Raw genomic sequence first — 72,089 nt, 5'->3', positions numbered from 1 at the left:
GTTTATTTTAATAAGATTTTTGATGTTTTATCACATTTTCCAATTGTCTTTATTTCTGATGTATTATAAACAATATGTAAACTTGCAGGACACTAGCAAAAATAATTGGCTGGGAGAGAGGACACTGCAGCAGCACTGATATAGAGTGACAATATGCTCCATCTCATGTGATATTGCTCAAGTATAGTCATGTTGTTATTAACCTGATAGAAGATGGTCATTTTTGGCATATGAACTAAACTGATAAAGGTCTCCTTAGGGCCATACTGCAATTTGGTGATTGTCCATACACATTATATTATGAACACTCCCATTTTACAGATAAGGCAATGTATGAAATCATAAGCATTTATTTATATACTGTATATATTTAAAGCTTCGGCTTCCTTGAAAAAGTTGACATTGTATCTTGAAAGTGCTGGAAAAGTGCTTGAATTTTACTCTTAAAAAGCTGTACGAACCCTGTAGATACCCGCTGATAGCCCACCCCTTTTGTTTCCAATGGTGGCTTTGCATTTCATTACCAATGTAAAGTGTCATAAATAGCTAACACTGGTGCTGGGTCATGATTCCTATACAAAAATAAAATTTAAAACGTGATATGTTTTGAATGTGCAGAAAGTTTTGAAAAATCCAAGAGAAAACATATTGTCGCTCAATCCAGGATGCCTGAGAGCCTTACTGCATTATAGTCCTTTATAATTGTTTCACCAGGAACCTGAATGTTGTCTTTTCCTTTACAAAAATAAAGACATTTCCACAATAAATTGACGCAGAAAAGGCACAGAAAACCAACACAGAAAAATCCACCAGAATACAGGAAATTAAGTGTTTGACGCACAAAAATTTCTGGGGGAGCACCCCCATACCCCCCACATATAATTTGTCCCCCAAAATATGTAAACAAAATCTAGCCTATGCCTCGTATGTACGCAGGTTATATACCTAGATATGTTGTTTGAGTTTTGGATTAAAAAGAAGGCATGTCAGTAAGCGACATGTCTGGCCCTTCGTGTGATTATCATGTCGTAATTCGGCCCTTGGTGAAAATGAGTTTGACACCCCTGCCCTAAATGATTATAACTATTGTGGCAAGATACTGGCAGTGACTTGGGAGGGATTATTTGGGGTATTTTGATGTTTTTTTTTTCATTGTTTGTTTTGATATAAGTGGCATAAGTTGTTTTGTATTTATTATTTTCATACAACCTGTCTTTAACAAATGAACAACTTTGCACTTTGTTATACTAAAAAAAATAAAAATAAAAGGATCTTGATTTTTTTTTTTAAACTGAATCGGTGGATATTATTTCAACAATATACATTACAAGGTTATGTTAAATTTTACCCCAGTTTGTTCGTTGAGAAATTTGAAATACATTTTTTTTAATGTTTGTAACACACTTTGAAACTTTCTTTTGTTTGATTGGGGTTAGGAGTTAGTTGCAATATGAATGTGTTTGTGTTATCACACACACACACACACACACACACACACACACACACACACACACACACACGAAACCACATTTCCTGAGCACAGACACTCTGGAACCTTTCGTATTCAAAAAGCTGCATCCTGTGGTGTAACGAATAATAGAGGCCAGCAGGCAGACTTTTGCAGATGTGTTTAGACTACCAGATAAGAAATTGAACAGGCCACATACAAGGCCACTTCACACTTTGCATTATCACAGACAAACTGAACTGAGCTGAGAACTGCTAAATTGGTCTCTAAATGCCATGTTTGTTTTATTTTTATTTTTTATTGTCAGTTTTATTTTTCATTTTTAAAATGTTCTGAAACAATAACTGTGTATCTGTGTATCAAAATCCGAATCTGATGAAAACGGGGGCGGGACCTGATAAGCCTTTGGCTTCTTCCGTCACCCTTCGGACAACACAAAGTTAAATGTATGAATATATGAAAGAGAAAATTGTGTATTGTGTGGAATTGTCCGAAAGAATAATAAATAAATCACGTAGCATCTCTAAACACCCAAACTCGGTTCACCAACGCAATAGTTAAAGGCCTACTTCACCGGTTTGAATATGAAGGTGTATTGAATTCTGAGATCCTATGTAGTATAAATGTGCGAAAAAAATTGAAATCGGTTCATCCTAGCCTGAGAAAAGGCAGAAAGAGTGTTTTTTTTTAACCCTGTATTTCTCTTTCTCGTGACATCACAGAAAGAGAAATATAGGGTTAAAAAAAATCTTACTTTGTAAATATTACTGTGATGTCTTTTACTGTGACATCACAGTAATATTTACAAAGTACATGTTTTTTTAACCCATAAATACAACTTTTTTTAGGTTTATAAAAGTGTGTCGGTATTAAAGACAATAAGGTGATAGACTGTGTGGATACTATTAAGTGATGAGGACGCACCATGCGTTTTTGGATGAAGAGCTGGGCTCCCTTCAGGGCCCCTGCCATGTTCTGGCAAAGTCTCTGGCGCTCCTCTTCATTCAGCACCTCCGTGTAGAAGGCACAAACCTGCAATAACAAAAACACACACTTATATTATTTGAAGTCCATTTCATATAGAAATAGCATTTTATAAAAGGAACATTACCTGTTGCCCTACTGTAAATTAACAAATCTGCCCTGCTTATATACTATATACACTAACGGCTGTGCTTTTATTATGGAAAGTACTTTGTACAACCTTTTTGTGTATTAAATAAAGTTTGATTTGATTATAAAATAGATATTGTTATTTTGTCTCCACCTCTTTATATTGGGCTCTCTTTGCTGAGTGACTGAGCAGGAAGTGTAGAAAGTGTTTTAGTTTTTTTCATGGAGAGCAACACAGTAACAGTAAAGAGTTGAAAGAAGCTGAAACTCTCTGCAGAGCTGTGGAAAAGCACAGAGTCAAGTGATCATTCTCTGTAAGTCTGTCACTATGAGAGACACGTTTGGCATACAAGCAGCCATCTGAACCATTGTTGAAATAAAAACAAAATACTGATTAGTGCAGATTTAAAATGATATCTAAACCGAAAACAAGTGTATTGGAAATGCTTTTAAAAGAAAAAAATTAAACCATGACATGCACACAAATATAAATTAGTAACAGCGACAACACTAAAATCTTTTGTATATTGAGAAGTTAATGGTTTTATCTTATATTTTAACAGTTTTATGTGTAAAGAGATGGACCTTGATAACTTATACACGGTTTGAATAGTGCCCTAGTAACTCAGCATTACCTTCTGATATAAACACACCACTTGCAAATTGAGTATTATTTATAACTATTAAGACACCTGTTTAAGTAGGTCAACAAGCTAGACTACTGGCTCTTCTGCGCTGGTAACCTTGACATTGTGCGACAGCAGAGTACAGTTGGTGAGTGAGTGTGTGAATCACAAAAACACACTTATTAAACTCTTGTGGCACAGATGGCTGGGCCACAGAAAACGGGCCCTTACAAAAAGTGTGAGGTTATATCTTCACCTGTGTGTAATTATCATCATCCGCACTGTTGTAACGTCCCACGTCTGGAGACACCTGGAACCTGGTCTCCACATACTGAGGCTGGGTCTCTGGGGCGCTGAAGCTGTTGGGAAAGTAGTTTGGAGCTCCACCTAGAGGCCGGACGTAACCAAAACACTGGTGAGTTGGATAGGAAGAAGAAAATGCTTTTGGGCTGGAATTCTTTACATACTGAAGTAAATATGACTACAACAGGAAAATGTCACTTATTAGGTTACAGTGGTATGTGGTAAGTGTTCATACATTCAACACTGTTGGGAGAAACTGGTCAACTGAATTGTGATTGTCGAGCTATTTGTGATGAAGATATTTCATTATGTTAAAAGCATTTGATACAGTCCAAATGGCGCCATCTGTTGGGTGATCCTTAGTGTTGCATTTGTGTGGAAGGATTAAAAGGACAGTTTCACAGTTTCGGGAGCAGTATCATCCAGAGTTTAGACTGGACTAGGATTTACCCTGGTTGTCATACATGCACATGGGACCATCGCGCTGGTAGTTGGCCACACGGGTCCTGAAGGGGCAGTTGACAGGGATCTGCAGGTAGTTGGCTCCCAGCCGGTGTCGATGTGTGTCTGGGTAGGAGAAGAGACGACCCTGGACAGAGATAAAAGTAATGGGAACACTGTTGGTCTCAAAGGAGGAGTTCACACCAAGCACTTTATTCACAAGCATTAAAGGAATACTTCACCCATATAGAACCGGCGTTCTATCATTATAAAATCGCTATTATAATGTAATGAATGAGGTTTTTCCTCCCTCAGTCTTCCCTCAGGCTTCTCTTGGCCAAGCTGTCCTGTTAATCCTAACCCTACATTTTACCATGTGTGATGTCACGCATGGGAAAATGTAGGGTTAGACAGTGAGACCATGAAACACTCTTTCTGCCTTTTCTCAGGCTAGGATGATGAACTGATTTCTAAAATGTTTGCACTTTTATACTACATAGGATTTCAGAGTTCAATACACCTTCATATTTCCAAAGGTGAAGGGGGTCTTTAAGTCAGGCTTTAGACCTGCTGGAAGAAGGGATGGGATGAGATAACCGGTTTCAAGCTTTTTTTTTTTTTTTACTTTTTATTCAATTCATTCTGACTGAAAATCTGTGGTGGCGTTACCTGCAGCATCTTGTCGGGGCTGGGCTCGATGCCCGGTGGCATGTTGCTGGGGTCAAAGGCCAGCTGCTCCACCTCTGCAAAGTAGTTGGCTGGGTTCCTGTTCAGCACTATTTTGCCCACGGGGATCAGAGGGTATTCTTTGTGTGACCAAACCTGAATGAGAAAGCATCGTTAGCTGAAAAATACCATTCCCTATTACTGCTGGCTGGGCAAGTAAAGCCTTTCTTTCATAGCATTATACATTTCATTTTTGTGAACATTTTCAAAACTAAAAAAGATTAAATAATTAAAAAGATAATTATGGCTTTTATGAAATTGAAGAAACAGTCACAGTCCAGAGCAGTGATATAAAAATTAGGCTGACAAGATCATATACAGCTGCCCCAGGAATACGCAACTCATTAATAAACAGTTTTTCCATAAACTCATAAACTGTGGCATTAAATCATACCTCACTTAATGTCTGTATTTAGTTTTGTCATTTTTACTTCAACACATACAGTTTAGTCTAATAGTTATTTGGGGAATTTTGGATAAAGGGATTCACAAAACAACAGTAATATTCACACACACTGTATATGATTTGTCTTTAACATTTACAATACCTGGTACATACTTTTTTGGAACCTCTACGGCTTAAGTACCAAAAATTAGAATGAAAAAAAAAAAAAAAAAAGGAAAAGCGCGTTAAGTAAGAATCAACTTAAAGGCTCAATTTGTTGTGCTGTGGAGGTGGTGTGGTACCTTGGTGAGATCGAAGGGGTTGAACTGGAACTTCTCTGCCTGCTCAAAGGTCATGACCTGGATGAAGAAGGTCCAGGATGGAAAGTTGCCGTTGGCGATGCTGTTGAACAAGTCTCCGATGGCGTAGTCTGGGTTGGTGGAAGCCAGGCGGTCGGCCTCCTCTACGGGCAGATTCTTTATCCCTTGATCAGTCTAAAAAAATTTAAAAAACACAACATATGACATAACATAAGCAATGCCAAAATCAAAGGAAATTGCTGTATGGTGATATATGGATTAGATTTAGTCTCAAACAGACCTTGAAGTGGAACTTGCAGTAGTGACGCTCGCCCTCTGCATTGACCAGTTTGAAGGTGTGAGAGCCGTAGCCGTTCATGTGACGGTAGCCATCGGGCAAACCTCGATCGCTGAACAAGAAAGACACCTGCACAGGGAACACAGGACAGACGACAGGAGATGATGACAAGTCCTTCAATGTGCCATGTAGCTACTGTTGATGAAAAAAACTACAAAACAATTACTGCAGGTATAAATGTAACTCAATATTGCACATAAAGCACACAGCCCACTGCCATTTCCCCATTGGAAAAATGTGTCCGAACATTGGACTAGAATCTGTCATGGACCACAGAAGCAGCAGCTACCTGATGCAGACTCTCGGGCCTCAGGCTCCAGAAGTCCCACACCATGTCGGGGTCTTTCATGTGGGTTTGGGGATTGCGCTTCTGAGAGTGGATGAAGGACGGGAACTGGAAAGAGGGAAGGTCAATGTCATATGTTTGACACTTTTGATCGATGTTATCAAAAAAGTGAGTTAAAGCTATAGTGTGTAACTTTTTCATATAAATGGATGTTGGTTACATTCGAGCAATCGCGAAATTAGTTGACATAAGTTGATTAAGCCCATCAGCTCCACAAAAGTCTCTCTGTATCGCCCAAGTGTGGCAGCGTTTACAAACTTGTGTCGCCCCCCTGACACTGGCACAGGAGCTCAGAAAAATCCCAAGAAGCGCCTAAGAAATGTTTCAGTTGTTGATTCTACTGCTAGGAAAAAACCTAGACATAAAGTAGAAAGAATAAATTCCATGCTTGATCAACGAAGGCTTTCCTTATGTAGATGCGCTGACAGTGTTGTTGTAATTCCTCAGAATTCCTCATGGGGGCGACATAAGTTACACACTATAGTTTTAATGCGTATATGATCATGTTTGTGATGCAGTAATGACATACAGGCTATGTCTCCATTGTTTTGTTTTTTAAATAAATTCAAGTTATTCAAGTCTTTCACAATAATGTTCCTAGATTTATTTCATGTTTGAGAGAAAACCTCAACCTCATCCACCGCTACTCACCAGCATGGAGTCCCTGATGAAGAAAATGGGAGTGTTGTTGCCTGTCAGGTCCCAGTTGCCCTCATCAGTGTAAAACTTGACTGCAAAGCCTCGGGGGTCTCGCACAGTGTCTGCTGAACCTGATTCACCAGCTGAAATTACATAATGCAAATAAGAGATCAAATAAATCAGGAAAATAATATGGTAGAATTCCACAGACATTGAAGCAGCCATTGTTCCTTATTCAAAAGTAAGTTAAGGCATCAACGATTTGTCAAGCCAATGAAAAATAACTGTTTTGATAATCATTTAAGTAGAACAGCTTTACATTTGATGACCACCAAATGTGAGGATCTGCTGCTTCTCCTTGCCCTAAATTAAAGTAAAGGAATAGGACACTGTAGTGGATTTGTTTTTAAATGCTTTAACTGTTTTCATAAAGTTCATAGATCGGGGGATGACTCGAGAAAAAGTTCAGTAGATTATAATAAGTATATATCATATTTATCGGTAATGGAACTAATTGCTAATAACAGTTCTGCAATAAATGTTAAGGTTCAATCATCTGAAAAAATAAGCTTTTAAGGGAAAGGAAAAGCCGTGGTCTTTGTAGTCGAGACTTCAGCTGATAAAAATGCATGAACACTTGCTAGTGTAGCTGCAAGTGTGAGTGGCCCTGTGCAAATTCTGATGCCGCTCATACTAATCTTATTAAACATCCGAGCCATCGAGTGTGCCAACCTCACCCGGTGAAGAGAGATAACCAACGTGGGTCCAGTTTTATACACACCCAACCACTACGAAAGTAGTTTTTACCAAAACAGGTGTCCTTCTGAAATATTATGAAATAAACGTCTATCTGAATATCATACTTTAAAACATTTTTTTTTAAATGTGCTCTGAAACTGTCCTCACACCATGAGACAGCATATTTCTTTATACCTTAGTAGTAGAAAATTATTTGTGAGGATATTAAATCCATGGAGAGTTGTCTTTTGAAAACAACGATGAGAACCCATAACATGGTTATTCTTACCCACAGTGGAGAAGCGGATAGCGATAGGCGTAGTCTTGCCGACACTCTCAAACACCCTGGCCTTGGTGTAGCGGCTGATGTCATGAGTCACCTCAAGGTAGCCAAACGCCCCTGTATCATGGAGGAGAAATAATACGACATGTCATTGTTTGGCTCATATTCATATAAACTTAAACATGTCTGGTTCATATACAGTATGTGACTGCTCTGATTAGTGCACTATAAAGAATGCAGCTCCTTCCAGAGAACCAGCAAACACCATGTGCTCAATCTCTAGCAAAGGCTTGACACCTAAGTGTGCACATTTGCATACTATCCAATATCAAAAACCAGTGTGAATATTCTACTACAGGAGAAAACAAGACCTAGCTCTATACTCTTATTATTTTGACAATTCAACTCCACAGCATTTCTGATGAAGTCTGTGAGAGCCTCAGTAGTCTTTCACAATTTTTGGCATACTGCATTTTACATGCATGTATAACTACTACATCCTAATATTTTTCTGGCATATTAAAAAGTGTGGAAGTATTGGTATTGGACTTCAGTGTCAGTTTCAAGAATTGTTTTAGCACCTAAACAGGGAACATAGAGCCAGGTGACACAGAAAAAAAAAACTTTGCAGGAGAGGCCAGTCACCTGCTCCCTTGGCGTGCACCACTCTCTCTGGGATGCGCTCCCGGTCGAAGTGGGCCATCTCATCTGTGAAGACCACATCCTGGACCAGCAGTGGGCCCTGTGGCCCTGCTGTCATCAGGTTCAGCTTGTCTCCAACTGGATGGCCGGCCCCCGTGGTCAGTGTGTCTGGCCTCTGTTGCAAACACAATCCGCATTAAAAAACACATGATTCACACACCACACATGGAATGTTAAGTATGTTAGGCCATTTAAAAAAGGGCTTTATGTGTGCATATATCAGGCAGGCCCGGATTAAGTGGAAAGATTACACTAGGGATACCGCATTTTTTCGGGCCCCCTCACAACGGATACTTTATGATTTGGTGAAAAAACTACATACATTTGAACTGCAACAAGAGTATTATGCTCATTTATTTATTTATTTAGGTATTTTCATGCACCTTTTAGGCTTTGTTTCACTGTTTACGCAAATTGTTATCTTGTAACAATATTTGAAAGCATAGCCCTATATATTTTAGGGATTCACCGAAAGTTTGGCCACCGAAATGGCAAAATAAATCATGTTCAGTTACCAAATATTGACAAACTACTGACGAAACATTTGTTTAAGGGTTGCGAGTTTGTAAACGGGAGTAAAGAGAAAAGTAACCATGTATGCGAGCTCACGTCTGTTCGTGAGCTCACTGCAGGAGCATTTCTGTAAGGTGCGTCTGGTTTGACGACTAAAATTATAACCGGGGAGCAGAGCCGGCCCAAGCCTTCATAAGGCCCTAAGCAGAATTTGATTAGGGCCCCCCTCTCCAATGTTATCGTGGCCAAATGATTGACTATTGTTAAATGTGATTCACACACCCAGTTCATCCGCTAGTGCCTGCAACGTCCAGCTTAGTGAAAATAGTAGCCAGCCGAGATCCTGACTCTCCTCGGGGGTATATCCCCCCGGGGAGATTTTTTTACCATTTTAAAGTAAAATGCATGAATTTGGTGCACTTTGAGAGGGAAATTAAGAGGCTAAATCTAAGGAATTTTGTGTGAACAAATAATTTGGAGACACTGGCTCGGATGAAGTAGAATTAAAAGCTATTGAAGAAAGACATGGATTTTCCATAAAAATATTAATACAAAAAATATATAATTAATTCATAAACTCAATACCGAGTGATAAGTTAACCTCGGATGAACTGATTCAATTATTATGCTATTAACTATCCAGACCAAAACATTGTACTCCATTTTAACCTGCAATTTTTATTTTATTTGCTTCTTTTATTCGCGTTTAAATGTTTTATAATGTGTTTTATGTATTATAATCTTGCCCCTGTAAAGCACTTTGAGTGGCCTTGTGTCTGAATTGTGCTATATAAATAAACTTGCCTTGCCTTGCCTTGCCTTGTATTCCTTTTTTTGTATGATAACTTACATTTGCATAATATGATGTAAATATCAAACACACATACTAAAAATAGAAATGGTAATGGGCCCTAGGAACGTGCCTAGAATGCCTATGCCTAGATCCGGCCCTGATATCAGGCATTTAGATTTAAACTTGTGTTTCAAACAAGTCATACTATGCTAAGTAAGATAGCTACTAACGGTTAACATATGTTTTGAAATACATTGCGCTTCCATAATTAATTTGAATAAGTAAATAAAATAAAATTAGTTGAGTGTGAGAAAAATTACTGGATGGGAGCAAGCAACTGAATGCAGATTTCTGCAACTTGTGTGACAGTGTTGCTGACATTGTTGATGCACCAGAGGAAGCACTACACATCTTAAGTGGGTCCAACGAATGAATATGTGTTCACATGCACTAACACAGGGGTTCTCAACCTTCTGCAAGCTGGGCCCCCCCAAAGCTGGGTCATTGCAGTTGGGCCCCCCCACCGACCCTGACAACCCCCCCCCACACACACACAGACACACACACCACCCTACACAGATAGATAGATAGATAGATAGATAGATAGATAGATAGATAGATAGATAGATAGATAGATAGATAGATAGATAGATAGATAGATAGATAGATAGATAGATAGATAGATAGATAGATAGATAGATAGATAGATAGATAGATAGATAGATAGATAGATAGATAGATAGATAGATAGATAGATAGATAGATAGATAGCTAATCTATTATTGTTATTATCACAAGGGCTAGGCCAGTGGCGCACCTTTGAGTTGAACATTGGGTTTAGGGTTGGGGTCCGGAAATTTCTTATATTTTAACGTTAAATTCTGGTGCAATTTAAAAGCTAATTATGAGATTGTATCAATGAGACACTGAGGAAATGTTTTTTTTTTTAAATCTCCTTAGAAGAGAAGAAAATAGTAGCCTAAATAGAACATACACAGAATAAATTCTACAATAGGTATACCTGTTGTGAAAAAGCTTCACAAAACAAAGTCTATGATCAATGGGAAACACTGCTGTCTGACAACCCAGTTCAGAGAATGTTTCAACTATTGAGTCTTGGATTTGGAAAGTGGCCAGATTTAGCTCAAAATGCTACCTGCGATTAATGTGCTGTGCAGCCTGAACGCGGAGTTGTGTGTGTCTCAGTGGCGATTCCAAGAAATTTTGACTGGGGGTGGCCAAGGTGGGCCACAGAGCTAGAGTGGGGTGGCCATCGCACCCCTGAATTAATAGCATGTGATATGCTGTACAACCAATTCAAAGATGATTTATAATCCCAAATGCCCAAATCATGTTAGTATCCATTGTAATGTTTGTCAGAAAACTAAACCCCTGAAGGGAGTTCTGGGGGCATCCCCCCCAGAAGATTTTTTTGTGTTTTTAACATGTAATCTAAGCATTCTGGTGCATTCTGGCGAAGATAATAAAGGAAAAAGTCAATATTTATTTCAGTTCAGATGAATAGTAAAATTAGCAAGACAACATAACTTGCTAGCAGCCAGATGCCTAACAACTGGACAGCGGGACGGATGACAACTAGCTTTTGACCAAATATCTTGCTAAAAAAATAAACCTTTATTTATGAAATTCTGCCCTAAGAACATGTTACACTTGCTAACTACAAACTTAATTTTTTTTATTCAGATTTCAAAAATCTGCTGGGACACGTGCCCATACACATGCATGGGTGGCACGCATGTCACAAGCACACTTATGCTGTTTTCAAGACCTTTGCTGACCAGAGACCAGTTCTAGTGGCCACAGTCCTACCATTAATTCAGTACTTGAAAATTGCAAACTGATCTCATATCAGTGGATTGGAGTGTTTGTGTGATGAACTTGGCAACTACCTATCAAAAAAAGTTAAGAAATAAAAAAATACATATCATCTCTGAACTAGGCTACATATCAGGAAAAAAATTGAAAAAAAAAAAAAAAAAAAAAACCCAACTGAATGCAGATTTCTGCAACTTGTGTGACAGTGTTGCTGGCATTGTTGATGCACCAGAGGAAGCACTACACATCTTAAGTGGGTCCAACGAATGAATATGTGTTCACATGCACTAACACACCAAATTGTTGCATCTTGTTTATTTTTGCAGTTGTACATAATTAGCGTGACCAGTACAACATGCAAATTAACACGCATTGGTTGGAGTGACCTGTGGACTATAAGGGTTACTTTGGGTTATAACTGTTTGCTCTGGTGGTTATACAACGATCGGGGGTTGAAGTTCAATAGCAAGTATCCCTCTGGACAATGGTTCATATCTATACTGCATAACGCATTGACTGAAAAGGTTTGAGAAACGCTAAGAGGTTATCGTGGAGTAAAATACTTTGTTTTCTTTAAAGACAAAGGCCAGCCCAGTTTAGCCTGTAAGATTAGCAAACATCTTTTAGCAGGTTTCAAGGCAGCTCTTTATAATAACAGCCACTATAAACGCCCCTAAAATAAACAGTTAACATTACTAAACCTCTTGGAGATTGCTTATTAGCATATCTGTTGAGTCTGTTTATGCAGTGTTGAAGGCTAGCCCAAACGACAAGCTAGCGAGTTACCCCAAACGACCTCTCACCCATTTCTCTCAAGTAAGACAGCGCTACGAAGCTAACACAATTCGTTTCATATGCACGGGATATACAGACCTGAGAGCTTCTCGCCTCCTTCCATGTCTTCATTTGATCAGTGGCTTTATCCCTGTTGTCCGCCATCTCGACAGCTCAGCGCTATTGGACGTTTCAAACACAGTGAGATGTTGCAGAGAAAAGTGTTATCGGTTGTTGTCGACCCCAATGCCTCAATATTTTTCTTCCTGGACTTTGCTCGATGTAGCCCCGCCCACCCCCGGCGCCCCTCTCATCCGATTGGCTGAAAGGGGGACCGACCTGACCTGACCTACATTTGACAGAAGAGGGAAAAAAAGCACCAAACCAGGGATTTATTTATTGACTGGGAATGTTGATCCCATCCACGAGTTGTTTTTAAAAAGTAAGTGAGACATTTCTTGACACAAATGTGATTTTTAGAATTTTTTTTTTGTCAATAACATATTTGAAACTTGCTCACATTTCTTTTGGTATTGTGAATGTACGTATAAATTGTGAAAATATGTTTATAATAATTTATAATTTAATTTAATTAATTTCATGTTTTACCTTTTATTATCGAAATATTATATTTGGCTTTCAGGGTTTACAGAAAGAAGGATCATTAGCATTCAGGCCATTCCAACAAGATATACACACTGTGATACGTTGCTACTGTTGAATTGCTTTTATTTCAAACAGCATTCACACAATACACTGTATTCTTGAGGCACATTCACATCAAGTGCTAAATAACTTCATGCATGGTAGAATGTCGGCTACAGCTTTGTTGAATCGAATGCAAATGCTGATTGTAAATGAAAATATTGCTTTATTATTTGGCACAGTAGGAAATAGTGTCTATTATATGACCACAGGTGTGTTATTTTTGGATTGGTTTTCAGAGTGATGTGAGGAATGTAGACAAAATATTTGACCTAGAATGTAGAGTAGGTTCTGCTTGAAAAAAAAAATTCTGAATAAAAAAATCACAACAAATTTGCCGCTTTCAGAGTTAGCAGGTATTTCACTTGATTATTCACATTCAAAAGTTACAACAGAACAGTACTATCTCACAATGTTGTAGAGAATATCTCAGACGGATAGAAAGTCACCTTGACATCCTGACTTTTACAAGACCCTTGTCACATTATATACATTTTAACTTAAAATCATTTTTAGCGATATTATCATTCAGGCTCCAAGCAAAGTGGCACACATGTTTGAAGACATTTGCAGGTATCTCAATGACAAAAGCTTAAAAGGAGTGTGAAAAGTGCCTGGTAAAATAAAAATATATAGACCAATTCAAAATGTCAAGGTGTTTTTCCTTTAGCATAAAAGGAAGTGTAAACCCATTGAAAGGGGTTAGTATACTTTACATCACAAGTTAAACTCCCAGAGGTGTTTTGATAATAATGCATTAATCAGCAATGCCATTGGTGTTAAATATACTGTGGTGTTGTATAAATGAAAATGGATTTAGATGTCTATTAATGTGTAACACTATGAAAAACATGATTTGCACCCAGCATTTAGAAGAAATAAATGGCAATGAGAAAACGGTTGTAATAGTCCTCATTATTTACACTATGCGTATGCAACTTGTATTGCATTAATCATGGTAAAAATGGAACAATGTCGTGTGATATGTATATGCTAATTACATCTGATTTGGCCACCCTGTAACAGCTGCTACAAATTACAATTATTTCACCTGGATAAGAGTACCTGGAGTTTTTTTTCTTCAAAAGCACACTGAATACTGAACATACCAAAACTTTTATAATTTGGTCAGTCTCACTGTTAACAAATTACACAAGCAAATCCAACAGAGCAAGCTCAACTCGGCTCCAACAACCGCTGCGAAAATCAATCAAAGTAGGCGCAATCGATGGCTGGTTTGAAAAGACAAATGAGTGTTTTCCTGAAAGAGAAGTGATTTCTGCCCTCCCATCCAGTCCTCCATTCTCTTAGACAGCTATAACAGGCTACAACCAGAGTAGTAGGCACCATGCAACAACAAGGGTGGGGAGGGGGGGCAAGCCTGCCAAAGCTGAGCCCCTTTTGGTAATTCAAAGTGACTTCAACGTCTGCAACTGACATTTCTAATCAAGGGGAAAAGGGTCCACCAAATAATGTCTCCCTTTTGAATCTGCATTCAGCTCCATTCTCAATCCACGGGGACAAGGTAAGCATGTTGCACACACTCTCATCAGTTACTATTAGTTTCCGATTTAGGTCATTTGGGGTATGCACTGTTCCTCGCTCCCACCCTCACCTAATAGTGCACCTGCACGAGGATAAAGCCAAATTGTCAAGATAGGATTTAAGCGTATAATCCATCCAGGGATCAATGAAAACAACCCGGTGAATTTCAAACGCCGGCATTTTTACATTTATTCTTTGTTCGTTCATTTGTTACTCATCAGCAGAGCAACACACACCGTGCCATACACTCTTATCTTACTAAAACAAGGGCAATAGATTTGAGAATGTCACCCGTATAAAGGGGAGAGGTGAAAAGGAAGGTGAGGGAGTGAGTGTTTTTTTTTACTTTAAAACAGGTCTGGTGTGTGTGTGTAGTAGTACGAGGGGCCAAATAGAGAAAGCCTAGATCCTGCGCAGAGGGTGCCACATGGAGACGGGCTTCCTCAGCGTGGCCAACATCTGGTTCCAGTGTGTGATGCCCATGCCACTGGCCTCGGGGCCGATGATCACGTGACCAAGGTTCTCTCCCCGCCCGTCATCCGTGGCCTCTGCTACCGTCACCCTCAGGGAGAGTTCCTGCAAACAGCACAACACACAGGGTTACATAAGCTGCTGCTGCTGCTGCTGTGCGAGCATGACTAGGCATCTTCTTCTGCACAGCGTGGGCTCATCCATAAACGTTATGGAATCAGTCAAAAACAACAAGAGTAATAGCAACATTTGCTTTTTTTTTGGAGGGGGGGGGGGGGGGGGGGGTCCTGAAGCCTGAAATACTTAAGAAACTATTATTGAGTTGTCATGGAAATTTCCTACGTTTACGCGACATTGATCTCGCCAAAAATGGAAAAGTTTTTCCTTACATTCAGTGTCACCAGAGAGAGAATCCTACTGACTTTAACAACAAACAAAAAAATTCTAACTGTTGTTGAAGTGCCAATGCAGGTGTATTATTCAGATTTTCTTATCACATTTTATCTTTCTCATCTGTTTTTCTTGACCCTCAATTCTCTATGTGGATTTAATAACGTTTCATGGCATTCAGGAATAGTTCAGCGTCACCTGCAGGACGAGTGAGGGCACAGAGAAGATCATGGCTTCATTGAAGATGGGGTTGGTGTCGTCCCTTTTGGTGGAAGTCTTCTTCTTGCTGATCTTCCTGCCGTCTTGTAGGAGATACACTTTGACAAATGGATCTGATAATGAAAAACAAGTGAATATCATTACAACCACATTTCAGGCTTCTAAAACCACACACACACACACACACACACAATCTCATTAATGACTCATTATTCGGAAGCACAGTCCTGTACATGCAATTAGTAGCTCCGTGGATGATAATGACATGGTTACAGTAGATGACCTTTATCTGCACAATGTTGGAGTGGCAATTATCTGGACATTAAACGAGATGAACCAGTCATTTAAGTCGCATCTGCCTTTTCTAGATGAGGTTGAATGTGTCTCATGAGAGTTGCAATGAAAGAGTCAGTAAGTATTGTGCTCTGTCGTGGAATAAAAGAGATTTAGAAAAATATAGCTACCATTCAAACACATTTCACACATAAAACACAAACACACACGACTGCAGCAAACAAACGAAGGCCCCTGACCTGCAGTGTTTTTGCTGTTGGTCCACTGGAGGTTTTTGCACTTGGCCACGACCACTGTGAGTCGCTCTGCTGTTGGCAAATAGCTGAGAGACAACAGGATCTCCCCGACTGCATCCACAGCCTGGGGGAGTCATACCAGAGCATGGCAGATATTATATATCAGATAAAATGTGTCAGTCTCGGCAATCCTTTTGACAAAAACAAACATGATTTTCTTTTCATACTAAAGCAAAATATCCAGGTCTGGAGTTATAGCTGTGTGCGTGCACGGTGAATTTAAGATAACTGCATCTCAATGAGAGCAATCACAAACATTGGAAATGTAAATGTTAAAGCAGGAAATACATGAATTGTGAGATGCAACATGGTAGGTAGGTAAGCATACTTGTGAATTTAATTACATGTTGAATTAGTTTAAAAGTTGTTTCATATGATTATTTTTCATTGACTTGTAGTTTGGCTGAAGGTCCAGCAGAGGTTCTCGCACACCACCACACTTTATTGCTTTTTTGGTGAGATTCTTTAAAGGTGCACTATGTCGTTTCAGAGGAGGGGGATTTGTTTACATTTTCAGAGCCTGCATTTAATTTAAAAAACATATTTAATCTACGTGTAATTCTTAGTATTGAATAATTCTATCATCAAAAATCAAAACCAAATTATTTTGTGGCACCTGGAACCAAACGTAAGACTAGAATATGTTTGTGAACCAAACTGTTGGCCCTGCTGCCATAAACAGCAACAGTGAAACAGTAACTTTTAAGGTAGCTTTCTTACTAATAATGTCATAGTAACTGACCTTGTTGACATCTTGTAGGTAGAGCCAGGCGTTGAATGGTCTGATGCTGAGGTCCAGGTCTGACAGTTTGAGATCTGCCACCCCGGCGCTGATGTTTCTCTCCTCCGCATCGATACCGAAGGCGGAGAAACACAGGTTGTACTCCTCCAGCAGAGAGACATCCAGGGGGACCGAGTAACGCTCGTCAAAAATCACCGTAAAAGCGTTCGTCTTGACCTGTGAGAAAAAAAAGAAGATAGGTGAAATGTAGTTACTTGTAACATTCACCTGCAAGATCGTTAAACTTTGGTCATCTGAGTAAGTCGATTGCTACTTGGTACGTTGGCACAAGTGAACACAAATACGTATGATAAAAACTGCTGCACAAAAGGGTGTTGTTTGCATTGCAATCGCATGAAAATAAGTCACATAAAGGCAGGAAATCGAACTACTAAAATAGATGTAGTGTGTAGGCTGTGGTATATTTTCATCTCTTCACCTTCTCTCTGACTCACTCAACTTCAGAGTCAGGCATGCGAAGCACAGAATGACCAAACACACATTTCCATTTATTAAATGATAACTCACTCAACGGAGACAAACCTCTGGTCCACAGAGGGGATTTATGTGCATCCACTGTTTTTTTTTCGATCCATCTTAGTTACTTTATATTGATTTATTTTCTAAAAAAAAAAAAAGGGGGTCATACAGACGTCGGACAAAGCAGCTATAAGTAGCCAGGATGTACAAAAGTCAAATCATGTTGATGCAATTTCAGAAATATGTAGAAAAAGTTTTCCTTGAATCACAGCAATCACAAAAGAGGGAGAACTGCCATATTACTTAATATGCCACCAACCTTTGTCTGTATCTGTTAAAGGGTCAATCCATCCATTCCACCACTGAAAAACACAGCATTTTAATATTTGCCTCTAGGTGTATCTAGCTCTACACTTCACAACTAGGGGAGAACGGGGTAATTTGTCACACGGGTTGTTTGTCACAATCGTTATATCTCGGAACCAGAAGGCGCTGTCTGTGAAATTGTGGTATGTAAATATCCAGAATTGGGATCAGAGGTCACCTACATAGCCTTCCTTGGAGTTAGACTGATGCATTTGAGGTGAGAGGACTGTTAGTGTTTTTCATGTCAAATTGAAAATATTTAGCTCCTCAGTATTTTTCTTCTAGGCTTTTACACAATGGGTTTATAACAAAACACTTGTTACCCTTACAAAGTGTGAAGGGTAAACTATAGTTAGATTGTGGTTAGCAAGCTAATTAGTTGTCAGATGGTTGTTGGCCTTGATGCTACCAAGAAATTCAAGTTGGGGCTGGTCGTTACATTTTTTGGGGGGTTGGTTGTCACATGTTATCTCAAGGCTGCAGCCAGAAAAGGAACCCAATAACGAAATAAATTGTCAAGCTGTATCCTCACTGACACCCCAGAGAAGGAAAGAATAGAGCAGGAAAAGGCAGCTAGCATGCAAAAGAAAAAAGGGCCACAAAATCAAAACAACCCAGTGCATCCCAAACTAGACCAGCTGCCAAGGCTACAGTAAGTTATATAGGCCTATTTGTCAACTTGACAATGCAATTAAACTTTCAAATTTAGTTCTACTTTCTTGCCTTCTTTTTAAGATCATTCCCATTAAGATAACATTGTGACAAACAACCCCATAGTGTTTGACAACCGACCCCTTGATGGGGTTGGTTGTCACAATGTGTAAGGGTGTCTTTGATGATTAATTTCTTCTTTATTACAATAAGATAGAAAGGGTGAGGGGTACACATTTCAAGCCAACACCCTAAGCTTCAATTTAATGTAGGAATGACTACTGAAATATGTTTAGGTGATGAGCAATTCTCACTAGAGTAAAATGTGTGCCTACTTACCCCGTTCTCCCCTACTTAAGATCTAACTGAGACTCAACTGCCAAAGTGACGGGCATCGGCTTTGTGACAAATGTCAAAGCTAGTGCTGAAGTGAGGGTTTACAAATCACTCTGAAGTTACCAGGCAACTGGTAAATGTGCATAGGAGAAATTATTTAATATTAGCTCCTTTCACACAAGTGGGAAAGTGAAGTGTGAAATACAACGAGGAATACTCCTGCTAAATACATCTGAACTAAACTCTGCAGCTTGAATACGCATGCAGTGAAACAGAACAAAACAAAAGCAGGGGTTGTGCAAGGTCGGCAAAAGTTCTATTTAATTTATTTTATGTATATAAATATATATCGTAAACCAACTAGTCCCTGTACCATATAAGAATTTGGAATTCAGAGAGCATGGGTCTACAAATCATTCTGTGAGGTCGACCTTGGATTGTGCCTCAGCAGAATGGCATCATAATCACATCCAACACCTACAGAATCCAGAGAAAGCCTTGCTGCTGCTGTGCATCTTAGTGTATCAAAAGTTATAAAGCATCCAAATCAGGCGGTATCTCTCTGCCAGCACGCACGCACGCACGCACGCACACACACACACACACACACACACACACACACACACACACACACACACACACACACACACACACACACACACACACCTACATTCTACGGCGGTTCTCAAAGTGATACTGTCTGTGTGCAGTGTTAGGCTTATCTCTTGGGGGATAACAACAATGAGAGAAGGAGGCAATAAAAACTCAGAGAGAGAGATTTTGTGTGTGTGTGTGTGTGTGTGTGTGTGTGTGTGTTTGTGTGTGTGTGTGTGTGTGTGTGTGTGTGTGTGTGTGTGTATGTGTGTGTGTGTGTGTGTGTGTGTGTGTGTGTGTGTGTGTGTGTGTGTGTGTGTGTGTGTGTGTGTGTGTGTGTGAGCTATAGGAAAAGGGAGGAATAAGAGAAGAGTGGCATGGACAAATTTTACAAGCAAAACAAAAAAAAAGGCAAGAAGCAGTGACAGCAAGTGAACAGGGAGGACATGTGATGGGCGAAAAACACAACATCAAAGATAATATTGAAAATAATGAGCGAGAGAATGCACAAGAAAATGGAGAGACAAAGAGAGAGAGAGATGGATAGAGACAGAGAGAGAGAGAAGCTGTCTTGACCATCAGGGGGATTGGAGCTGATGTCAGCATTTCCTCCGGTCCTCGCCACTCCTCGACATTAAAAAGGGAGCCACTAAAGGCACTGCATCGGTGACTCTGCTTCCACTATTATTATGCCCAGCCTGAACACATTATTATAACAAGAACAACACACAGTCGAGTGAGGGGAATCTCCCGGTGTGTCTGTGTGTGTGTGTGTGTGTGTGTGTGTGTGTGTGTGTGTGTGTGTGTGTGTGTGTGTGCGTCCATTTAAAGCCAGCACAAACTGTACAGAACAACAGTCACACGGGGCGCCATGAGGATGACTCACAGCCAGGGAGGATTTTGTGATTTTTTTTTTCTGGCAACGTCTCGCTAGGAGCAGAAGGCGAGTGGCAGGTGCAGCAGATGGAACACTGTGGTTCTGTTATTTTCCTTGTCAGATCGCTCCCTTCCCTTTAGATACAAGCTTTTGAATACACTGTATGAGTTGAACATCCCAAGAAAAAGTCATAATCAACATAAATCATACAATCACAATGTATAAAATTGTGATATAAATCATGATATATAGAACATTTTCTGAGATACTTACAGTGTAGGAGAATGACCAGACAGAAATACTCTACCAATATATTTGAACTGAACTATAAAATGAAGTAACTGAAAAAATCTATCATGCCCTTCATCACATTGTCTTGCTCATTGATTTTTGTACAACCGTCCCCCACAGACCTTTAACCTCCAGACATAATAACAGGATTGTATGGCAAAACCTGTGGTGGTTTGACACATGTTTTCTAAACTTCACTCGACTTAATCATATGGTTCTGGCAGCATCTGTATCAATACTTCAAACCGAGTGAACTGAAAGGGAATCCATTTTACTTGTAAGGAATGTTACAGATATGATTATACAATATGAATATAGACAAACATGTTATCATCATTATAACCTTAAATGCAGGTTACCGCAGGTTACATTTCAAACTGAGTGAGATAAAAGTCAACCCTGTCTGCTCCTGATGAAGGTAAAGGATGTTCTGAAATGTTGAACCTTCCATACTACATCCAGTTCCCTTGTGGACTGGCTACTAGACAAAATGAAATGGGTTCTTCCTTGAGACAGCAAAGGATTGGGCTCGTCAAGCTGCAGCATCAAACCTCTCACCCAATTGGATGTATCACTGCCTCTGTCCAAAATATACATCCAGGGCTCAAATCTCAAACACACTCCAAGCAAGCCAATGCTACCCCCGAGCGAGAACTCCTAGCCTTCTCCCACAAAGTCATAAGCAACTTCTTTTCTCATACCTTTACCAAAGTTCAGTTATCACAGGCTAACTGCTAATCAACCATATTAGAAGCTATAGACATAAACACACTCACATTAGCCCAGAGAAGAACCAGAACACAACAGCCTTCCTTCATTGCAATGCTTACCCGTGTGACTCCCACATTGAGCTCGTCAGGCCCCAGGGTGACTCTGATGAAGCAGCCGGGGAAGTCTCCCTCCTCCCTCTCCAGCAGGTCTTTGCCCTGGTGCAGAGTGATGTGCAGTATCCCCGCCCCCTGGCCCGGTTGCCTCGACGACTCAAACTCCATGGTGACCTCCAGTTGACCCACGGTGTAGTCGTGGCCGAAGTTGTTTGCGATGGAGGAGATGGAGCTGAGCGAGTCTGTGGACATGGAGCGGTTGATTTGGGCCATGCCGGTGGGATCCAGTTCCCTGCTCATCATCTCCAGCTGTCCCAGGTCCCTGAAGCCGTCCGGGGTGTCGCCCAGGGCCAGGCTGGGCTTACGGCTGGAGGTGGTGGAGGTCCGCCGGTGGTTGTTGGCAGCCACTCGCTGTAGGAAGTTAAGGAAAGGGATAGTGGACATTTTAAAAGTTGCTGAGATGAGAAAAATATGAATTGAATCAAAGTGGGAGAACTTGGTTGTTAGTTTTGTGTCAGAAGTTCACAACTAAACATTTTAAAACCACAATTTAAGTTAAACATTTTTTAGCTTGTATCGTTTTCTAAACTTAATTAATTTTTTTTTAATTAGTTGTATAAGTAAAAATTCCTGTGTACTTATGTGCACCTAGCGAATAAAGCGATTACGATTCTGATTCTGATTCAGACACAGAGGTCCATATCAGTATAAAATATATAAAAACGCAACAACAACACAATCCAGATGAAAAGGTTACATTTATAGACCCTCTATTTCAGGATTATTTTGGTTGCTACTATCTCCCAAGTAGAGTACAGAAAGCCTTTAGAGCTGCCTAGTGTTGCCGAAAATTACAATATGAGAATGCTGACAGTGAACCAAAACAGTAAAGCTGTGGGCTGACAGCTGAACAATGAGCTGAAACTCCATCAAGCTCCAAATAACAGAGAGGATATGGGTAATAATTATCAGTATGTTTGTCATTACCAACTGCCCCTTGCCTGTGATTCTTTAGTAGCTAATGGTGCAGTTTATCCAGACTTGAGAAATGAAGTGTCGCGATTACAAAATTAGACAAAAATGTTAATGAACCAAAATAGTCATATATGGTAGGTGTAGTGGTTCTTCACTTGCTTCAAACTAAGATTGGTTTCAAACTCCAAGCCTATTGGAAAGTTGTAGAGATAGCCTTTATAATTCGTCCACTAATTTTTAACATTTGTTGGCATGCGTGAAATGAAAATGTACCTTTTGTCTGACTTCTGAGAAAGAGGTTCCATATTTTTCTTGCAGGTATCTATAGTCAAAGTTAGGGAAGGGGGACGGCGCGGGGAAGGTTCCAGATTTCCACAACTTCCAGATGTTGATCCCGGCCACGGCCAGCAGCACCAAGAAGCCCGCCAGGTAGATCCCCACCTCCCAGCTGGGTGGGTTACGCACCACTGGAAGCCACAATACAATATAAGCACTTAAAGCTGCCTTTACTTCAACTTCCTCAATGGTAGTTTGGCCTAGTATCTGTCTGTATTTTATTTGTGGAGTTTAAAAAAAATAAAAATTAAATACTTTATTTTTGTTTTTTTCTTTTTAAAGAACACAAACACACAACTGAAAAAGTAAACACACAAACAAAAGACAAAACAAAATAAACAACTAACATGGCCTACTCTACTTAAAAGGTTTCTAAGACATTGCTTAAATTAAAGCTAAATGTGAAGCACAAAACAAAGAGTCACGAAGGTGTCATGAAGGTCCATTCTATTCTATTCTATTCTATTCTATTCTATTCTATTCTATTCTAAAGGCTGCCATATCTGTTTTACATTTTTCTACTTTTCCTGAAATCTCATAACGGATTTGATTGAGTGCTATAGAGAACTCCATGAGCCACATATCGAAGCAGGGGGTTATCTCCTTATTCCAAACCTTAAGAATCTTTTTTGTGAGAAACCCTGAACAGTGTAGCTTAGTAAGGCTTTTTCTATTTATTTTAACAAGCCCACAATAATTGCGCACAGACAGTCACTGTTTCAGGCCTTGTCATTTAGCATTGAGAGAACAATGGGACGGCTTTAGGAGGGTTTGGGATGGATCAATATGGATCTGTAATTCAGATAATAGTTTAGGACAAAATCTGACAAAACATAACAGACAAATTGAAATGCCACTCTGAATTAAAGAAGGGATTATGAGCCTTTGCCGAGCTAGCTTTCTCAATATGAATCACATCTGTGTGGGAGGACTTTTGACAGTTTTATCCCCACTTTTTAACACAACAGATAAGCCTATTATAGAGGAGGTAAACTGTTTGGTAACATCGATGGCCCTCGGCAGCAGACAGGGTCGGAGGTGTCCGTAAAAAACTAGCATATAAAGGTGTCAACAGCTGTCAAATAGACCTGAGAACACACACATACACACCCAAATGCAAGCCACTAAATACACATATGCAACCAGCCTCATCTCTTTAATTCTGATACACATATTTACAGACATTTACAACACTGTAAATCTCAGTTGCTAAGTAGTAATCCACACACAGATACCCATGAAGAAAAGCAGTAAAAGAACGTGCTTGTCTCACTCACCACTCAGATGGTAGCCTGATATATCCTCACTTTCAGCCGAGGACATGGTGCTGCAGCCAGCCTGAAAAAATAAATCAGAACAAATAATCAGTTTAAGTGGCTTTTATCAGAGACTATAACAGACTCAGAGCTTTTGCCAGGCTTGCATTCTTGCATTTTTGCATTTTTGCGTTGTCTTAAAGCAAAGTACACAAAGAAAAATCACAGAATTCACAAATGGCTTTTTGGTTCATCATCCCAAATAATACGTATTATTATTTTTCTGAAATTACCTCCTAAATATATGTCATATGCAGCTTAGGGGGACAAATGTATTCTGGTGTGCAGAGTATAATTAAATGAGCTTTTCATACTTGGTACCATGCAGTAACAAAATGTTTAACAAATGTATATCATCTTTGCCTTCAAAATGAATCAGAGTGAACATGGCTGTATTAACCTACTCTGGGCCAACGGGCAAAATGTACCATGGGAACATAAGGAATCCTGACAACCACTGCTGCGTCAGATACATACATGATGGGTGCATAATAGCATGCATGTATAACAAGGAGGGGGGTCAGGGCTCTTGGTATATTATTTCACTCCAATAGGTTAATCTGGCAACATGTCCTCAAACCTTATCCAGTGTTTGTCGATGCTTTACAAAACAAATAGAATTGACGAGTGCAAAAATTATTTTTTATCTTCTTTCTCGTCACAATCTGGCCTCTGTATTGATCACTGTATTGACTGCTGACAGTTGAGTCAGGGATGTAGCTTTGAGCCCTGAGCAGCTAGCCCCAAGCCGACATGAGGAGCAGGCCAAAACATATCGGCTCAGCTCACTTCTTTCAAAATGTGCAGCCCCAGATCTCTTAAATTTTCACAGCTTGAGTCTTCAGACCTCACACTGCCTGTCACTGAGGCAATTTACTGTATCAGACTGTACGCAGTTCCCTTTGGTGCCACACACAAAGCCTTATTAAACTTAAAAATAACATTATGCAATAGTATTCTTTCTTCAAGACTTTGACGTGTAAACACAGCTGAGGTCCCCTTTATAGAGACCAACTTGGCCGCTGGTTAGAGAGGGTTTGTACAGTATTACCACGACTTCCTCCCTCACAGGTTTTGTGGTTGCTTTATGATGACAAAACGACACTCTGTCTTTGCTTCAGAGACAACAGTCAGGTGGCATGTCTGGTATAAACCTAAACATTGGTCACAGTAAGTGTTTTAAGAATTTACTAATGCTGTTGCGTCTTTCATCTGGCCACGTTAACTCTAGATCATGCATGTACAGAAATGTAACTGCAAAGACTGTGAAAGGGGAATTTTATAGGCAGAAATTCAGTAAGTAGGGGGCGCCTTTAGTTCAGTCGGTAAGGCGTCCCCCTCCCAGGCCGGGCCCAGCAGCAGACCCGGGTTCGATTCCCACCCGCGGTCGCTCTCTGCATGTCACTCCCCTCTCTGCCCCGTTTCACCTCTGTCTCTCTGCACTATCAAATAAAGCATAAAAATGCCCAAAAAAAAAGATTAAAAAAGAAATACAAAAAAAAAATTCAGTAAGTAAAAACCCTAAACACTGACTTCCCGTTGTCAGTGACGGAACACAAATGAAATATATCGTAGATATCATATTATTCTGTAATCATATTGCTGTGCCCCTCTGTAAATGGCAGTACCCCACCTCTGCTCACAGTACAAGGCTTCAGGGTAAACTCTTTGATACTGTATGTATAGGCTGCATTTACTGTCGGAACATTAACAATAACTAGGTTTGTTTAAGCTCACAATAAGAAATCAATTCAATTTTGAAATCAATTCAGTTCTTTCTTGAAAATATCAGCAGACAGGGGCTGTGAGAAAAAGAAACCAATATACATTCCAGGGACCCTCTCTTCCTCTGCAAACTGCAAACAGAGAAATGAAAAAAATAAACTAAGCGATGGGCGCTGGTGTGTGACTCATTCTTCCCTCCTCCTCCTCCCCCTCCTGTTGGAATCTCCCCCATATCGCAGCAGCTCGGGGGGAACGGGAGCATTATACTAATGATATAGCAAAAGGGCCAGGGGGGGGGTGGGGGGGGGGTGGTTAGAGAGGGGCGTGTTGACTCAATTCTGCTGAGCGCTTTGCAGACCACAGCCATGCGGTCCAATTAAAGAGGCTGACGCAGTGCAGGGCCCACTGACAGCTGCTGATATTCCATTAGCAAAGCAAGGGGATTCTCTGGCAGAGAGAGGGAAGCACTGAGCAACCCCCCCAACACACACACACACACACACACACACACACACACACACACACACACACACACACACACACACACACACACACACTCACACACACGCTATCACACAAACACACACACACACACACACACACACACACACACACACACACCAGCCCGGCTCCGATTAAAGTAACACATGAGTCTAGGGGAGGGATAAATCAAGGATGAGGAGGGAAACAAAGAGAGAGGAAGACAGATTTAGTGAATAACAGAGGCAGCGTGGGCGCTGTGGAGCCTCAGTGGGCTCAAGGCGTTACATTACTAACAATGAAGTCTGACTTGCCTGAAATACATTTGAAAAAAATAAAGGAGGCACACACACTCACTGCAGCTTTGTCTCTTAATTTGAGTTCAGTGGATTGGAGAAATCTAATATAACTGTAATTGCAGAATAGGAAACATCAGATGATTGGAGTTTTGACCACAGAGTTTACAGCAGCAAGGCAGAATCAAAGGAAGAATCTGGAAGAACGAACCTCACAACACATGAAACTTGTCTGTAATACAACACAATGAACACTATTGCAATTGTGGTCAACACCTTTGGTCAACAAGTGTTTTTTGCTGTGCGAAAAAAAAGTGTGCATGCAACAAGTCATCTGCCATCTTGAAGCCCAGGGAAAATGCAGATTGCAGAGGTTCGCACAAAAGCCAATAATGCACATGACTCCCAAACCGTTAACAGTGTGTGTTGTGCGACCCTGCACGTCAAATGAGCTGACTGCTTGAACCAACTTCCTGTTTGGAGGTGGGTTTGAAATGTGAAATAATTCCTATTTTTACATACACAGAAGAGCATGCATGCAAAGGACACCTGTGCACATGTCTCTTTCACATCTTCTCTGTCACCATCTGCCATAAAAAATATAATATATAAAAAAAAACACAAATGTGTCTCAGGTAAGGGAGACTGTATGGAAGGGGCTGAACATAATTGTGTGTAATAAACTAAGACAGGTAGTAAAAAGTTAATTAAGGGGAGGAAAAGGACCATGCTGAATCTTTCTACACTACAGTATTTTTTTTGCATCTTTTACAATTGCAATGGTTTAGCTGAAGCCCATAGAACTAGAGCCCATAGAACTAGAGCAAGAAGTGCACTAGTCACTCTCAACCTGAACCATGTGTTATTTCAATTATATAAAGAGTCTTCAGATATATGAGAGATTCACATCCATTTTCTCCTTCAGAATTGGAGACTTTTCTTCCGTCTGACGGCTCATTAACACAATGCTGTGACGGGAAAGGTGAACATTTGCATAAAAGCGTTCACACTGATGTGTCATCTCTTCATGCCCACATGATCTCCACTCTGCTGTGTGTGATAATAACGCTGTGAATAAAGCTCCAAAAGCCTGTCTTCCCTCCACTGCGCACAGAGAGCAGTGGTGCGGAGACATTTTAATTACCAAGATATGCACACAATGAATATCTTGTCACAATGTCAGCCTGCAAAACAGGCCGTGATGAGCTTTGGGTAAGTATGTGAAGAATTCAATGGAATGGAACTTGTGAAGTTTGAAAAATATAGATTTTCACAGCAGTAACAAGGCTGTCAAAAGGTTTAAATCAACAGCTAATCAAACTAACAAGTGTCAACAATCTATAGACAAGGGAAACATCTATTTAAGTTAACCATAACCCTAAATCTACGTAAAGATTATTATTATAATTTTTTATTTTTTTTTGCATTATGGGTTACAAAGTCCAGTTAAAATTTCACACAAGTTGGCTTCAGTTGGTGGGAAAACAACTCCACCACTACAGAAAATATGTCAATCACATTCATACGGTGGATTTTAAAGCTATAGAGCATCATTTCTATTGCCCTCATGTGGAATCCTGAGTAATTACAACAACACTGCCGGCACATCTACATGATAAAAGTCTTTGTTGATCGTCTATGCTATATGTCCAGGTTTTTTCTTAGCAGTGGAATCAACAACTGAAACATTCCTTTGGCGCTTCTTGAGCTCCTGCGCCAGTGTCGGGTGGGTGACGCCAGTTTGTAAGTGATGCCATACTGAGAAATACTGAGAGGGTTTTGTGGAGCTGATAGGCAAAATTAACTTTGTGTCATCACCATATTTGGCAATGGCATGAATGTAACCGACATTTATTTATTTAAAGGTCACATATTATGCTAAATGCACTTTTTAAATGTGTTCTAACATATCCATGGGTCCACGGTGTGCCTAGAGACTGCCAAAATATTTAAAAAAATAACAATCTCTCCTGTTCTCACTCTCCTCCTTTCTGAAACCCCCACCCCTCCCCCCCAATATACTCCAGTCAGAATGTTCCCCTTTTCTGACCTCACAAACTGGAAAGCCAGAAGCTTCCACTGTGCAGCCCACACCCCTATTTCTTATTGGTCCACGGCCCTGACAGACAGAGGGCGAGGCGTATCTGGCTTCGCTTCCCGGACAGGGGGCACGGGCAGCTCAAAGATTGTGTATTTACGAGGGGAGCTGCAGCTCTTTTTAAAAAATAGGCCATTGTGAGATTAGCTGAACATCAGCATAGTACAATAAATTATCTGAAAGTTTTTTTCAGCAAACAATTAAAGAAAAACGTATTAGGGACCACTAAGACCATATAATATGGTGTATAATAGTACCGAAAAGTGTATAATATGGGAGCTTTAAAAAGGTTATGGAACAGGAAACTGAGGAATATGTTGTTAATTTCTTCTTCTAATAATAATACTAATAATACTACTAATAATACTAATACTAATACTAATAATAATAATAATAATAATAATAATAATAATAATAATAATAATAATAATAATAATAATAATAATAATAATAATAATAATAATAATATCATAGTTTGAATGTGTCCTCCAGAACCATGTTTAGAAAAAGCATTTCAGGCTCAAACAGACAACCCAACACACCTGCTCAGATAGCAGCAGCTTCTGAGTGTAAATATGCCACATAGCTGCTGCTGTTCGCTGCTAACAGGGAGGAAGAAAGAAAACAAGAAAATCCCTCTATAGAAGCTGCATGTTAAAACAGGCCCGGTCAATAAGAACAGTCAGTCTGATTTATGTCCACACACATACACACACACACACACACACACACACACACACACACACACGCACCCCCCCCCCCCCCACACACACACAAATAAATAAATAAGGAGGGGTAAAAAAGAGAAAAAGACATGAGAGGTTAGATAAGGAGAGAAGTGATACACCGATGAGATAAAAAGTGATGGAGGCAAATAAAAAAAGATATGACCTTCTGTGTTAAACAATAAATGAGAAACAGAGCAGCTGTGAATGAAAGCAGAATGGGCGCAGGGTTCACAGGCCTGTCAACTGCTCTCCACCGGCTCTCTCTAGCTCGCTCTCTCCCTACACAAGTGATCAATCAACTTTGCTTTTAATCTCGCCCAATGACTCATAATCAAATGAACTGTCTCGCTGTTTCACTGAGTGCAGGGCACAAATATAACACCGCACAGCAATCTGCGTAGAGGCAGAGAGGCAATTTGTCTCTCTCTCTCTCTCTCCCTCTGTCTCTCTCTCTCTCTCTCTCTCTCTCTCTCTCTCTCTCTCTCTCTCTCTGTTCTACCTCCTCAGTATGCCTGTTTCCATGCCAGCTACACTCTGACTTCTTGGTTTAGACAGCTCATTTGGTGCATGGTTAACTAAAAGTAGCATCACACAGGCTGGCGCCGGCTTAGACATGTCAGCAGCTGCGCCAGCTGAGACAGGAAGAACCTTCAAGCTGCAGCCAATCAGCTAACTGAGTTAAAACAACAAACCCTGAAGTCAAACCTTGGGATTGCTTTTTCATCACTTATTTCCATATGTGTGGCAACGGTACTGAAACCACCAACTTGTCAAATGAAATCTTTCTAAAAAGGGTGTCTAAACAAGACTAAGACTCTACAGCGATGCTAGCAGCTCTTTGAGGCTTCACTTAGATTCTGGAGATTGATTGTTGTAAAGAAAAAATGTTTTGTGAAAATCAGTGAATATCTCCTCACGATCCGCTACCTGTCCGTGACGTGTGTGCACTGAAAAAAAAAATCCATGCGTTAATACACAGCCTAGGCTCTGTAAACGGGCGTGCTAGTGCATGGGCACCCTTTGTTTACATACCCTTTGTAACTCATCCATGACGACCATAACATGGTGAAATGTTAACATGAGCCAAAAAGTTATGTTTTGACCACATGTTGAACCGTTTGTCAGCCAGGTACTGTATATTCTACAAATATGACTTAATAAACAGGGTACAGGTTGACCTTTGTTTAACAAAAAATAGATCAGATTTTGATGCTGATTGTGGATGATCACCAAAACATATTTGATTTTCATTTCATGATCAGTCTCCTATAACTACCTATAACTATGGAACGAAATTAAGATACAGCCTTGATTCTATTTTGTAAAAGATTATGTTGGCAAATCAATTTTACTCAAAATGGAATTAGTGTAAATGGCGCCTTGAGATAATTGTTTGTGCTCCATCTAGTTTGACTATTCAGCAAAGAGCTTCTTAAACATATCTCACAACTGGAATTTACTTTGTTTAAAACAAATCTGGAAGTTAAATATTTTCTCTCATTGTTTGCCAGACACAGAGAAAAATCTCTGGTTGTGATGCAGTTTGTGATACAAGAGAAAAAGCCTAAACCACACGGAACATCAGTATAACTAACAGGCTTATAGACAAAGGGGATAAAGCTGTACAAACAAGGCTTGTAGGGTTGAATTAACTTCAGTATAATCGTAAAAAAAAATACTGTTCTTTTTGCCTTCCGGTATTATAATAAAGGATGACAGAACACATATTATTTTACAGAATCTGTTAAACCAGCACCGATGCATCTCAACACAACCACAGTCTCCTTGGTAATTAAGAAGTTGCTGAGTGTGTCTTCCGTTATTTCCACACCTGGATGGACTTTTTCCATGTCGCTGGTTTTTCATCACTTTTGCAATCTTAACGACTCAGTCTGGAGCCCTTTAATGTTAAAGCTTTAAAACTAAATAACCTTTTAATCATGTGGGATGATTGCCACCCACCACACACTAACCCAATGCACCCTTTACCTATCTTATTAACAACCTCACAATGAGGCTAATTACGGGAAAGCACTCGCTTCTGAGAAAGAAACGTCTGTCAGACCCAACTTAATAATGTTTTGGTCATTCACTCTCAGTAATGTGAAAGCGGGTGGAAGGCTACATTCTACAAAGTGGGGGAACGACAGTGATTTGAAGCCAAGCCACCGCTTTATTGATTACCTATTAAGTAAGTGCAGTCAGATCCAAACGTATTTGGACAGGAACACAGATTTTATGCTTCCACTCTGTATCCTTTGCTTCTGGGTGGGTGAAGTCTTAGTTTAAATTGCAGATTCAACTGCAGCAAACTGTGCGAGATGTGTTTTTAATATATTCTGTATTATAATAAAGCTTTATTGCAGACACAGGTCCATACAACACATCATACAGTATAAAAAGGAGATACAAAAATACATAGAAATTAATAAATTACATATTGGCCTATATGTTACACAGGCTACTGCACCAATGCCATCTTAACATAGACGTGTATCTATAGCAGTTTTTCAGAGGGCTGACTATGGCTTCAATTGTTAACAAAGCAACTGATAAAATTGACTTTTTGTTGCTGTTGCCAAAATGCCACTTTCATCTTATATCAAAGTCATCAAATTACGCTCATATCAACTTCCAAGTTGTGATTTGGACTGGGAAAGCTCCAATATATCCAGGCTGGAACAAAAGCAAAATGTCCAGTCTTTATGCTGAGCTAAACGTACCAATTCTAGCACAATATCACCAGTGCAGATGTGAGATATCTCATATTTTCTCATAACAACTTCACCAAGAAAGCGAATAAGCACATTTTCAAAAACTGTTGCCTCCAGATAAGTCAACAAAGTCAGCCGCTTTAAATGCTGCCAAAGCTGTTTAAAGGTTTAGTCAGCAATTCTGGAGAACGCTTGTTGACAAAATCGCTTTTTGTCAAAATCAGTTGATATCTCCTCATGATCCACTACCTGTCCGTACTGTGTGTGCGCTGAAATAAAATCCAAGCGAAGGGTATCAAAACAAAGGGGGGGTTACCGTAGCTAGTAACATGCCCGTTTACAGAGCCTATAGGAAGTGAATTAACACTGGGTTTCTTTTCAGTGCACACACAGTCAGACAGGGAATGGATCGTGAGGAGATATTCACTGATATTGACAAAAATTGACAACAAGTATTCTCAATAATCGCTGACTCCACCTTTAACGCCTGCTAACTTCTAGGAGTCTCAATCTCATAAATATGATTAATCATCTCTTGATTAATTACCATTCTCTCTCCAGCCTGCTGCGTTTCAATGCGTCTCCAAGAGAACTGAGTTGTAGCTACATTTGTCAGCGAACAGCTCTGACCACAGCCGTTCACCATAAAGCTATGATATAAGCTGTGATTCATTAAGCTACAGGCCACCACTCCATCTTAGGACAGAGCATTTTAATAATGGAAGGCGGCCTTGAGGTGTCAAAGTTGACTCATAGGGCCACACGTCTCCAAGTGTTCATCTAAGTGCTCTCAGTTTCCTTAATGCAATAACACTTTTCAGGAGTTCAACTGGGGCTCAGGAAGAGGAAGGCTGTGTATTATTATGTGTGTGTGTGTGTGTGTGTGTGTGTGTGTGTGTGTGTGTGTGTGTGTGTTCTTTAAAAGCAGGGGAAGCCCATGACAGAGAGCAAGAAAGAGAGGTGGTGTTAAACGAATGGCTTAGATGATTGCGAGTGCTGCTGGAGGAATTGGATTCTGAGCAGGTCGTATTTCAGCCCCCGGCGAGGAGGCAGAGAGTCACACACGCAAACACACACACACACACACACACACATACACACACACACACACACACACACACACACACACACACACACACACACACACACACACACACACACACACACCTTCACTGTCAGGCACCTTCACACAGACCTCCAGCATCATTAGAAAGCAATATTGGAACCCACTCGAGGAGCCAGGGATTCCAAGTGTGAGATCATGTTAACAATTCAGAATTATTTTGAATGTCCAAAGCAAAGTAGGGTGTTTTTTTGCCCAAGGGGAGCGCTCCTCTATTTGGACTCTGAATGCCGTTGACCATTTCTAAATCACAGGCCTTTGAGAGGCAGAAGGTGGAATTCCTATATTCATCCTTTAACTGTTAATTGAAACGCTTTCAACATTTACTTTTTAAGATGGAGCACAGAGAGAGAGCCAAGAGGTAAGAAATCAGTATGGGTGGCTTAAGAGGGGGGGGGGGCTATGTATGTGAAGCCAAGAAAGTGTTAGAGGGACAATCAGTCAACTTTAGATACAGTAAATGGCTCTGCAGCTGGCTCAGGCACACAATCTAAAAAGCTCTGAAAGCAACAAAGACAGAATGGGAAGGAGCACTTAGCCAAGCCAACGCACTGCAGACATTCTGTTCTCTTTTCAGGTGTCTTTGTCTGCATCACTCTATGGGATTAAAATGGGTCCAGAGCAACATTCAGAAGCTGTGCAGCATCTTCATCCTTTAAGTGAGACGGTGATTCACATTGATTTGTCCCTTTAAGGCAAAAGCGATGTCTATCCGCTCTCATGTTACATGTTGCATAACACCTGAGTTGCAATCGATCAAAACAAAGAGTGAGGTAATCTATTCAGATTGTTTCATTGGCTAGTTGAAGAAACCTGGATTAGTAAAGCTATCTAATAACTCATAAAACAAAAAGTAAAAAAAAAACAAGTGTCTAGGGTAATAGTTCCAGCCATGAACTGCAACAACCAACCATCTGACAAGTATAGGGATGTAATCTCTCTACTGTCAACTTCTAAATACAGGCACACTTTGTTGTTGTCGTTTAGCTGCCCCTTTAGTTAATGGCCTACTTCACCGGTGGGAATATGAAGGTGTATTGAATTCTGAGATCCTATGTAGTATAAATGTGCAAAAAAAAATTCTCTTACTGTGACATCACAGTAAGAGAAATGTAGGGTTAGACAGTGAGACCATAAAACACTCTATCTGCCTTTTCTCAGGCTAGGATGAACCAATTTCAATTTGTTTTCCACATTTATACTACATAGGATCTCAGAATTCAATACACCTTCATATTCCCACCGGTGAATTAGGCCTTTAAAGGATCAAGTGGCACACAAGACAATTCAGTTGGATTTGACAGCACTTGCAATCACAATTCAGTACTTTGTCAGCACTGATTGAACTCTGTCAAAAGTTACAAAAGATGCACAAAATGTGCCGGTTGTGTCTGATCACATTTTCAATGATTTAACTTTGTTCATTTTGTACTGGGTTTAAGCTTAGGTTTGATTAGGTTGTCACATGTTTTAGTTTTTGTGAGGATCAAATTAAACACTGAAGACGTTTGAGAAACATGTATTCAAAAGCATCTAAATAAGGTATTGTGTAAAAAAAAAAAAAGATATTACTTTAGTGCTGGCCACACAACTCAAGTCTTGAAGTGAAAACATAAAATCAAGTCAAGTCATTTTTTGGTATTCAGCCCAAAATCACACATAGCCTATGCCTCAAAACTCCGTACATAATAGCCTACTACACTCTCTGTTCTAAATAGCAGCTCTAAAAAGCTATAAGTAAACCTGAGTTATAGTTGTCCTCACTTGACACCACGTCCCCAAAGCTGCTCATCAAACCTAAACAAGTTTTTTTTTTGTTTCTAAGGCCACAATTTCCAGTTGGAGTTGAACAGAGGGGGTGCTGAATGGACAGCTCCCGATGCTCGGGGTTGCTATTCCTCATCCCCTCTCCCCCTGTGGCCACTATAAGCTGCCGCCAGCATTAATTCACTTCCTACAGCCAATAACCTGCTTCTTCTTGCTCAGGTCGATTTGCGATGCGAATCAATATGTGGGTCGACCGAGAGCCTGCCCTGCCATCCCGTCTGCTGAGCTGCATTATAAAGCGCTTCTAATGCCTGACACACGCTTAAAATTAATCCCTTCACGTTCACAATGAACCAGCGGAGAGAAAGATAGAGATAATAAAAAAAGACGCATGCATGTTCCAAGACCAAGTCTCGCCATGATGCATAGCCTATGTTGCGCACGGTTGAGTGCAGCAGAAGTGCAGCGTTGGCTTAGTAGCAGGTGGTGGTGGATGGGGCAAAAAATGGCCCGAGTGAGTGAGTGAGTGAGTGAGTGAGTGAGTGAGTGAGAATGCATTTCTTACCCGGAGTTTTCTTTTGGTGCAGTAGGGATGGAAAGAGGAGGAGGAGGAGGGCAGACCAACTCCACCGCTCTCCCTTCTTCAGGTGGCGCCTTGCTCCATCCAATGGCACCGGTGCCGGTCCGGTCTGTGTGTCCCGGGAGGAGGGGGGTATAGAGAGAGAGAGAGAGAGAGAGAGAGAGAGAGAGAGAGAGAGAGAGAGAGAGAGAGAGAGAGAGAGAGAAAGGAACAGCGTCTACACTCCTGCCGTTTCAGCGCATCCGGGAGAAGCTTTCACAGGCGACCAGCTGGACGAGGAAGAATAGCAGAGGGATGATGATGAAGAGGTGGACGTGGAGGGTTTACGTTCCGCCTGCAGGTGTCCGTCTGCTTGCGCTGCCGCCAGAGGCATCTCTCTCTGTGTGTGTGAGCCGCTATAGTGCTGCTCAGCCCCGACTCACTGACTGACTCACTGACTGACTGACTGACTGCAGAAAGAAAGAAAGTCCCTCCCCTGCAGCGAAACTTCCACCGCCGGGCCGCTCAATAACAAGACCACCGCCTCCTCCAGCAGCAACAGCACATAAGCACACACACTCAAGCACGCATACACACACTCACACACACACACACACACACACACACACACACACACACACACACACACACACACACACACACACACACACACACACACACACACACACACACACGCACACGCACACGCACACGCTCTCTTGCATGCACACGCACGCACACACGTACACACAACCTGATGTTATGCAACGCGTGCAATGGGGTGGGAGGTGTGCGAGTAAACCCAAACTTCACATCTCCCTCATCAAATTGACACCCATTACACAGCCCTCCTGACCCACTGAATGACAACATTACGTCCCAAACACACACACACACACGCACACACACCCCAAACAAACACATACTTCCTCCCTTCTACTCTTCAGTGTGATATTTCATAAATATAATCCTGGAGATGGGGACGGAGCAGTGATGCGGTCATTCCCAGGGAAACCAATAAAATTGATCTGCTACAGTAGGCTACATTTAAGTAAAGGTAGAGTCAGCGATTCTGGAGATTTGTTTATGTAAACATACTATTTTGATGTGCCACTTTCTAATAAGACACACATCATAAAGAGATATTGAGTATAAATAAATAAAATAAAATAAGGATTTATTAATGATCATATATCAGTATAGTCAAAACAAGTTTTGTTCTACCACGATGATAAACACCAGCTAAACTTTAAGGGATGTTCACCCAGAGTAAGCCCGAGGCATAAGCGAACTAAGCCTTTTTTTTTTTTTTTTTTTAGTTTGGGTGTTTGATATTAACATCTTGTGCAAATGTGAGTTATCATACAAAAAAAGGAATAAAATGTTTGGTTCTAGATAATTAATAGCCTAAAAATGTAATCAGTTCATCTGGGAGGTAATCGGAAATTATCTGATCATGTCACGTTCACATCAAAAAACAATTGGAAATGGGGCTGCCCTCAGTTGCCCATGCACTGTGTATAGTCTATAGCCTATTTCAGCCTCGTCTGTGGAAAAAAAGATACAGTAGCTGGACAACAGAGTTCTTCTGCTTGGTTCCTCTCGGCCGTCTAATATTTTCGCACAGCTACACAGTGGAGGCACTAGCAGAAAATACTGGGTGTGTGAATGATATTTAACAAAGATCTATAGTTTCAGCAGCGCTAACATTGGAGAGGGGCCCCCTAGTCATATTTCGCTTAGGGCCCCCTGAAGGCTTGGGCCGGCTCTGTGTTCACCCCTTTAATCCAAACATTGATATGTATAACTGATCTTCTCAGCATTAACAAATGATTCATTAGCCCTTACAACCATTGGTTAAACGTTATAAAACCACATTAGAAACTGGAACCAGATAAATTTAGAGACAGATTTTTATTTTACTCAACATTTCGGACACATTTCTGTCTTTGCCTGGCTTCCTTATTGAGCTAGTCGGCAACATAAATTTTTGCACACTGGTGGGTTGCTTCTGGTAGATTACATGTGATAAAGTGCCCCCTACAGTGGCCCAATGTGCAAGACAACATGACGAGGCGCCAACGGTGTCCAATAAAGGGAATGTGATGCAGCGACATGAGGGCCTGCTTCCCTATTCAGCGGCTGCCTTCTACCCCTCAGGCTGCCACCACTGGTTTTGCATATAAAATGTTTTATTAGGCGATGAAACATGATGCGTGATCAAAGTTTGTGCCACCCGGCTGAGTGGTGAGCAGCTGTACAAGCAACCAGGATTGACTCCATTTCACTTTATTGTCATACTCCGCCTGCTGTTATTGTCCAGTCCATCACCTGTGACAAACGTTTACTGCGTCTCTGCCACTCTGGAACTTTAAAAACAGCCGTTCACCTGCATTTAATCACCTGGAAGACACATTGTTGACATTAAAAGTCATCAGCACACACTCTCTCCAATAGTTTGTCAATGTCAAGTCAAAAAATAGAATCACTTTTTTTTTTTTTTACTTCTGGTTGTTCCAGTTCATTTCCATTCACATGATAGTAGTAACATTTATGTATTTTTTAAGATATGAGATATTTTATTTTAGGGTACTGCCGCTAAAGAACGTTTTTACGATCTCAGCAAGACATGAACCATTAACTTTATAATGTGCAGTTGCTTTAATATAAAAAAACTCTCTCTTTTAATACACTGCTCTATGGGATTATTTCCTTTTGAATGTTTTGATATTTTTGCGAAAGCTCACGTCTTTGTAATTACGTCCAAAAAATTGCCCTAATTAAATTCTTGATGATATTTTTCTGAAGTTCAATTTCGATGGTTTGAGACAATATCACCGATGGTATGGAAACAAAGGGGTGCCACCCCAACAAGCATTGTCCAGAATCGCTGACTACACCTTTAACATACATAATACAGGCCTATGTTAGTTCTTCTTTCCACATTGCCTGCTGAGGATCCAATGCAGCCCCATGCAGTGACCCCTGACCCCCAGTTTGGCCTGCTTTGACCGCATCCAACTACATCATTGATTAAGAATTGACTCACGGGTAATAAACCTACTGGAGCATCATGGGAAGAATGCAACGTCTACTGCTAAAGGAAAATGCTCACCACGGTTCAGTGCAGTGGATTTGAAAACCAAGGCACAGTGATGCCTTCACAGTGGGTCCTGGAGAAGATGCACAACACACTATATGCCATCGGTGTATGAGTGTGTGTGTGTATAGGTGAATTTGGTTAGAAATGTAAAGCGCTTTGGGGCTGAGAAAATCGGCTAAAAAGCCCATAAAAGTCAAGTCCATTTACCATTTATAAATGTTCAAAAGCAGCCGTAATCAGATTGACTTTGGGTTTCATTGTTCCAACTTGGTAAAATAAATTTTTTCAACAGTAAATCATGATTTGTTTTTAGTAAAAGGTCAGATAGATAATAATAACTGTGCTTTAAGTCTGGTTTTTATATTGAGCACTCCATCAAATCATACGATGCAGTTACGGCAGGTACTGTGCCATGGTAACACTTATTCTTTAGATTTTTGGAGGTTTATTCTACCTTACAATTTTGTTTAGTTGCTATGGTCTTGGTCTCAGGTTCTGATTCAAGATTAATGAGTTCAATTTATACCAAATCCATATGGAGGCACTGAAGAAACACCTTACTTACCATGTTTGTCCTGCACATTTCATACAGCATTCTGTACTGAATGTGGCATGAATAAAAGTCAAGAGTAAACAGTATCATAGTCGGTTTGGTTGAGGTAGAATGATCCAATCTGGTTTTGTTTTTGCCTGTTGAATGTCTCCATCTGCTGGTGGCGCTACTGTAGTGAAGGTGGCACACATTCGTATTGTTTCAGTTGGGCTCAAACTAAAGTAATGTTGACCAGTCGACCTTTCTTTAAAAGAAAATGAACAAGACACTGCAAGGCATTTCAATGTGCTTCTAGTAGAGTTGAGAGAACATTAAAATAATGTAAACAAGTCAATGTAGTTTGTTATACTTATCTTTGCAATGATCCCTTACAAAAAGTTCATATCCTATTTTTTGTTAAGATGCTGAATACAAATGACATAGATCTTACTTAGAGATAGTGACATGGGAAGAAAGTTTGTGCTTTGTGCTGTAGGGGACTGTTATTAAATCCGTGCATTGCTCATTATTATTTTTTCTAAATCTTATATTTTGAAAAACATCCACCAATCCATGTAGAAACAAACAGCAACATTTCAATTTGTTTAACCAAGAAACTCTCTTCACTCCGTGACCAGTGTGTCAATCTCTTTATCTTTGAGATACATGGGCTCCAAAGAGACACGCCAGCAAAAACAAATCCAGAAGGCTTCGGTTGATGTTTCACACTCTAGATAAGATAAATATGGTTCCAGTTTTAGTATAGTCATTGTAAATAATTAAAGGGCTCCTTATCAGACCAAGCCTTGAGGATTCTTCAGGTTCTTACTTTGCTGAGGCCAGTGACCCTGTGGGATCTGTCTTTGTCCAACACGACTGGAAACAAATCATTTCACTGCACTTTCAAGCTACTTTAAAACTTAACTCAAGTATGCAATGCAATACTCGAGGCAGCAGAATGGAGTTCAAAAAGTTACATTAGTTGAACATTTGACTGAGATCCTTCCCTTAATAATCTGTCCATCTATAAATTATTGTTATTCTTCACCACAGGAAAAAAAAATGGTGTCATAACAGCAATAACACAACGGCACAAGGTGTATATATAAAAACATATATTTATTGTTCTGTTACTGTTGGTTAACTTGATCAACAATAAACGGCGGCAGGCCAGGAGACAAACTGTACACATATTAATAGAAAGCCTACAGAGAGCTTCTGTTTTTTTCTGTTCAGTGGCAATACACAATGCAAAGAGAAAAACCAGAACAAGGAGAGATAGATAGAGCAAAATGAAACAATATTCGCTGCAGGCCGCATGGTTGATTGACATTGGCTTTTAATGGTGTGTTCAAAAGTCATCCTTCAGCCTCCTTTCAAAGTGGTTCATCTCCTTAACAGATCACTTTACAACAAGGGGTAAAAATACTGTACATTGCTCTTAGCAGGTGGCTTGAAGAATAAGATATTTCTCATTTATCCTAAGTGTATAGGACAGTGATGACTATTCACCTTTTACCTCACCCCAAAAAAACAAAAAAATAAGCGAAATTGATAAAAAGGTTTTTAAAAATGAATAATAACTGACATTTTGAATCTCTACAGACAGAAATAGAGGTGCTCCGTACGCGACAAAATAGTGTGGATTAAAATAGATAGAGGTTATATATATTTATACTATATATACTATATAAAGGCTTGAATTTCTAGACACAAGGACAGCCACCAGTGCTGTCCACACACACATTCCTTTAGCACGCAAAACCCCCTTTTTTTTTCAACGCAGCATCAAACTCACACCTGCTTTGTCTCATTTGAGCTCAAGTCACTGTACATCCGCATTTAAAAGCAACACAGGATCCTGATCCCGAAAAAAAGTACATTTCCCCCTCAGTGACAAACTGAACTGCTGCATCTTCCCGGATATGAAAAAGACAAAAAAAAAAATAAGGTAAACTTTTTGATGCAAAGCCTTTTTTGCAGCGTCTGAAAACAATGTCGACTCGGATGCATGTCAAAGGATACATTCTGCACAAGAGCATACAGAGTGTTGTATTGTTAACGGTGATTTTCAGGTTGTCTGATCATCATAACAATGAAAGAATCCATGTGCATAAAACTCTAAATACTGACAGTTTCTTATCGTTTTAATGGGGACGCTGAGGCCTGTGTAAATGTATTACAGGCTGGCAGGATCGATAACACAGAGCTCATTTAATTGAAGCTGAATAAATCCGTTGAGTGACAGGCAGTGAGCATGGACGCAGGATCTGCCGTCCTATTGGCCGGATGACAGCGAAGAGGACGGACCAATGAGGGCAGGAGGAATGGAAGCAAGTCTCAGTGGTTGAGAAGTTGAGTTTTGTCTTTGAGGCTGTGGTCGATTATGACACACAGAAAAAGAAAAAGTGGTTCGGTTGGAAAGATGAACAGGTTTTTTTTTAATGAAAGAGGATGAGTCCGGGTTCCAACATGTCTGTTTCAGTCCAGTTCAGGTAAACTTTTACATTCCACACACTGCAAAACAAATCCAAGTTCCTCAAAATTCACAGGAACTTTTCTTTCTCAAGTCTCTCACATCACGGGTCATTCCCAGTCTCCATCGAGGAGCGCCAACGTTTAGACAGAATGTGCAAAAAATGTCCGTAACGCAGAAACCTTTCAAAAAAACAACTTGACAAAACACAATAGACAAAGGAGAACTTTTTTTCTTGCAGTCCCTGAACACATCCCCATCGTCTCCCATCCACTGTGAGATCGTTCTCTACACTGGAATTTCACTCGGTTTTTTCTTAAATTGTACTGAATCAGTTTATGTGCCACACAACTAACGGAGGGGATGTTTAATTAAAGACTGCATATCGTCCATGATTTGTTACCTCCAAAAGGAAATAACAGACAAAAGATATGAATTGCACATAATCCAACAAGAAACCAAACTAACAAGCCAGGGCATCTGGGTCAAATCAGAGTCTCAAATCACCTGTTCCATGGCCGACCTCGTTCAAAGTGTAAAGTGTGGTAAGAAAACATAATCAAAGGGTGTAACTTTTGTTGAATACCACTCCAAACTGGCTTTTTGAAGAGTTCAGATTTGAACTGAAAAAAGTTGCAGCTGTGCAAACTGTTGAAACTACCAATGATAAATCTTGGTTGCTGTAATCTTGTCTGACGGCAATTTGTAATAAACTTATCTAGTAAAAACTTTTAAAAGTATCTTTAAACGTTATTTATCTGTGGCATATCTTTGGCTTCAGCGGTGAAACATATTTTACTTTTATATCAGTCTAGATATAAAAACAAACTAAAATCTCTCACCCCGATTACATTTGAGGACGGATCCTTTAACGGTTAGGAAGTTAATTATCCTCCATTTTTCTTTTGAATAATGACTTGTTTAAAATGCGTCATTATAATAGTGAGTTAAAGAAATACGAGTATAATCTCCATTTCTGAAGCTTTCTCAACTTTTCCCTTTAGAACTCGTTCAGGGAATCTAGCTGTGCTCTATCTTTAGATGTGTGATGAAACCTTTTCTATAGAATATTAATGTATTACTTCAGAATAATCTGAAATGTATTCTGTTTGATAAATCCTGGAAGACAGCTGTCTCGCAAACTCCTTCTACTTTATAGCTATCCCAACCTCAGCACAACTTAAAAAAAAAATTAAAATAAAAAAAATCTAAAATTCCCCCGAACACATTGCAGTTTTATCCCTTCAATGTGGAACTTGTGGAGTGTTATGACACGTGTGAGATGCGAGCAGATTTAGTTCAGTGTCATGAAGCCAGGCCTGTTTGATGAGAACACAGCCTCTCACTCTATGGATAGGTTCGCCCATGAATAACACACAGACATTGCCCAAACAGCTGTTTAGTTTTCGCTGAGCACTTTAGCTGGCTGTAACAACAAAAGCTGACCATTAGCTTACGTTACACATTAGCGTCAGCAGAGGGACCACCACACACACAGGGGGGGGGGGGGGGTTTGAAAGTTGGATCTGTTGCCATAGTAACAGCTGATCATCAGTAGGAACTTCAGAGTGTGACAGGACACAAAGAGTGGAGGCTATGAGCTGCATGTGTGTGTGTGTGTTTGGTTGTTGTGGTGGTTCTGGGCCTGGGGATGGTGCTGCTGCTGTTGAGGCTGCTGCAGGATGTGCACCACGCGGCTCAGAGAGTCTGTGGTCGCAAACGCCAAATACTGACAACACAGCCAGTCCTCCAGGCTCACCGCGCAGCCCGTGTCCAACGAGCGCTCTGCAAACTTGATCATCATCAGCGTCCGCTTCAGGTCCAGCCAGTTCTGGAGGGTCGCCTCTCGCTGGCTGGCTGTAGCCCCAGACATAGGCCCCGTGTTGCCGCAGCCCAACGCCTGGAACAAGTCCTCCCGAGGGCCCCAGAGTAGGCACTGCAGGCAGGCCCGCGCTTCAGACATACGGATCCTTTCGGAGGGGTTGACGGTGAGCAGTAGCCTGGCCAGCTGCTGGAGGCCCTGGGAGTAAAGGGATTTGACAGGTAGCGGAGGCAGGTCAGCCCATGTGTACTCCCTCTCTTTGAGCTCAGGGGTTTCCTCGAAGGGGTTGGGCCGGTGCAGCATCTCGTAGATGAGAATGCCAGTCTGGAACTCGTCACACTTGCGGTACTGGGTCGCCGTGACGATCTCGGGCGCCAGACGTGATTGGTCGCGCAGTGTGCCGGGGTCTGCGGTCATCAGAGCGCTCTTCTGTTTGGCCTGGGAGAAGTTACTGATGATGAGGCGGGCGGGGCAGGTGGCGTTGGCCGCAGCAGCAGCAGCACTGGTAGAAGACGCACCAGAGCTGTTGCTGCTGCTAGTGTTGCCTCCGCTGCTGTTGCTGTTGTTGTTGGGCTCATGAACGTCCACGTTCCAGGGGTTGCCAGGTTGGCAGTGGACCAGCAGAAGGTTTTCCAGTCGCAGGTCACAGTGGGTGACGTGGTAGGGTTTCATGTGTTCCAGACCGGAGCACAGCTGTAGAAGCAGGAGACAGACCTGGCGCTCGTAAAGCTCCGGGTTGTGGGTGTGTCGGGCCACGCCTTCTCGCATGAAGTCGGCCACCGTCTGGAAGGGCACCTCGCGCGTGATCACCACCACTCTGCTCTTCAGACGGCCCGCTGTGTTCATGTGAGCGGAGGTCGGGGTTTCTTCTAGTTTACCATTGGGCGCTTTGGGGTCCGGCGTCTTGGTTTCAGTCTTTAACTCTTTGTTATTCTCCTTCTGTGCGTTTACATCTTTCTCCTCATTCTCGTCTTCCTCCTCCTCATCATCCTCATCTACTTCCTCTTCCTCCTCCCAGGGCAGCAGGCGAGACGGCACGTCGGCCAGGAAGTGTCCACAGTCCTGCTGGATGTTGAAGTTGAGGGCCAGGCTCTGCCTCACCGCCAGGCTGTGGAAGAACTGCTGCTGGGTCTCCTTCACTTTGCTCCGACAGATCTGGAGACAAAGTAGAGACGAGAGATAGAGAGAGAGTTAACATCCATGTAAGGTTCGATTTTGACCTGTCAAAAACTATTTGCAACGTTGTTTTATAGGATAAATATGATGATATTCTCTATTTTTTCTTATTGTCAACAAAATTGCATGAAAAGACAATGACAAAGGTAAGAAAAAAACATATATTTCAGACCCGTTTTAAATATTTACATTGTATAGGGATGAAAGGGGTTGAGGAGCTTTAGGGGCACTTTACACTGTGAAAACGTGACAGTTTTCCAGTTTTTGGTTTAAAAAAAAACCCCCGTTCAGACACAATTTATCTGACATCTTCACCCGTACACAAGTTTTCAGAGGAAACGGGCCGAAATCGCTGTAGCAGCAGTGCCAAGCCAATAGTCAGCGGTGACACAGCCTAGTAGATAGCTCTTCCGGTACAATTTGATGCATAAAACCTTACTGTAACCGAAAATGAATGCCACTAACGTTCATAAAGCGGTTGGTGTAAGCTTGGGGTTACAAATATTGTAAAAGACAAGCTTTCTGTCCTCTTATTTCACCGCATTGAACTCGTAAAAACAGAAGACTTGCTGATAGTGAAGGGGCTTCGTGAGCGGATACTTTCCTGTTAGGCGTACTTCAAAATAAAAGTCAACTCACGTGTGTCCAGTGAAATGCTATTAATGTTTAGCCAGTGAAATGCTTTTACTTTGAAGCCGTAGCCTTAATGCTCCTTTTGTTGAACAGTAGCCGCTAGCTTAACCGCTGCACGCTGATAGTGTTTTTAATGTAGAGAGAGAGCCTTTGACTTGACATTTTCTGCTACCCGTCAGATTTTGCTCCCTAGTGGTTCTGCGCATGCGCATTCCGAAAATAACAATCCTGCGTGAGCAGCCGTCAGATTCTGCTACCTTTTTTTGCTACCGAGTATTTTCTTCAAAACATGTTTTTAACTGCGTAATTATGCTACACATATGTTTAAATTGTGCCTTTTGACCTGTGAGCATGTAGACACTGGCTTTGCTGCTGAATATAGAAATAAAATGATAGGCTTTTCTATGTGTTAACTTTACCAGACTCGGAGTGGAGAAAGTTTTCGCCGGTGGTGGTGGTGGGAGGGGGGTGTACATAGGTAGTGGTGTAAAATAACGTGATTCTGTAGCGGGAGCATTATTTGATAGAGACAATTGATCTCACATTATACCCTACTAAATCTATAATAACGTTATAAAGTACCATAAAAATATACAGCTTTCAGTGTAGGCTACATGGGGTGAGTAGTGGTGTTGTAAGTAACGTGATTCTGTAGTGGGAGCATTATTTGATAGTTAATGGGTCTACAGATCAAATACGCTACCAATTACGTGAGGTAGCATTTTCTGATAGGGTAGCATAATTTGATATAGGCTATTAAACACTAACAGCATCAAAATATGCTCCCCATATTCCTACAGTGTAGGCTACACTGTGTGTAGGCCTACATAGGGTGAGTAGTGGTGTAAAATAACGTGATTCTGTAGTGGATGCATCGTTTGATGAGGTAATTGTCTATACGCTACCATGACGTAGGGTAGCATTTTCTGATAGGTAGCAAAATCTGACGAGGGAGCAGAAAATGTCAGAACACCGTGTCCCTGGCATATAGAAGTGACACATGTTTATTTAGCTAGAAAAACAGGCAGAGCACAAATCTTTCCCCAGCCAAAGTGGCGGGTGGTCTCAATAACTTACTGCGGTAATCGCTTGGACTAAATTGGCGAGTGTTAGCCTATATTTTAGCGCTGCACGACACTCTCCGCTGATCACAGTGATGGTGCCGTGGAGACACCGTTCATGTTGTCTTCTAACTTTATAACTCGCTTGTGGGTATTTTGACAGCAAATGTTATAGACTACGCATGTGTGAGGGTGGAGCCGTGACGTCAGCGTTATCAGGGGAAATGTTTTCGGTGTTTACAGGAAACCAAAACCGTTAAGTTTTCCAAAAAATCCTCCCTGGGAGGTGATCTCAAAAACCTGCGGTTTCATGCCTGCGTTTGCTGTTTTCCTGTAAATGATATAGTGCAACCGCGGGAATTTTTCCGCGTTTGCACTGTTTCGTGTTGTCGTGTAAAGTGCCCCTAAGTCGGAGAGAATCGAAGGACAGCCTAAGGACTGAGGGGCACTTTACACGGCCACGCAAAACGGTGCATACGCAGAAAAATTTCTGCGGTTGCACTATATCATTTACAGGAAAACAGCAAACGCAAACGCAAACGCAGGCATGAACCGCAGATTTTTGAGATCACCTCCGAGGGAGGATTTTTTGGAAAACTTAACGGTTTTGGTTTCCTGTGAACACCGAAACCATTTCCCCTGATAACGCTGACGTCACGGCTCCACCCTCACACATGCGCATTGCGTTTGGATATAAATAGGCATGCGCCGTCTTTGTAGGTACATGTGCGCCAGTTGGAAAACAACAACAACAATGGCGGATCACCGAGCTGTATTCATTGTGCTCATGGACGTTGTGCTGTTGCTGATGAATTTGTTATCGTGCCACCAATCGCTCCTACAAGCAAATAGGGAAAGAGTTGTGCTCTGCCTGTTTTTCTAGCTAAATAAACGTGTCACTTCTATATGCCAGGGACACGGCTCTCTCTACATTAAAAAAACACTATCAGCGTGCAGCGGTTAAGTTAGGCTACTGTTCAACAAAAGGAGCATTAAGGCTTCACAGTAAAAGCATTTCACTGGCTAAACATTCATAGCATTTCGCTGGACACACGTGAGTTGACTTTTATTCTGAAGTACGCCTAACAGGAAGGTATCCGCCCACGAAGCCCCTTCACTATCAGCAAGTCTGCTGTTTTTCCGAGTTCAATGCGGTGAAATAAGCTTGTCTTTTACAATATTTGTAACCCCAAGCTTACACCAACCGCTTTATGAACGTTAGTGGCATTAATTTTCGGTTACAGTAAGGTTTTATGCATCAAATTGTACCGGAAGAGCTATCTACTAGGCTGTGTCACCGCTGATTATTGGCTTGGCATGGCTGCTACTTCAGCGATTTCGGCCCGTTTCCTCTGAAAACTTTGTGTACGGGTGAAGATGTCAGATAAATTGTGTCTGAACGGGTTTTTTTTTTTAAAACCAAAAACGGGAAAACTCACGTTTTCACCGTGTAAAGTGCCCCTGGGACACATACATTTTTCAAACAGTCTTTCCTAGAAGACAATCATAGTCATCATCCGTTAAGAATTTTCTCTGCCAAGCACTTTCCATTGTTTGATATTAAGAGGGAACTATTAATAAAAAATAAAATAATTGAACCAGCAACAGAAATGGCCTCTTTCCTGCCATGAGACGTGTTTAAACTTTAAATATAAACAGCAACCTTCTGCAACATCAGGAACAAAATACACCATTTTAGCAGAGAATGCACAGGAGAATCCTAAGATCAAAGATCTTTTCTGCTTCACAACACTGTGTCCCACTCTGTTTGTCTACACACCATGTCATTAATGATGTATAGAGCGCAGAGGAGCAGAGTGCAAGACTCCAGGCGGTCACACACAGCAGTGAGAACGTGTCTCTGTCTATTAAACAACAATGGCAGACTGTAGTGCTCTTTCTTTCTCTACTTTAATCACAGCACAGGCAAGAATAGGAGCGGTCTCTGAGTGCAGACGTCACAAAACCCACTTAAATATCAACAAAGAACATCTCAACGTGTTTGTGTGATAGTTTGGGTTGAATGACGGTTTCCATTGTAATGGTGTGAGTTCATTAGCATTTACAAAGACTGGTGGATTGAACTTTTAGGTTTAAATAATTCATCTCTGAGCTAGAGAGGTTCCAGTTCCAGCCAATATGATGATATGTTAAGGATGCAGCAGATGGAAATTGGCTAAAAGCTAAACATAGCAGTAAACACTCTATTCTCATTGTTTGGGAGTTAAGAAAAATTGACACACATTGAGTAACATGAAAAAGTCTACAATAAAACTATGTGTATACTCTTTTATTAAAAATCATTTAACTTAATTACTTCTATCAAGAGAGACTTCAACTTTGGTGGTATTTTGCATAATTTATGTACAGTCTATTAAATTGTGATGTTAGATAAAGAACTGTGCAAGAAGTGCATTCCATTCTGATACACGGTGTAGCTATTGAGGAATGTTTAGTTTGTTTAGACATGTTGGCCTTTTCATTACAGCTGTTTTCTATCCGTCTTAGAGGACATACTTGTGAAGCGTGTTCACTGTTTGGAAGCAATATTCCGTAAGCAGTATTGTTGATGTCACACAAAGCTCCAGCTTAACAGGAAGTCAATTGCTTTAACCATTCCCTCTTGCCTCCTTAATTGTGACATTTCTGAGAGACTTTGAAGTACACAGACTCCTTCAGCAAATTCCTCTGAGGGTAACAGACATGCTAAAGGTGGATTATGAATAATTATCACTGTATTAAAAATATCACGGCATTCAAAATCTCATTTGGAGGAGGACCAACTACACTTGCAGGAGTTCAGAAATGCTCAAGCACAAGTGGGCCACATTAAAATGGAGGGTTATGCAAAGTTTAATTGCGAAGCTGGGGCCTGATTGTGTTCTGCTACTCCTGGTTGCCTTATTTATGGAAGAAGATCATTCAAAAACAAGACTTTCTCTTGAGCCTGCTGCTAATATAAAGGCAAAGCTTTGAAGTGCTGTGGAGCGCAGAGACTTTCATATCCTGTGAATAATGCAACCTTCATCCATATCTTCTTTGTATTTAACGTCAGAAGACTTCCGGCAAGCTATGGCCCCGACTCCCACCTCTCTCGCTCTCACACACACCTACACACTCTGTACCACAGGCACATGTAACTGCTACCCTCACACAGTTATGAATGAAAAAAAAAAATGAAAAAAATGCATGCACATACAGGTTTTATTGCACATGGTCGTGCCCCAAAGGCTCAAAGTTTAAGTGACTACGTTTCCACACAAACACCTTCCTTCACCTCGGCTAAGGCAGTGGGAGGGGTATTCTAAACAAAAACAATATAACCGGAATTGACAACATTTTGTTCAAGGACAGCAACCACTAGACTACAAAATGTATAAAGCATCTCTATGCAGGGAGAATCCAAAGCAAGAACTCAAAGAAACTAACACAGCACTGATTAATTCAAACTAATAAGATGCTGAGAATAAACAGAATCTTAAAGCATACAGTATAAACTGCACCCACATACAGAATGCTGTACGTGGGTAAAATCTCTAAATACTTTGCGCAGAAAATTAGGACAAACTAGGTGCTGAAGTTAGTGTATGTTTCGCAAAATACTCTGAAACATATGCAAAGGATCGGATGTACAAAAAGGATTTATAATATTACATGTAATTAAATACAATGTATGGCGTATATTATAGATCCACATTAACTGAGAGATTAATAGTACTGAATTCTGGCAGTCAGTACAAATTTAAGGAATCAAATTATACAACAGTTTGTGACTTTTCATATCTGGTGGCTTCACATGGAATGAGCAGACTACGGCTGCAACTAAATATAACTGTTATTAACTTGTATGTTCATGTAACTGTTATTGTTTAATACACACATTATTTTCTTGATTAATTGTTGGTAGGTATTAGTAACATTATAAAAATTCAAAGAGCCGGAGGGGATATCTATAAATGTCTTTAACCAACCCCAACGATGTTCAGTTTACATTGTTAGTAAATATTGGTGGGAGAACGTGACATTTCTTCTTGAAAAAACTATTAATCAATCTTAAAAATAGTTATTTAATCACATTTTCTGCTGATCGACAGATTATTCGATTTCAGCTATACACAACTACCCTAATTGTACTGCACCTGAATTAAAAATGTTGCCTTACTAGATTAGTGAACTTGGCAGGCGAACTAAGCATGAGACTGAACAACGTTTGAGTTTGCAAATTTCACTGACATTTATGGGCTCTAATTACATCTCCCATGAGCCCGAGACTAGAGGTAGCATGTTCAAAGCTTAATATTTTGCTTCTGGCCCTGTTGGCAAACAGTGTTATACTGTGCATACAAATGGAAGCAGTTCATCTGAATGTTGTCATTTGGCAGAAACATCTCACCTTGATGGCGTAGTTGACCAGTGGGTCCTTGGCGTAGGAGGCCATGTAGTAAACAGCGTCGCCTGCCTCGCAGCATGGTTTCCCAGTGGTCAGCCTGAAGTGGGACCAGCTGTCAGTGCCAAATCTCAAGTGATCCTTCTGACCAGCCATGAAACGGTCCTCACACTTTGTAGCCAGCTTCCTTAGCGTGTCCGTGTGGAGCCCGCGGATCTTTCCCACCACCTCATCCCAGCTGTCCAAGCCCCTGTATAGAGCAGGTCTATGCGGTTTGGAGCCTCCAGCAGCAGCAGCACCTCGACCCGTCGCCCGGCCCCTTCCAGCTAAAGACTCTGTACTCGGGTAGGCCCTCCTCTCTCTGGCGATGGGTGCAGTAGATCCAGGTTGTGCAGCCAGAGATGACACACTGTTGGTTGGGCGGGCCTTATTGGTAATTGAAGGCCTCTCCAGAGAGTCACCGCTCTCGTGATCATGCCGATGAGGCTCCGAGCTGAGAGACGAGCTCTGGCTGGCCGTCTCCCAGGTAGAGTCCAGGTCGTACAGAGGGTTGGCCACGCTGAGGTTGGTGCCCCCGGGTTTAGCTTCAGCCCGGGGTCTCAGGGGCGGTCCCTGGACTGGCTCTTTGCCCGCCAGGCTGGGTTCAGTACTAGAGCGAGGTACGGACTTCTTAGGTAGAGGTGGTGGGGTGGCCTTAGGGACCGGCTGGTCAGCAAAGCCGTCCAGGTCGATGGAAGCCAAGGTGTCGTTGGATGATTTGATGTTGCGCGGCTGTTTCAGTGGGATCATGTTGGCTCTGGATTGACCTGGACGAAAAGGAAGACATGTGTATAGCATGAATAAGAATCCATGTAATTAACAGTGACTGCTTTTTTTAAGAGCGATAACAATTTTACTTAAATACCCAAAAAAGTAAAATCACATGATAATGTAACCTGATTCGATTTCTTCAGCATAGCACAATCTAAATTGTTGGCCAAAATGCAATATTCCCAAACTGAAAAGGTTCATATTGTGGTTTTCTCTATTAAACGGGTTGGTAATGCACCCTCCCTTTGTACTCCTTCAGAGGCTCCGTCCCCAGACATGACTTGACTTAGCAACAACAGTTGTTACTAACTACCTGTCCAAAAGCATTGTTGTCTCTAACATCAAAAACGCTGCCTGTAGCTGAGTGGTTAGAGCTGACTGGCTCGGTCTGACACTGTATACGATATACATGACCGTTTACAGAGTCTGGGCTGGGCACACACACCTACTTTTTTTCCATGGTGCACATGAATGTTAATAAACTGTTTTTGACAAAAAGGGTTTTGGCTTTAAGACAGGTTTGGATAAAAGCGACCTGTAATAGATAGAATAGTAACAAAACAGGCATCAAATGAATTTGATTTTCACAAAAGTCGAATCAGAATTCCGATCAGATCGAAGGGATAACAATGATACCTGAAACACACAGTCCACACTCTTTAACCAACACCTTCCCTACAGCCTATCGTTTCTGACACGTGGCAATTGAAGAGGAGAAGCTGACAGGTTGTGTGCTACGACACGTGAGGGAACCAGTGGCCCTGAGGAGAATATCCAAGCCAGAGAGCAGGACAGCTGGGCACACGTTGTCCCTCCAACCATCACAGCTGCCCAACTCAATCTGCAGTTCTGTTCTGCAGTGAGGCTTAAAGTGGCAGCGTGGAGAGAGCACAGTTATCAGTGGCTTGAAGTGACCTTATTTCTCTGGGATGGTGCTGGGAGGGAATTGGGATGGTTGAGGGGTTGATTGGACTCTCTCAATGTTCTCTGGAGATGCGGACCACAGAGGCAGACAGGTCAGAGACACGTGTCCGATAAGATGCGAGGAACCAAGCAGTCGTGCCGTTTCCATGATGGGAATTGAAAGAGCCTGGTAGATTTAACTGAGCGGGTGTACAAGGTCACAGACAACCCCACTGCGTGGCTTTAACTCACCAGGGAACACCCCAATGTCCTTGAAGATCACGATGAGGGACTGCTGAGTATTATAAGATGATGTCTTTCAAAGTCACACATTTTACCAAAGGACTTTCCCCATCCCTGCGGTAATAAAATCTGTTTGAACGAACCGATTCTCTTTGCACTGCATGAATGCTAAACACTACACATTTTTGGTTAAAGGCTATATGAGTAACTCCTCACGTGTGTGTCGCGCTGCCATCATCTTAAGAAAGCATAAGAGGCCTTAAGAACTAGCAGTCAGGATAAAGTAAATGAGTCTTAGTAATCCTCCCTGGAACGGGTCTACTTAATGTGTTCCGCCACCAATCTGCATTAATCCATCCAAGAAAACAACTGTCTGGTCCAGTCGTAGGGATCTTCTATTGCAGCAATGTGGCAGTGACTTGACTGCATTGCATAAGACTAACTTTGTGATTGTCCTTTCAAAATCAAGTATATATAAAAAAATATATATCATAGACAGACATATAATTGGTGAAAAAACAGCACAGAGGGATTAATAAACCCTGTTATGGCGTATATGAACACATCACCTTAAAACAATACATTGTGGTTAGTGCTGGAACTAATTATCATTTACAATATTATTGACCATAACATCAGAACCTTAACTGATGTTTCACATCAATTACTGTGTTGGATAGAAAGAGATTTAACATCTTTTGACCTGGGTCCATCTCCAGGGTAAAACGAAGGTGGCGAGTCCCAAACCCTCAAATATCTGTACACTGTTAAAGAGACCTGTAATATCCAGCATTTGTTTGTCAGAAGATAAGGTAACTTGTTGCGGTAGCAGAGCGATTACTGTTCAGCCATCGTTAATGTTTTTAAAACTAACTGTTACAAGGGGAGGCGATGGAATAGGTGGGCAGGATACAGAACATATGAAGTGGGTCGGTAGAGGTGGTAAAAGAGAGGGTCATGTCAAAAAAGGAGAATTACAAAGAGGTGAGGGGTTTAGCAGGATAATGGTCAGATAAACAAGTGATGGGTGACGACAAATACTGAGAGGTGAGGAAGAAAAATAAGGAAAAACAAGCCTACCTTAATTCCACTAATGCCTTTAAAGTTTTTTTTACGTAGACGCAGTAAAATGTTTTTCTATGCTTCCATCCCTGAGAGTCTGTGCAGCGCCACTGGTGCCAACAGGCAGGCTCAACGCTCCCACCAATACTGGAGCGAGAGAGCGAGTGCTCTGCCTCCTACAGCCTAATGCTCTGATTAAAACTAAAAGTGTGTGTATACTGTATTTATAGCCAGTGAGAGAGAGACACTTATGCTTGCGAAATGATCATGACTATCTTCTAAAATGTGTGAACAGGGAGTGTTACTGCAGTTGAAATTGGATGCTAAAGAGAGAGGTAAATCATTTCTATTTGTTAAATTCTGACAGATGAAATAGACAAGGTAGAAGTGAAAATCTCGAATAGACAACACACTCAGTTGTTGTGGTATTAATTTGGCGGCCACAAACCCTCCCAAACGAAAAGGACATACTGTACGGTACAATGTTTGACAGCAGAAAAATACACACACATTCAAGCCTTGTTTCTCATTAGCAGAGCGCAGAAGAGTTCATTTAGGCTGCTCTAACCCAGCTCATCCCGTGACATCCAGGCAGCTTTTAACACATTCACAATATGTCCATCCGTAGAGATGGTGTGCACACTGCACTTCAGATACACAAACACACAAAAGTAATAACCACTCACCTTTTAAACCTCACACCGTACAAGTAAATGTGTAAACACACAGTGAAGCACCTCAGTAGTACATCTGCTCTGCAAACCCACAATGTGTATAATACCAATTTGTGTTTCTATCCATTTGTCTCTCATGCACCATCTGATCACAGCGAGGTCCTTGCCCACACACAGAGAGCTTCATGTATTAAGTACCTAGCTATATGTTTGACAGGTGTGCCTACCTCTCTATTCCTCCTCACTTTGCTGCAAGAGTCTGCTCCTGTAATACTGAGCTGATGACAATGTCTAATGGTAAAATGTCCACTCTCGTCTAGACACAAAATAAGTAACTTCGTCATCATTGTATTAGAGGAATGTGAACTAGAGAAAGGATATTTTAGCCTATCGTTGTTTTACCACTAAAAAGGCAACCTTAATGCAACCACACATTTATTCTTACTTACTGGTTATTTCTACACCATTATTTAGCTTCAAACGATCTCTCAGACAAAAACAAGTTCTATCTTTCGATTTCCTGAATTGGCTTTCCTGAGTCCATTTACATTGCAAAGCTCTGGTTACACAGCTCGTCTTTTTATTCAACTGGAAGCGTTTTTATTGGTATTTGCTAGAAAGGATAAGATTTGTGTACTGAAAGCAGAGGCCCCCTAGGAAACTAAGCCACAAGTCTGCAAGTGAATAATTCAGGCAGTGGAGATGCCAAAGACTTTCATGTCCTTTTCAAACTGGACCTGAACATTGCAGTGTCAGACCAGATAAGTAGGAAGCATGAGAGAACAAAGACAGTATTTTAATTAGTCTCAGAGAAACTATGAGGATGAAAGCTTTTATGACATAAATAGAAGTACTGCAGCGATTTTAGCAGTACTGTGTGTGTTCTTGTTATGTGGTTAATAGTGTAGCCCTACTCTTACTCCTAATAATCAATCATATCAAATATGGTCTTCAGAAACAAAACAAAAGAAAGCAACAAAGGCAACGCGACAGAGAAGAATACAATAAAAGGATTTAGATGAAAAACTGGAGGGTGATCTTATGATTATGTGCGTGAGTGATCCACACTCTGTACATTTCGGCATGTCTAATAAATGTCTTAGAAATGGAGAAATATGTCACATCCTTGCATCTTCAAACAAATGGGAACTCATTTCAGGGCAAAGATTTCCAACTCTAGCTGAATTGACAGGTTTTTAAGTTATTCTAGACAGGATGTGTCGACATTTTGAGATCCAGTGGTTTTTGCGGGGAATAATTTATGACTTGTCACATGTGGAGGTGTGCTGATGCCGACGAAAAGTAAAATCAGCCATTTAGGAGCGAAGTGATCCCGTAGACGGAGAGGCAATATTTAGAAATGCAATGCTTTCTTTGTCCCACATTTCATCTTTATAAAACCAGGAGCGTATTTATTATTTACTGTAAATCAATGTAGCTGCTGCCTGTTTACAGAACAACACAAACTCATTAAAATCTAGGTTGAAATCTGGTCAAATATAAAGTAGTGACAGTTAGTGTACTGTCATTAGCAGAAAATCAGTCCCACATAAAAGGAACAGGTTCATTTCGACAATATCTCTAACAGACCTTGTGGTACTGCCACTTACGTACAGTAAGTAGCACTGCTTTTATATACATGTTCTAAGCTTTACTAAGTCAGCACAGAATATACATATATCTACAAGTTTAAGAAAATCAACAAATCGTTTTTATTATTTCTGGTACTTACCCAGGTTGCTGTAGGTGGCACTGCATTGGCTGGAGGCGGTAGAGTGGGAGTGATGGGAGTGATTGCCGTCATCCTCTGGTTCTCCAATACTGCCCTCGCTGGCTGTAGTAACATGGCTGCTATGGCCCTCCTCTCCTTCACCAAACACCAGACCCAGATTCACTCTGGCAGGCAATGAGGCTACAGCACTGGGCAGCAGCTCCTTATCCCTGGCATTGTTGGCACCGACTGGTACCTGGCTGCAGATGACAGAGAGAGCCATTGAACGTTTGGTCATGAAAATGCAGAACACTTTGTCCATTAACAGCATGATTAGATTCATTGTCTTTGATTTTTCTCTTTGTTTGAAATCCATGATAAAAAAAAGTCTTCCCACTACTTTTAAATGTTTTAACTTTTAATAAATACAGCATGTTGATAAAGAGTTTTTTTTTCAGCAATACATGAAAATATCATCAACACAAGTCAGTACACAGCAGTATTGACGAGATAGCAGTTTTTATGGATGATAAACGGGCTGCTGATAGCAAACTTTTCAATCTATCATTGTTCATTTGTTCTTTGACAGATAGCTCTATCGCACTTCACAGGTTATTAAGGAAACGCACACGACTATATTTTTAAACTTGTCATTTTCTACACCTCTAGTCACTCTCTACATTAGCACACTTCTCAGCAGGTGATGATTTGGAGCCAGTACAGCTGTGAGTGGGGGGCTTTTGAAGCTGGACGTGTTGCATATGCTAATAGACATACATGGCCTGAGTGAAGGTGGAAAAAGGCAACGCAAGCCACAAACGGTGTGTATGATAATATTTTTCAAAGATCTTTGTGTCACAGTGAGTGGCTATGATTTGAGGTGTTGAAAGAGGTGAAATGAGTTTCATCTAAATCTGACACAGCCGATGGTTCAAAAGGTGTGACGATAAGGTGAAAGACATGAATGTTTAGCGGTATTATTCTCGCTTAGGGTGCGAGAGGTCCCAGGTTCAAATCCTGGACGAGCCCCCAATTATGTTATGTCGCCAAAATGGGCTAGGGGTAAGGAGAGAAATTGAGTACCAAAACAAAAACAGTAGGAGTCATCTTTGGTTGTGTGTATTTGCCAGTTTAAGGTGCAGTTTAATCAGTGAATATCTCCTCAAGATACCTTAACTGTACGATTTGTGTGCTCTGAAAAAAAGTGCATTGTTAATACACAACCTAGTAAACGGGTATGTTGCTACCTACGATGGGCCCCCTTTGTTTACATACACGTTTACAGAGTCTATGCGGTGTATCTTCAGTGCACACACATGGACAGGTAAGCGGATTGTGAGGTAATATTCACTGATTTTGACAAAATATATTTTCAATTCAAGCGGTTGGGGTTAGGGCTCTCAGCGTTCTCCTGAGTTGCTTATCAACTTTTAAAGCTGTATGAGTGTATCGAGGCATTCTGGTTGTCCTAAGGTTAAGCTATTATTATTAAGCTAATACACCATGAATCTTCACAAGATGGACTAAATAAATGTGTTATGGTGTGCAGCATTATGCACCACGATGCCTACCCTCTGTATGATTTGTTGTGTTTAGTGTCTGTGTTGCGATGCTGCTCTCTAGATTGATTACAGCAATTAAATGAATGACGTCCCCTATTACAACAGATTGCCACACACTTTATAATAATGGACTGACAGTGGCACAAGTGAGCTGTGGTGGCAGAAATCCGGGTCACATCTAACAGTTACTCAGGGTGTCTCATCAGGGAATTGAGATTGCACAGAGAATCAAATCACAGTGTGAAAGCCCCGGGGATGCGACCAAGACACTTGTCAAATATTGTAGGTTGTCTCTGCCACAGATGCAAGTTGTACAGGCAATCTGCCACGAATGTGTTTAAACATGGATAGTATTTGAAAAATGACTTCAGATCATTTGAACAGATTTCAAGTGGATGCAAGTATGATAATTGCTCTTAAATCAGATTATGTGTGATTATTAAGGAAGTCCTTCATGTCTTATATTTACAACTAACTGATATACTGCTTTCCCATAAATGACTTCATTGCATAAACACATTCAAACACTGGTTCTCTAAGAGCTGCTAAGTAACCAACGGCACTAGAGTAAAATATTTATACAACACTTCATCTTAAAACTATTTATATTAGTAGAATAAGCCCATCCAGACCTAAAATGTATAAGTAAAATGATGCAATAAATGCAATTTAATAGCACAATGAAAACAATTTACATAATATCATTGACAATTTGCAATGTATACTAAACAATGACTGCAGTTTCACCAGAACACTAAAAAGGCACATTTTGTTTCCTTTTAACTAAAGTTAACAAGTAACAACCAGATTTATTTTCACAGTCACCTGGGGAATGGTAAGCCGGTGTTTCATTGCGAGTCATCAGAGATCAGTGTGCCCCACTGATCACAGTTAATTAAGAAACTCAAAGTGAGCTGTTTACTGCCCTCTGATAACAATACAGCTGTGGTCTTTCAATGTGACCTGTGTGAGACATTATAGCCCCAGGCCATCTGGGTTGTGACCAAACGGGTTGGAGGACATTCTAAACCACTGTAGATTTGAACCCCCATTGTAATACACACCATATCTGCAACTATAGCTCTGAAGGAAGTGATTGGCCCTGCCATCTGTTCTATTTTGGTATGGTGGCATACAGCTAAATATTCTGGCACTACAATTTTACATTTTAATCTTAATTTATTTATTTTTTCTGTTCATCTGCCAGACAGATTAATAGCCCAAAGTAAAACAAAAAAGGCAAATTATTACAAAAAGTTGAGCTAGTGTCATAGCCACGTGTTGTAATAGGTGGGTGAGGTTGGTAGTAATGTTTGTATTGTCCTGATTCCCAAATTGGATGCATCATCTCCCTTGACTGTCATTGTAACTACACACGTTGACTCATCATTTATATGATAACTGGCACATGTCCCAGTCAAGACAAAGTGCAGCCTTACAGATGAATAAACTCATAAAGGGATTTGACTGTGGAAGACTCTTTATTACTTTTTTTTCCAGCAGCAAATGCACTGGTGAGATGAGGTGAAAATCTATCTCTAACAATATGTCCCGTTATTTTCAGCTAATTATGAATAATAGAATTTATGGATTTTCTTCAGTTTTTAACTTGAGAGGGTTAGTATAATTTTTCCATGTTTAAAACCAAAACACACAAACATAATATTTAGTAATGTAGATGTTTGGGTTTTCCAGTGGGTTTTAAGACCCATGCTTCAAACAATATCTGATAATATCATTTTATAGCCCTCCAAAAACAACGGAAGCTAATCTGGAAAAAAGTAATTTTGTGCAATTGCCATCACACTCCGAGATTTCATGTTAAAGGCACTACGAGTAAGATGGCACGTTGGCGTCCCCTTTGGACAAAAGCGGTAGTATTTTTACGACGCCCGCTGTCGCAAATGCTCGTGCCAGGCGCGTGAGCGTGGACTGAGAAGGGCGCAATATAGTGCATGTTCGTGTGTTGAAAGTGTGAGGACTCTTTTCGGCTCCGTGAGAGTGGTTTTGACACTGCATCAACTAATGCCAGTCAGTACACACACCTGCTTGCAATGAGTTGATTCAGCAGCGTCACCTAACTACTCTCTCTCTCACGGAGCTGTGTCCTCACAGAAAGCGAATGAATGAGAGACGGCAGTTAGTAGACTATGGATCACGATGAGGTAGCCTAATGTGTTTGTGTTGTTGATGTAAATAATGACTATTTCAGATAATGGTTATCTGATGATGGTGAAGCAAAGCAAACTTAGTGTTAGTACCAACCGCTCATTCATTTAGCAGTCTAGTTTCGCTCTCGTGAAATTGTATACACGTTGCTTGGCAACGTCCTCCCGCCCGCCTATCACTCACTCTCCCTTTTCGCTTTTCTTCATTGCATTCTCTTTTTTTTCTTTGATGGTTCAGCCCCGTTATCAGTCATTTATGACGACAAATAACTGTCTCAAACAAGGCTCCCGCTCCCCTTCCCTCACCTGGAGGGATAGGCTTCTCAAATCGCGTTGCAGCGCCACACTGAAATCTGCAACCAATACGGATATGTGACCATAGAGCCTGCACGAGCGAACCGAAAATCGGACTGGGTGTGCGACCAGACCAAAAGCAGTAATAAAAACTATATAAAAACGTCTTTCTTTGCACTGATGGTCTCGTTTGCTGTTAAAGGTAATTTATGATTATCAGAGGAAACATGAGGTTGTTTAAAAGATATTTAAATGTTACTCGTATCCGCTTTAAAGCGGATATGTTTTTGTTGAAGTAACCCAAGCATTGTAATATTATGACTTTGACTAGATACATTGAGCACTTAAAAGTAAACACCCAGAGGCTCATGTGTCTGTCTCTGCCCTGGGGTGCTGTGTCTGAGGAAAGCATCAGATGTGACATGTTTACGATCCGTCTGTGTAGACCAAAAGTCCTCTGTGTATTTTTAAAAGAGTTGATCAATGGTCTCGGAGCTGCCACAGTGCATTACTTCAGCACGGCCTGCTTTAGAAAGTTGATATAAAAAAGAGGCCCATCGCAGAGAAGTGAGCCAACTAGAGAACAAATAATGCATACAATGTGAAAAATGGAATACAGAGAGTTCAGCTGAAGATTAGGTTGGCAACACTGGCACATATTAACTCAGTTTCCTCTTTAAATCTTCCCTGTTCCTTTGTTCACATGAGTAGATGTCATAATATGGTTCTTGTTCAAACTTACAGGACAAACTGTACTAAATCTAACAAGGGAAAAACTACTATTGAGCCAGCTGAAAACATAACTATTAATAGGTTACAGTCAGCTACAAAACTACCCAAAATAGCACCAAATCACCATGGAAATAATCTTCAGAACATAATCCTGTATGAGCAAAACATACACACCACTAGAGGCCCTTGACACAATAAATACCTTTCTGGCACCTGACTTGTTCAGACAACATGGAGCTGCCCCAGTCCATTTCACTGTTTCTCCTCTTATACTACTACTACTACGGCAAAAAAAGATCCAAAACAACAAATCAAACAACATCAAAAACATATCCTTCCTACTCCCCCTGGATGGTCTCAAGAATTACCAAAAAAGAATACAAGAAAAAAGTGTCGCAGTTCTTACCCACTGTACTGGCTCACACAGCTCCCCATCTGGAGACTTTGAAAACGAGGCAAAGTCGACTTCACATTCTAGGTAGATCAGTAATTACAGGCAGGCCATTTTAGAAAGAATCAAAAAGTATTTTCCTACATATGTTCTTTCCTGGTCTTGCTCTGCTTCTCCCTCTTCTAATGTTCTTACCTGTCTAAGGTAATGTGTGTTTTCCAGCACTGAAGACCACGCCCACGGCTAGCCAATAAAACTGCTTCCAGTCGAGAGAAAAAAGAAGCCCTGCAGGGTTAACCCCTCATCTGCCAATCGAGAGAAAATATCTGTAGAATAACCTGTGAGATCAGTTCATAACATTAAATGACTGATCACCTATCTATGGGCAGTTTGGGTTTTTAGGAAGCATATGTAACATCATGTGAAGACTTATGCTATTACAATGGAGACAACTTTTATGAAGCAAGGATTTGTTGAATTATAAATCGCAAATTTGAAAAACTGCTCTGGTTGCACAGGATCTACATTTTCAGAAAAACAATCAGACTAGCCATTTACAGTAAGCTTCTTATCTGTTTGACAAGTCATCTATTGACATTCCACAAGCATTATTATTTGGCAGTCTTTGATTTGGTCACATCTTCTTCCAGACCTCCTAAATCAAGCTTAGGCACCAAGGTTTCACTATTAACTTGTTTTTGGGTGAACGCCAAAGCATGAGATAAATATCAAACAGACAGCGAAGTATGACTGTTACCTGATGCCAATGCAGTGAGTGAATAAGTTAGTTACTGATTGACTACTCCGCCGTGAATGCTGTACATATAAGGTCACAACAGAATGTTTGTAAGAGGCATGTGTAAAGACACCAGGCAGACTAGACCAAAGGTGAAATGCTTGAAAGTGTCAAATGTGAAGTATTAAATATGGTCCGCCTTATATGATTCAACATGGCTTATATGTTTGTGAAGTGAATATGTGAATGGGTCTGTACAATAGTGGTTGGCGTTAACAAATTAATATTTTCACTGCCAACAGCTGTTCAGTATTTTCAAGTGTAGACAGATGTTCCCTCGTATTCATTGCTCAACTTAAAGAGGGGGAATACTGCATCACTGTAAGGGTAAGATATACTCTTCAAAACATACAGTACACCATTATGCACCACACTTATATCAGGCCTGACACATACTTGATTCTTGTAGCACTTTCTATGAAGTCAAAGAGAGGGACAGGAACAGGACGAAAGAAAAGATGACTAGAGCTGTAGCTTGAGTAGGAGAGAAAAATACGAGAAGCTAGAAATGAGACAGAATGGGGCCATGTTCTTGACAGGATGGAGCACAGAAATATTCAAGCAATCACAGAACTTTGGGGCTCAAAGGAGAAACATGTGGGAGGAAGGCATGGGAGAGGAGCGACCCAGAAGATATGGATAATATGAGGGCGGGTGTGCGTCAAAATGTGAGGGATCAGGTGAGAGGAGAAACATGAACATCTGAATACATTGTGCAAACAATCTAAACTGTGTGTGAACAGTATGTCTTGAATTTGCTGAGCAAACAATCCAAAGTTGGGGTTCAGCTCATTGCCTGTGCTTGATTACATCTACAATCATACAAATCAAATTAGATGTGCCTTTTTCCCCTCAGAAAATAAGGAAGGTGTGGAAATACTGTCGAGACTACTCAGCACAAACAAGCTTATGAATTTAGAACAGAATATAATATATATGTCCGACAGGAAATAAAACAGAAAGGGCAATAGCAGGTCAAAGAAAAATAATGAACTAATTATGCAAGAATACCCCAACTGTATTTCCAAGTACACTGAATACTGTGAGTGTGTGTACAATATGTGTGTGACAGTGAGGCTTTTACAATAAAGGGAATATGCCTTCTGAACTAATGATCAATAAAGTAAAGGTTGAACCGACTGCTGTTGGACAACTTGTAACACACTAGGGTTGCCTCCTGATGAGAGAAGCACTGAGCACAGAGCACGCTGTTCAGGTAATAGATTACAATAGGCAAGAGACCACACATAGGCTGTACAGCCCACGCAGGAAGGAGCAGCTGGCAAAAGGTTGAGCCTCTTAATTTTAATCTGGGTCCCATGAACGTTCATGTGGGTAATTGTAATACTGGCACTGCATGCAAAGTAATCCATTAGATGAGCAAGAGGTGATGTGGGAAGAACACAAGGGAACTTTGATAGATTATTAAGAATTCCACCACAGGCCTTAAAGACTAAGGCCTACTAAAAATGATTTGTGTAAAAGCAATATTCACCTCACAGCAGCTCAGAGTATCATTAACCTCTTCCAAATACTTCCCTAAATCCTAAATAGTTTTCTCTTGGAACAACATCTCATCTAAGGTTAATCTTTCTACAGGATCTAAATAGCAGCAAAACTACCTCAATCATACATGTAATATTACTTCTCCAGTACATATGCATAACTAGCAAATTATTATGAATAATGTGTATAACACTTATAAACTACACAAAGACATAGTTTCCATAACCATGTCAAATATTGGTTTGAGAACATCTATGAGACTTCTTCAATTTGTGTTTTAATGTAGCAGCTCTGTTTTTTCTACTTTTGTGACATATACACCCCAGTATTGTGATTATAATCTTAGTCTGATCATGGGGGCATCTTTTACTTTATTGTATTAGAAAACATTGAACAAATACCTGAGATCCTTGCTGATGAGATCACCTCCAGCGGTGTGTGAAGGTGGTGTTTGCCCTGGGCTCAAAGGTCTGGATGCCTTGCTTTCATCAGGTGTCGATATTGCATCTTCACCGCACTCCTCTACTCTTAGTTCTCCTTCGCCGTCACCAGGGGTGCTGCCACTTTCTGGTTTGTAGGTGAAGATGATGGTTGGTTTCTGGTTGGGATCCTCTGGTTTGGCCTCAGCGAACCAGTGCTGATGTTGGACTGGTGGTGGTGGAAGCATGTGAATGACTGTTCCATCAAGCCCAACCAGTTTGCCTTTCTCCTTCTCTCTTTCCAACCTCTCTCTCTGCTCATCCTCATCTTTCCGCCGACGAAAAAAGCTCTTAAAGGAGATCCAGCGTTTGGGTTTGGCGCTATCTGCTGAAATACGTCTCCCCTCTCCACCTGGACTTGCTTCACCTTCAGCAGGTCGTACAGGAGAATTGGAGGCAGAACTCTTTGCCCAGTTGCCAAAATGCCTTTGGAGGATGTTAGAGGCGTGATAAGGGGAAGATGTAGATCTAGGAGGGGGAAAGGGGGCATTGGGCTCTGAACGGGGACTGGAGAGTGGGACAGCAGCAGAGGCACTCTGGGATTTAGACAGAACTTTTGAGGGAGTGTCCTTCTTGGACTTGGTGAGACAGCCATCAGTTGTGGAGAAGAGAGACTTGGGTCGGGTGAGTGTCTCCTTCATGGCATCAGGTGGGAGGGCATACAGGTCCTCAGAACTGAGAGTTTTGGCTTGTGCTGAAGGCGATTCTGGAGGAGATTGAGGAGGCTGGATGGAGGCCACAATCTGTAAAAGCACAGCACTGGCTTCCTCCCTATGGCTTACCACTGTCCTAGAAGACAAAGCTACGTCTGTATTATCATCTTTACTGCAAGTACTATCTCCAGTTGTCTTGCAAGTGCGTGTAACAGCATTGGCAGTGGGGCTGGTTTTAGGTAGGTTTGCAGTAATGGCAATAATTGCAGGGGCATTTGTTGAAGTAGTGGGAGAGAGGGCCCCAACTGTGGAGCTCATCACAGTGCTTGTCACAGTGTTAGAGTCTGAAGTGGTTCTAGGTTGTAAATTTGGTGCTTTTGAGAATTTTTCTGGTGGAGCGTTTGCCTCTTCAAAGGAGGCTCTCTCTGATGTGCCTCTAGCAGAGTTAGTTTTTTCTGTTGTGGAGGACTGGACACTCTCAGAGGATCCAATCTCTTCATAAGTATGACTGCCTACCCTTTCACCTACCCCTTTTGGCTGGGGCAGTTCCCCGCTGAGTCCCAAGAAGCTCTTGTACACCGCTAGGTTGTCATAAGCACTTGGATTGATAACAATAGGGACCTTAACAGCATTCTTGGAGCTGCGCCTATAGGCTGGCTCATCTCGAATAATAATGGGAAACGGAGGCATGCCTGCATTATTGAAACTGTTAAACTTGATCTCTGATAAGTTCGGGGATTTCACAGGTACAGTTCTGGAGGAAGACAGTCCTGCAATGGGAGACGTGGGAGCTGACTTGTGGCTGAAGTGCTGAATAGGGATGGAAGGGCCAGCATTATTCCCAACCCCTAGATCCACTCTAGGTATCTTTTGGCGCGGACTTGTGCTTGATGTCCACACTTCTTGGTAGCGGATGTTACCTGTTTTCTTTCGAGGCGTACCTGACATAGCTACAGATGTGGGCGATGTTGGCATCGCAGGAGAAGATGGAGAAACGGGGGAGGTTGGAGACAGGGTGCGACCTAACGGAGTGCTACAGAACGATGGAGGGCTGGAAGGCATTGACAGGTTTTTGGGTTTTGGAGTAAAGTCTGGGATTTTTTCGTCTTTGTTGGCCATGGATGCAGACACGTCAACTACAGTGTAAGGTTTACAGATTAGAGATTTTTCCAAATTCACCACACGGTATGGTTTAGCTTGCTCCTCTGTGGGACTAAAACTGATGGTGACTGGTTGACCTGGAAGGGCCTGGGGCATTGGTGTGCCTTCTTTGCCATCCTGATCTTCTAATCTTATGGCCAGTACAGCCTTGTGTGTTTCAGTTACCCTGAGTGGACTATGTTGTGCTCTGTGGATGGGCTCTTTTTCTGGAGGCGAAGTGCAAGCAACAGGTGCCTTAGGAAAAGCTTGAGAATTCAAACCATTTCGAAGAGGACATGGGGCACTGCTGCCACTGCTGGATATGGTTTGAGAATCTTCTGGTAGCGAAGACGATGATTCTGGAGAAGTGGTAGACTCTGAATTTGATAAGAAACCACTGCCTTGCATGTCATGGTGCCCATAGGGAAGAAGAGCTCCATTTGAGTCCATTGAGGGGTATCCATTTAAAATCTCATCATAGCTATCGTCGTAGTCCACCGCACATATCCGCTGTAGTGATCGGTTTCGAAGCGGCACAGTATTCCATTTTTTGCCCGCAGCAAAGCGAACCGGGGATAATGTAGCAGCACGGAAAATTGAGAATCGTGGTTGGCCTCGCATACGTATTTCCATGGCTAGTAACTCTTCATCACTTTCCTCCCAGCTCTCGGGTTCATCATCATCATCCCTTTCACTTTCTTCTTCCTCCTCCTCATCATCCTCTTCATCATCATCCTCACCTTCACTGGAAAACTCTGGGTAGCAAAAGCGACCGCCCTCTGTGCTGATGATATCGGTGATATCACTAAGGGACACTCGTTTTTGAGCAGTTCCACCACCACCATCACCACCACCACTCATGCTGCTCCCCATTGCCAGACAGCTTGAGGCTGGGAGGCCTCTTTCCAAGGACCGCTGGTATGAACTACTGATTCTTCCCCAAAATAAATCCTTGGAACCGGAAAATGTGGGGCTAAGGCCAGGGCCTAACCCAGCAATCTCCTTTAGGATATCTGTCAGTCCACTGTTGTTGTTATTTCCACTTGGGGTCACTGGGCTACGTAACCCATAACCCTCAATCTCCACAATACCATCTTCTCCTTCATTGTTATTGCTGGGCCCACCAGGCCTCTTACGGTTCAGTCCATTGCGATTCCACACTGTGAAGGCGGACGGTTTGCCCTGTTCTATAACATTTGGTGGTCGTTGGAGGTTGCCATCGGAGTCTAGTCCTGCAGAGGAGCAGGGCAGCATCATAGTGGGCTTCACTGCTATGGTTGGCTTCTTAGCCACCGGTGGACGGAAGTGTCCTGAGCGAGCAGTCCCACTGGCCGCCCTCTGGGAGTTGTTGGTAATATTAGGATTGGCTCTGGCCCCAACAGGAGGTGGGTTATGTTGCTGAGTTGTTGAAGGCCTTAACTCAGAAGGACCTGGCCTCCTTCCAGCACTCTGAGACAGACAGTGCAGACTCTTAGGTTTAAAGCAGTTCTTGCACTCGCCTGGTTTCCACACGTGCTCTGTGAAGGTGCTGCAAGCGGACATGGCTGCTGGTCCAGTAAAGCAGCCTGGTGAGTCAGTGAACAGGAAACCCCTCCATGAAGTTATAGGCTACAGGAACTGACTGTAGAGCAACAGTGATCAACACTATTTCAAGCCTCACACGTGGCGCAAACTGGACCTGAAAAAGATAACAGAAGAGGAAGGTATAAATAAAACGTATAGATTTACTTCATAATTCAAAACATGGATTTGATTTATTTGTCTCAGATACTTAACCTAAATATTAAAATAAGATATGTTCACTCAGCGTAATACAATTACACTAATCACTCAAAGAGCTGAACTGAAGATAATATGTTAAAGCACAGAGGGAAACTGGAAAATAAGTGGTGTGAGTGAAGGAAAAAAGAATCAGGAAGGCAATGCTACACTGTCTCCATTAGGTGGCAAACTTTCTCTACGTAGCAGCCAATCTATCCTATAGGGCAGTCATCCATCTCATCCTTTCCCTCAACTGGACATGAAAAACTCATAAAGCAGAGGGGCAGAAATGAAGAGGATTAAGAGAACTTATGTCTGAATTGCTGTCTTGTGTTGTTGCTGGCCATTTCAGCCAGGCTTAGGTGAGGTAAAGGTACTGATATTTTCAAATAATAAAAACTTAAATCCTATGAACTAGATTAGGTAAATAAACAATGGAAGTGCTTCAGCTGAGTTCACATGCACGGCTATCTGATAAATGACATGGACGCATGGGGTTGTTCAGACTTTTAAGGTTAAGTCTAAAAGTAGTTTTGGTTCTGTGTTTCACTAAACTACGCTTGAAATTGAACAATAATCGGAATTATTGTGAGTGCAGCATAGGAATGGCAATGCACAGTTTTTAGGCTGGACAATTGATTATCATTCATTAGCTCCTGAAAGTTGGCATCTGGTCATTCTTTAATGTCAAATAAAAAGTGCATGAGTAAATTGCCAAGTCAAAACACAATTTTTTTTTGTCACTTTACTTCTACTGCACTCCTTATACGCAATAAGATGTCAGCAATCGATATTTAGACATATGATAGAGAAAAAAAAATTGTTCCAAATGGAAACATTATTATTTTAATGATTTATTTATTGTTTAATGACTATATGAACCTGAGCATACATACAAATGAAAATGTTTTAAATATTCACACAATTCAGTCTTTTTAAGATAACAAAGACACTGTCTCATCATGTTATCGTCACCAGCACATAGATACATCCTGTTTTCATGGCCCGCCAGGTCACATTTTATGGCATCAGGAACCCACATGCTTTTGTTTTGTAATAACACAGTGCAAAGGTACCATATTTTTATTCCTTTCGGATCTATTACTCAGTTTATTAGCCTTTGGTTAAACTCTGTGGGCGCAACAGTAATTTGCTGTTCAATCAACGTGTGAATACAGTTATGACTTTCCCTCATCTAAATATTTCCAAAGAAGGAAAAGATGGGATTAAACCTCTTTGTGGAGCACACCAATTTGTTCAACTTGAAGTGTTTCCCACAGGCAGGGCTCCCCCTCTATTAACAGTACATCCATATTACTTGAATTTGGATAACTTCTTGGATGTCTGGATGGTAATACTGAAAACTAATCCAAGCATTTAAAGAAAGGGAGAAAATAGCTAAAATGCCTTATACAGACAGACACAAATCAGGAAACTGACAAAAGAAAACCCACACCAATTTGGTTTATCCTAATGTTGTGCTTTCTCACAACCAATTATGGCAAGTTCATGAATATGACATCTGCTAGTCAGCTAGTTAGTTAGTTAATTATATTGTTTGACTCGATTAAAAAATAATGGCCACATAAACATAGCACAATGACTCCCTGAAGAGCTCAATAAACAATAACCAAAAGAAGGGTTAATTAAACCTATAATCATTCATTTCATTACCACTGCAATTAATTCTCAAAGTGAGTACAATTTGAAGCACGATTCTGTCCTTTTATGGATGACCTAAATCTTTATTTCATCAAATAAAGCCAGGTGTATGACTCATTGTAGGGCTGATATCGACAGGGGCGGGTGAATGAGTCTGCTCATCCATCTAACAAGGTCATGGTTATCACATCCTGTATGGAAGGATGTTACCATGACAACGCCCAGTACCTGCCCAGGGCCAGACACAATAAGGCAGGAACTCTTGAATCAAACTTTGCTGACCAAGCCTTGACAGGCGGGGGAAGATGATCCTGCAACACCGCACAGGGCGCATCCTCACAGGAAACATAGACTATAATTCAAACCATATTACCCAATACCTTTGATTTGACACGTAAGCACTGTATATTTCTGTGGCAGATTTTCAAATTTCATGGACAACCAAAAAGTACAGCCTGAATTACTAAGACCAATATAAGTTTATTCATATATAGAGTTAATCCCCGGATGAAACAAATCCTGCTTTAGAAAAACAGCATCAAGAATCATTTTCACAACTCTAAGCCCCTGTCCTCCCAGAAACACAACAGGACAAATTTGTGACCAAAATGTACAAGTACTTTTCTCGTAAAAAGGGAATCAGATAAATGCATGAAAAAAGTGTTATCTACAATGGACAGATTTTCTTTATAACTACATTATTTCCTCGCTGACAGACAACTTTGTGCTGAAGAAGAAAAAGATTTCTTTTGAAATCAATTTTAAGTTTTTTTATTGTGTTTACTTTCTTTCAGGCAGCTAGATTGAATTATGAAAAGCAGCTTCCACGGTGCATTCTCATTTAGATAATTCGTTTTTTTATGCCTTTTGTTTCTGATCGAGTTTCTGAGAACCAAGAAATATCCAATATCCAACATATCTCACCAACAGTAACACTCAGCGGTGGATGTGACAGCATAATTTACTTTTCCCTGTGCCAACATTAAAATTCTTTTTTTTTCCCCTGCCAGCAAAACTTGCTCATATTTTTGCTTCGCATTAAGTAGTACTATGTTGTTACTGACAAGTCCCCACAACATTTAATCAGGGATGACAGTTATGCCTTGGGGGATGTCAACAATCCCATCTGCCCACAACAGCCCTTTCCAAAACCATCCAGTATGTGTAGCTCTCACATCATTAAAATATGATAACTCTAAATACCACAATAAAAAGGATTGGGAAACCTCTCTGAAACAAGATGAGAACATCTCTCATTTTATGTAACCGTCTTTATACATTTTGTTTAAACATAAAAAGGATTCTATCTGTGGTTCAACTCCATGCAATAAAAGTGTCTTATTCATGGCCTTGAGCCAAATAACCGACTGCTATTTTTTTTTGTTACATTCATTATGTAACAGATATTACACAAGACAATAGAGATGTACAATTACAAAACAGCAAATCCGTTTCATTACAAACCCCCTTAGAAGAGCACAGTACCATTTCCATTACTACAAATGGAATGCATAAACATAAACCATGGGCCATCAAACACAAACTCAATAATAAGAAGATTATGTTTCTCTCCTTTGGAGGCCGAGACGGTTCTAGAATATTGACAGTGTCTCATTGATCCAGTTTTTGCGTGTGTCACAGTGTGACTCTGCAGCGTATATATTTGATTAGAGAGATATGAAGCAGCACTAAGACGCATGCCACAAGAGATTATTAGAAAGCAGGGTGCAGTCGTACATATTTTCGCTCTCCCTTCAAATGTATGCCTTTTCCTTTCCCCAAACTCTCTTTGATTTGACTGACTCATAATAAGTAAAACTCATTAAATCTAACTCTAAAATCTTTTAGCAGTGAGAGTTTTGGCAACATTAGTTTTTTAGTTGTACATTCTTGTTTTGGTAATTCATCCTCAGTGTATTTGAAGACATGGCAGGGGGACAGTACCGGTACTTGTTGATGTGTTGCCTGAGAGTGTAATTAAATAATCAGGTTAAGGTTGTGATGTTCAGTTAACATGCCAGTTAGTATAAGTAATAATGATGAAAAAGAAATACTATGTCATAAGTCATATTGCAAATTATAATTACAATATTAAAAAGCTTAGGATGATTCAGAAATAGTTAGGAAGCATGTAGACCTCAAAGGTCAAACAATACCAAATATTTAATTTGGAAATTAAATTGTGCATTTTGTCAGCTTGTTATTGGAGTGTAGGGCAGAGAAAACTGTCACAGCCTGTGGATCAGCACACTGTGTTGGAACAAGCCAATCATAAGAAGAGCTAAAGCCTAGTTTAGTTTATTTTGTATAACACTGCGTCCCCTTATGCTACAGTTATTTTGTTTTGAAAAATGAGATTTACAAGCTGACACACCGCTTTGCAAATGACACTGGCCAAAACCATCTGCCACCACACATTATAGCACCAATTGGCATGATTGTTATGATAGGGGGCAGACACGATAAGATTTCCTGTCAGTTCTAATACAGATCATAGACATTCTAATAAGCAACTGTAGGATGTGTTGGTTTTTACTTGTGGATTCATTTTTGGATGATTCTGGGAAAATAAGTAGCGAAGAAATTCAGTGAAATGTTTCCTGGAAGTCACAATTGCATCAATGGAAGCCTACTGTTGAAAAACCAAATTGTACTTTGTTTTCAAAATCTGAATTCCTCTGCACAGCATAATGCAAGCAGGTGCTGGTCAGAGCAATTAATAGCACTAAAAAATATTAGATAAATAACAGTCCAGAGCTGAGTTTTTGAGCT

At 40.9% G+C, this 72,089-nt stretch overlaps 3 protein-coding genes across 3 annotated transcripts in view; all 3 read right to left on the bottom strand.

Annotated features, from left to right (window-relative positions):
- The window catches only part of cat (catalase), a 19,483-nt gene extending 6,884 nt beyond the window's left edge, over positions 1–12,599 (bottom strand). The window contains exons 1-11 of the mRNA XM_080027325.1: positions 12,443–12,599; positions 8,371–8,542; positions 7,732–7,842; positions 6,717–6,847; positions 6,009–6,113; positions 5,663–5,788; positions 5,365–5,556; positions 4,621–4,773; positions 3,961–4,099; positions 3,464–3,594; positions 2,393–2,500 (exon numbers count right to left, since the gene is read on the bottom strand). Of these exons, the coding sequence (XP_079883451.1) occupies positions 2,393–2,500; positions 3,464–3,594; positions 3,961–4,099; positions 4,621–4,773; positions 5,365–5,556; positions 5,663–5,788; positions 6,009–6,113; positions 6,717–6,847; positions 7,732–7,842; positions 8,371–8,542; positions 12,443–12,508 (1,434 nt within the window). The 5' untranslated portion in view covers positions 12,509–12,599. The remainder of the gene's footprint in view (positions 1–2,392; positions 2,501–3,463; positions 3,595–3,960; positions 4,100–4,620; positions 4,774–5,364; positions 5,557–5,662; positions 5,789–6,008; positions 6,114–6,716; positions 6,848–7,731; positions 7,843–8,370; positions 8,543–12,442) is intronic.
- A 2,396-nt stretch (positions 12,600–14,995) lies between these two features.
- Positions 14,996–24,097, bottom strand: syt12 (synaptotagmin XII; the record flags this gene model as incomplete). Its single annotated transcript, XM_080028056.1, has 7 exons — positions 14,996–15,169; positions 15,653–15,786; positions 16,207–16,327; positions 17,006–17,221; positions 21,470–21,874; positions 22,712–22,905; positions 24,052–24,097. The coding sequence occupies 7 exons, from the start codon at positions 24,095–24,097 to the stop codon at positions 14,996–14,998; spliced, it is 1,290 nt and encodes a 429-aa protein (XP_079884182.1).
- A 16,252-nt stretch (positions 24,098–40,349) lies between these two features.
- peak1 (pseudopodium-enriched atypical kinase 1) lies at positions 40,350–67,436 on the bottom strand (the record flags this gene model as incomplete). The annotated part of the gene is made up of 4 exons (XM_080027169.1): positions 40,350–44,668; positions 50,777–51,576; positions 56,195–56,433; positions 64,024–67,436. The coding sequence occupies 4 exons, from the start codon at positions 67,434–67,436 to the stop codon at positions 43,286–43,288; spliced, it is 5,835 nt and encodes a 1,944-aa protein (XP_079883295.1). The 3' UTR covers positions 40,350–43,285.
- Positions 67,437–72,089: the final 4,653 nt, after the last annotated feature.

The sequence above is a fragment of the Ammodytes marinus genome, assembly GCF_949987685.1.
Source record: "Ammodytes marinus genome assembly, chromosome: 5".
NCBI lineage: Eukaryota > Metazoa > Chordata > Actinopteri > Uranoscopiformes > Ammodytidae > Ammodytes > Ammodytes marinus.
This window is presented reverse-complemented; position numbering and strand designations above follow the sequence as displayed.